The 72,089-nt window shown below is 37.7% G+C and overlaps 3 protein-coding genes and 1 long non-coding RNA gene across 7 annotated transcripts; all 4 read right to left on the reverse strand.

Moving 5' to 3' along the window:
- Window positions 1-2,107: 2,107 nt before the first annotated feature.
- On the reverse strand, window positions 2,108-13,670 carry got1l1 (glutamic-oxaloacetic transaminase 1 like 1). The gene is made up of 8 exons (XM_083554063.1): window positions 13,465-13,670; window positions 10,607-10,788; window positions 8,426-8,549; window positions 7,116-7,333; window positions 6,409-6,559; window positions 4,442-4,607; window positions 3,458-3,600; window positions 2,108-2,378 (listed from the first exon to the last, which is right to left on the reverse strand). The coding sequence occupies exons 1-8, from the start codon at window positions 13,583-13,585 to the stop codon at window positions 2,239-2,241; spliced, it is 1,245 nt and encodes a 414-aa protein (XP_083410189.1). The 5' UTR covers window positions 13,586-13,670; the 3' UTR covers window positions 2,108-2,238.
- Window positions 13,671-13,839: 169 nt separating this feature from the next.
- On the reverse strand, window positions 13,840-16,834 carry npm2a (nucleophosmin/nucleoplasmin, 2a). 2 transcript variants are annotated; one of them, XM_083554078.1, is made up of 6 exons: window positions 16,778-16,834; window positions 16,279-16,404; window positions 16,108-16,190; window positions 14,603-14,713; window positions 14,423-14,516; window positions 13,840-14,348 (listed from the first exon to the last, which is right to left on the reverse strand). In XM_083554078.1, the coding sequence occupies exons 2-6, from the start codon at window positions 16,376-16,378 to the stop codon at window positions 14,293-14,295; spliced, it is 444 nt and encodes a 147-aa protein (XP_083410204.1). In that variant the 5' UTR covers window positions 16,379-16,404; window positions 16,778-16,834; the 3' UTR covers window positions 13,840-14,292. The 2 variants fall into 2 exon arrangements, with proteins under 2 accessions (XP_083410204.1, XP_083410205.1); XM_083554079.1 differs by lacking the exon at window positions 16,778-16,834 and adding an exon at window positions 16,487-16,641.
- Window positions 16,835-25,076: 8,242 nt separating this feature from the next.
- Window positions 25,077-49,161, reverse strand: adrb3a (adrenoceptor beta 3a). Of its 3 annotated transcripts, XM_083554041.1 has the most exons (4): window positions 47,128-49,054; window positions 26,359-26,417; window positions 26,187-26,243; window positions 25,077-26,016 (listed from the first exon to the last, which is right to left on the reverse strand). In XM_083554041.1, the coding sequence occupies exons 1-3, from the start codon at window positions 48,396-48,398 to the stop codon at window positions 26,233-26,235; spliced, it is 1,341 nt and encodes a 446-aa protein (XP_083410167.1). In that variant the 5' UTR covers window positions 48,399-49,054; the 3' UTR covers window positions 25,077-26,016; window positions 26,187-26,232. The 3 variants fall into 3 exon arrangements, with proteins under 3 accessions (XP_083410167.1, XP_083410166.1, XP_083410168.1); XM_083554040.1 differs by lacking the exon at window positions 26,187-26,243; XM_083554042.1 differs by lacking the exons at window positions 26,187-26,243; window positions 26,359-26,417 and having other exon boundaries at window positions 47,128-49,161.
- Window positions 37,017-40,908, reverse strand: LOC310733125. Its single transcript, XR_014535628.1, has 2 exons — window positions 37,636-40,908; window positions 37,017-37,594 (listed from the first exon to the last, which is right to left on the reverse strand). It is a non-coding gene; the product is annotated as an uncharacterized lncRNA (long non-coding RNA).
- Window positions 49,162-72,089: the final 22,928 nt, after the last annotated feature.

Consider the following 72,089-nt stretch of genomic DNA (forward strand, 5'->3'; position numbering starts at 1 on the left):
TCTAATCATGATTTATAATTTTTGTTTTCGCTTTAAAAGTTTACGATCGCCATTCGGGCACACAAACCTTTCGTGGGGGTGGGGCTTTGCAATGATTAGTTCTCATCAGCTAGTGGGATTTGAATCTACAGCTCCCAGAAATAAAGATTTCAGCGAATTCTGAATATGGTTCTCTGCAGAGTTGCGATTGTATTTTTATTTATTTGTTTGTTTTCATTGGATATCACTAGCGTATTTCTGCACTCTAGTTACTCTGTTAGTTTGCGGTTAATATTTTAGGTTTGGGCAGCACCAGTTTTTAGGCACAGGCAAACTTGGTGGTCATCTAGGGCACGACCATTTGGGAGGGTGCTGCAATATTGCCTTCACTCGCCCATTTACATTATTTACCCGTTTTTCTGCTGAACTTAAATGTACAATATTCTGTATATTTTCATACTTGAATTAAGGCAATTTTGCAATGAATATTAAATGTTTTCTACCCTTCTTATGGAAGGTTGCAAAATGATTTGTATGCTGTGGGGGCGGAGCCATTGAGGGGCTTGAAACGGCCCTGGGTTTGGGTAGTTTCATACGGCGGATTATATAATGAATAAACCGCTAAATAGACAGTAGAGAATGGTTAGGTAGTGATGCACATCATGAAGTAATATTAAGTGGGCCATTATTTACAAACTAACATCAATTAATAAAAGAGAGGACGTCGTTTCGACTGCAAAGTACAAACATAAAAATATACAGAATGCTGCCCAGAATGCGCTGAAGCACTATTAAGATTTCTGACTGACCTAACAACAGTACCTGACTGAGCACAAATCTGTACACACTCTAAAATCTGGAGGAACATCTTCAAAGAAGAGTGGAGGTTATTAGAACAGCAAATGGAAACTAAATGTGGAATTGGATGTTCAAAAAGCACATACTGTATCCAATCTAATGGTCAGGTGTTCACAAACTTTTGTCGATATAGTGTATCTAAATCATACTAGCCAATAAAATGGAAACGTTAGCTTTTTCTGTGTATATTTTTTTGTTTGCTTCTCAATTACATTCACTGTAACTAACACTTCTGCCAGAAATGTGATTCTGTGTTACCAAAAAAAAAAAAAAAAGATTTCTAATTTCGGATACTATGAAGCTGTTTAAGGAGATGTTTAATATTTATTTATTGAAGGCGTCACCAGTACTTTATAACCGTCAATAGGTTTTCCACCATGGTTTTCCACGATTTTTTTAGGATATTGCATTTTCTGGCATTCTCTGTAACTTAATTGTTGTCTATTTGGCTTCAACATAGAGGAAAAAAAAGAAATCGATAAGTAACTTGGGATTAACATGTTTTATAGACATAAATGTTTTATTTTCACATCTACACGGAGCTCTATAACAGGATTACCGTAATTTCCAGACTATAAAGCGCACACATAAATAAGACGCACCTGTCTATAAGCCACAGGTGTCTACACTGAAACTAATGAACTTTACACAGGCTTTAACGAAAGACAGTGTCTGTACCATGGTGTAACGAGTTAAATATGTTGTGGCTCCTTTAAGAACAGAGCGGCATTTTGGAAATAGCCTGCCGGCGCATTTTTCCGGTATGTCTGCATGTGTGCAAGACCGAGGAATATGTCCTTATTATTTTCTGATGCTCATTTTTAAGTTTCTTTGACTAACCCGTAACGCTGTTGCCAAGAAAAATTAAAAAGCACGAGTTTTGGAAACCTGTCTGTGCTTATATGATTTCTGTTGCAACTGCTTCACCCAGACTCAACGCGTTACAACGACTTGTATCTAAACAGTAGCCGACCAAGTAAGTCATTGTTCACTGTCTTCCTTCTTCCTTTTACAACTATTTCTCTCGGGAGTTTTTCTTTTGGCATCGCCGTGCGTTTAAAAAAAAATTTTTTCTCCCAATGCCGTGCAGCTCAGAACACAGGTGAGGTGCGTTTTTTCGTTTCCGTTCGGAAATTTCATTGGTCTAATGTTATGCCGCTCAGTTTTCTGGCTTAAAGTTTGTGAAAACGGAAAAAACACAAAAAAATTCATAAATTAGCCTCTTTGTTGATTAGGCCGTGGGGTTCAAAACGTGGGAAAAAGTAGTGGCTTATAGTCCGAAAAATATGGTATGTTTAATGCACAGCCTGGGGCCTGACATGACTACATAAATAAATAGCACAGAAGCACAACATTCATTTCAGACATATCCGTTTATGCTGTGATGATTTCAACCAAAGGTCAGAGTTGAGTGGTTAAAGTTAGATGAAGCGATTCTGTCACGTAGTCGAGGTTAGCGCTGGTGATAGCACTCACGTTGAAGCAGCCACCCCGGAGCAGGTACACATGCCTCTGCTTCAGCAGAAATTCCACCTGCTGATCTAATGGACAAAAACGAATGAAACGCGATAAAAAAAAAAAAAACATTTTTATATTTGCTACTGGATGAATCACTGATGTAAAATCTTGTTTGGAGATCTATTTTACAATTTTTTACACCATGGGCGATACATACACATCACATCAGTGTAGATAGAGAGAGAGAGAGAGAGAGAGAGAGAGAGAGAGAGAGAGAGAGAGAGCGTGCAAATAAATTCATCTAAATCGTTTTCCTTCCCACATCACACTTTGCTGCTAATGTCAGATAGACCACTTATAATCGAGTTGATTCTTGGATTTGGGTTCATGCTAGTTTATTAGTGGAAGATCGAGACAGAGATTGCTGGTGAAGCGTTTAAAATCTTTAAACAGCCGATTTTGCACGTGCTCGGCATCTCATTAGATGGCAAACGTTTTTTAAAGGACAATCTGAAAAGAGCACAGACTTCATAAGTCCCCTGTTACATTTTCAAAGCTGTCGGTGAGTGTGTGACTAGTGCCAAATTACCATAAATTAATCATGCGAAGATGCAGAGAGTATAGGGAATAGTAACTGTAAGAAAACAGGCCTCTTAGACTTTCAGAAGTTTGTCTAAATGCCACGAATAAGTCACAATTTCTAGTTAGACACGTGACTTTATTGTTATGCCTGTCAGGGATCAATGGGACTTTTTTTTGCTGTAATTACAAACTGTAGCTGAGTCAGAACTTATTCAGAATTTATCAGAACCATAAGGAAGTACCATAATAAGGGAAAAAGGAAAAGATTGCTGTTTTCGGCTACAGGTTCTCTATCAAACTTTATCTAAAAGGAGACATTTAAGGCAGGTTCGGGACAACTTAGAAACAACTAGAAGCACCTTTTAGAGGAGTCTGTGTACTTGGCAAAACAGTTTGTATCAAAGCGTAAATAACTGCCTTTGTGTGCACAGAACGCGCTGTTTGATGACTGCGAACTTCCCTTTAGGCAAAAAAAGTCGATCCCTGGCTTGGTCTCCGCCGAATGAATCTGGGAAAGCACTCACACAGCTGTTATAAGCGGTTGAGTTTACTCAATTGATTTGTTAACACAGACACTCACCGGAGAGTCCGATACAACAGTAGAGTCCTCCCGACTTAATCAACTGCTCCCATGAACCCGGGCTTCCTAACAGCCGAAGCTTCTCTCTGAGGCGCTCCTTCATCAGCCTGCATCTCTCCACTGTACCTTTTAGCCCTTCCAGCCTGATGGAAAATTTATTGCAGTCACTTAATAATGTATACAGCATTTCCGACGGAGGACTGATAAGGGCTGTATTCAGAGTGGCACTTATTGGGCATATTCAAAGTGTGAAGTTGGCGATATTACGTTTTCGGTATTCAGATCCAGCTGCTGAAATTCAGATTTTAAAACTCACCTGAGTGTAGTTCAAGCCTTTGAGGTTGCTCAGAAGCACCTGAGACTTCTTTTTTTTAATTAACGCTTGATTTTAATCCAAAACATCCAATTTCTTGGATTTTCTATGTACAATTTTACTAATTCATTGTGCCATATCTAATATAAAAGAAGTATTTAATATTAGATTGCCATTGATACTGCTCCATGTTTTATTATCTACCAATACATCTTACAATATATCTTCAGAACCAATAACTGAATGAGACATCCGTTTTGAGCTCCGCCCACACTATAGGATCTTACAATTATTTTTACAACTGAGCAGAGGAGGTTAAACACCTTGCTTAAGGTCCAGCAGTGGCAGCGTGTTGGTGTTAGGATTCAAACTCATGCACTTCTAATCAGAAGATCGATCTCTAATCCACATATATGTGTCTACTTATAAATTATGTAAACGACAAGAGTAATGTGAATCGTGAATTGTGTTCCTTCCTGTATATATTTCCAACTACAATACAGAACTTTGTTCCACTGTTCTTTAAGGAATTTTTATTCTTTTGCTTTTTGTATTTATTTTTCTCCTTTGGGTCTTATTCACAAGGCAAGGCCTCATTTTTTCCAAGCGGTAATCAGAAATGATTCACTCTCGTTTAAAAAAAAAGAATAAAAAGGTTTGAAGAGGCTTACCATTCCACCATATGCGCAGGATTGCTGAGCACTGTTGTCACCACTCTGGCACCTTCCACTGGGGGGCGGGACCACAGCGTATGGACGATCTTCTCCGCTTGGGATTGGACAGTCACCAGCGCAGCGTTTTCCTTCACAACACACAGGAGGTGAGCCACTCTCTCTCCTGAGGATGTGAAATTGGATACGATATTAGACAAGTGAAGAATGAATGAATGCTTTTTACACTGAACAATATATATATCTTTTTTTAAGCGCAAGCTCGCCATGTGTAGTTACTCCACATCTGGCTGCCTGGGATGAGTAAATAACACTTACTCAATCCACATATGTTCACCAAATGTAATGTGTTTAGTAAAGTAAAATGTATAAAAGCCATTCACTGAATTGATTCAACAGTACAGTGGAACTTCGGTTTGCAAATGTAATTCGTTCCAGATAAGTATACTCTGACAAAATCATACGTATAACGTATATATTATCCCATAAGAAATAATGGAAATTCGGATAATGCGTTCCAGGACCCGGAAAATATTTATATAAAATTTAAAATACATTACAGTAATACAGTATAATACATTTATAAGTGATATTTGTTGTATTACTGTATATTGTAACAATAGTAATTTTAAATGAAAAGAAAAACTGCTTAGAGGAGAGTCAGTGATGGTGTGAGGAAGACAAGGAGGAGTGAAGGATAAGGGGAACCTCTGGGAAGAAGGGAATCGTGGTGGAAAGGCTTTCGCTTGAATCTCATTTCTTTTTAACTTTTACTAAAAACAGATCTAATGAAACTTCTTGGCTGTTGTCGCTGAGTTGGGAATGTTGGGGATGTGCGTATAACAAGGCTTTGTACATATAATAAGACAAAATTTCATTGATATTTTTGTCCGTATAACAAAACACCAGACCGTTCGAACACGAGGTTCCACTGTAACTTGACATTAAGTTATAAAATGAAGCCAAACAATAGATTTACATGGAGTTCTCTTTAACTTTAAACCATTTCCTGCAGCTGAGGATGGTTCCACATGAACAGCCCAAAGAGACATGAGATTACTGTGGACGGTTAAACTCAGGAACCATGAAGATGGATTTGGACTGTATTAATATAAGCAGATTGCTATAATGGCTTGGGGCTGTTTTGCATTTAAGTGTCCATCACTGAACAACACATGAATCTAAAATGAATGGACATTCGGTGTCACTTGATTACGGGTTCCCTTTTGAGTCTGGTTCCTCTCAAGATTTCGTCTTATATAGACTTATATAATTTCGGAGAGAGTTTTTTCTTACCACACACTCATTAGGGACAAACTTATAGAGAATAAATTGTGACGCTATCATGTATAGTCTCAATCTATTGCATATTTTAAAGCTGCTTTTGGAATAATGTCCATCGATAAAGACGGTTTACAAACTGAAATAAAATTATCTAGTGTGACCCTCTGTTAAATAATCGTTTTATTTTTATTAGCTAATTCTATTTCTATTTTAAATATCATTCCGATTTTTATATGGCAACCAAATTCTTTTGTATTTCATTTCTATTTTGTAGTGCATGCATTCATTCATTTTCTCCCGCTTATCCGTAATTCGGGTCGCGGGGGCAGCAGTCTAAGCAGGCCCCCGCCTTCGACTGCTGCCCAATCCTCACAGCACCGTCCCTTAAGGTCCCTCCTGCAGGTGGTGAGCCCACGTGTATTATATCGTACACCCCTCATGATTCATTTGTTCTATTTGTATTGCTCAACTTTTTCATTTTAACATTTAATTTATATTCTATTTTATAGCACAAAGTATTTGGAAAAACAATGTAACTGCATAGCATACTGTAAATGCTTGTGTTCTTATGTAAATTTGAATTTCAGAAGGTGGACTGAGCCCTACTACTCTTTAATAATCTAAATATTTAATAATATCTATATTACAAAGGTGTGCTGCTCTATTACACTGTTTGCTCTTACCATACAGGCTGAAGTTGTGTGAGAACGACTGAGCACACAGCACTTCCATCCCCAAAGATACACAATATCTCAACCCCCAGGAGTCCTGATCAACATCCCTACTGCACAAACCCTGAGCTGGAAGCAAGAAAAAGGGCAGAAGCCGACGTTTCTGAAAGAAGAAAAGAGAAGAAAAGAAAAGCGAGAGGTATTGAATAGAGATGTACCTGATACAACCTGATACACAACATTCATGAAACGACCATCACACACCAAAGAATAGTTAGCAGCATCTGTGCATTCACATTCTCATTCCTTGTGACTTCCCTACTTATAAAAATCCGTTGTAACAGCTCATATTTTTCAATGTTGATGCTGAATTAAAAAATGTAGGGCTTATAATTTGTATCATAATTTTATATAGGTTATATATACATTATGTTTTATTATTGTGCTCATTTTTAATTATTTGTGTTATGTATTGTTTTCCTTTACTGCCTAATTTTTTAATAATATTAATATCCAGTGCCTATAATTAATCATTTATATTTATTATATCTATGTCTGGTATCATGTAATAAAAGTATACACTTGAAAGACAGTATTAATGTTTCCTAAACCCAGAATAAAACATATACAAATTTCAATATATTTCATTATACTATTAATTTAAATTACATTCACAGGATTTTTTTTTTTTGCCTCACAGAAACACTTCAACACCATACCACCATGACTTCAGCCACACTTTTCCATTCATCCTGGGAGAGATCAGCTCCTGTAGGACTGTGTCCCGAGGTGTACAGAACCACCACACTTTCTTCCGGGGCTGTCTCCAGGTCCTCTATTATTTCCTCCATGTGCACTTTGCAACTCCCGGGGTTCCAGTAGCGGTAGCGTTTCACCACAGCGAAACACGCTGCTTCAAAGATACCAGCTAATAACTCTGGGAAACAACCACAATCACACCAGTATGAGAGATTTCTTTCCAATAGAACTTTTTTTTTAATCATGTTTTGGACAGCCTATTTATTATAAGTGTTAAATTGTATAGGGTTTCTAGTGGGTGCATCTCAATCAGCTCTTTACAAGTATATGGTGTACACATTGGGGCACTGATGACTCAGTTGTACTACAGATGACTTTATACTCAAATTGTATATTGTATAACGTTACTACTGGCATTCATTTATATATATATATATATATATATATATATATATATATATATATATATATATATATATATATATATATATATATATATATATATATATATATATATATATATATATATAATAAATATATATATATTTATTTATTTTTAACAGCATGCGGCATGAACCATTAATTTCCGCACCAGCAATTGTAAAAGCCCAAATATATGCAAAATACAAAAGAAAATATCCTATAAATTTGTTACTGTAGCTTAATCACATACATTGTTACTATAAGCAGGATTATAGGCTCAATACTGGATTTTTTTTTTCAAACCATTAGCCATTTAATAGTCATCAGACTCATGCAGAACATCAAATCAAATTAAGAAAGAATTTGCTATTCATGTGAGAGCGGCACCAATGATAACTAACAACTTACATTACATTTACATAAGGCTTCCGAAAAAAAAAAGTTATTTCCAATTCGCATTGATGTTCCATGACCTTTGCGGTGCATTGTGGGATTCCTTTAGGAAGCAAATGTTCCAGAATTTCGCAATTGAGACTGAGAGACAATGTCCAATTTCCTGACTACTGAACTAGAAATCTGACTGAAACACACTTTAGGCACGTTTTGTGGCTATTAAACAAGTCAATAGCTTCTAGGTTTCGAGTTTTCTGCATGCATACTTATGAAGCTGTAGGACAGTATAAAGAGCTAAAGCTAACCATATAATACAATACCAAAAGATGTTTTTCATTTTTTTTTCTTAGTCTTTAACAATGCAGCATGATCATAATGTGATACATTTCTAAGTTGATGACCACTGGTGCTTTTAGACTTAAGTGCTGAGCTTCAACAGTAGAGTTCTACACACCATCACACGGTGAAGACAGGAGAATATGGCCATCCCAAGAAGAGTTGGTGCAGTAGCAGCCCTTCAGTAACTCCGCCCCCAGACGCACTGCTCCAGAGCTGCCCACCGCCTGTACACCGAAAACCTGCAGAGAGTAAAGCGATATTAAAGAGCCAGCCTCATGTTCTGTACTGTACATACTTTATTAGTCATTCAATTATCTTCTGCTGCAAAGTCAGAATTGCTGCTGATTTCTTTTTTTTTTTACTGAGAGACAATTCTGTTTTTTTTTTTGTTTTTTTTTATGCGTTTTCCTTACGTCACAAATGCAAGCAGAAGAAGCAATGCAATTCCATGTGTGTCTCACATCTCTTGTTTTTCATCCAGTACAATTACAGCACTTTCCTATCAGGAATCCATATGTAATGGCTTGCTTTAAAAAGCAAGAAATGAAAATTGATCAGCTTTTGGTACCTTTTTTTTTATTATCGTTATTATTAGTTTGAGTGTAATGTGTGTCATCTCATAGCCTTAAGCACTCAAATATCATCAACGTAGAATGAGTGTGTGTATGTTTTTTGTTTTTTTTCGGCTTCTACTGGAGCACTCTGTGATTATCAGAAGTAGGTTGCTGAGCTACAACAAGAAGGGAAAAAAACAACAGTGCTGTGATTGACCGCTTCACAAGCGTACACAAGAACTCGAAACTGCGTTCTAAAGCGCATCCCTGTTTAGGACAGGAGAAAGCAGAGTCTTATTTAAAGTAACTGGCACTCAAAAAATAGACATGTTTATGGAATGCCTCCGGTTCAGAATTCAGAGGTGATGCTTTATCCGGTGACACAACTGATATGGAGGAGTCTCTCATATTTAGATGCATGCATTCCTTTCAATTTGTTTTACTGCAGGGTTTGATTTTTGCTCGATTTTAATTGTATTTGAATGAGATCCAAAAGAAGAAAAAAAAAGAGAGAAAAATCTGTCATTGACTTGCAACAGTAAATGACTAGTTTCAATAATAGAGGGTTGCAGCTGAAGGCTGCTTAGATAACCCTTGTTGATTGGCAGGGACGAAGAAAAAGAAAATACCCAACACTGCTGGTGAAATTATTGAATTGAATAGTTTTGTAGTCTTTATTTACAACCTTGTAAACTTTGTATGGCTTTCCAATTATAGGGCTAAATTTAAAGTCACATCAAGGTTCTCATAGTGGGAAAAAAACATCCACGTCATGGATTTTTTTCATGGGAAAAAAAAAACAATTTTTGCATACGTCTGGCAATTCAATTCACTGTGAAAAACAAGGGTGGCGTAAGATTACATATTTGCAAAAAACACCATGCGTTTGGTTTTTAGAGATCAATCCAACATCGAGTCAAAGGCTGCTTTAATCGTCTCTCTCGTCCAAACAAACTGCAGTATGTAGATGTTTACGCCAATGGTGTTATCAGTGTATTCAGCTGGTCAAGTCGTCGGCGATGAATAAAACACCAATGGGTTTAACAAGCAATTCAAACAAACCGAGGCGTATCTCATACGGGCAGAGTGAAGCTTTAGGATGTCAGTCTGATGCTGCTGTCTCATAAAAAACTTTCTTTCGGCTTCTCCCGTTAGGGGTCGCCACAGCGGATCCTCCGCACGTTTGATTTGGCACATGTTTTTACGCTGGATGCCCTTCCTAACGCAACTCTCCCCAATTTATCCGGGCTTGGGACCGGCACTGAGAGTGGCTGGGGATGGTTCCCTGACCGGGGATCGAACCCGGGTCGCAGCGGTGAGAGCGCTGCATCTTAACCACTAGACCACCAGGGGGATGCTGCTGTCTCATACAGTGTAAAAAAAAAAAATATATTATTTGCATTATGTGACATGCTGATTATTTAGAGGCATTAATGTCTAGTTCTGGCACTGAAATCCAATCTCAGAGTGTGACCACTTCTTAATCAAAAGTAGAAAGATGTACTGTATTACCTCCAAAAGCCAGAACATGCCAATTAATGACAAGTAATTTTCTTTAATCAGTGGTTTAATCATGTTTGTTGGAGGATCTTAATCATTGAATCTAATATGGAGAACTTATCGCACAATCTGTTGCAATTAAACAGCCAAGGTTTAATTGGCGTTGTCTACAGTGTGATAATCTTAAAATAACACCAGAAGCCCAATTGTGTGTGCAATACAAAAAGAAATGGAAACATCACCCTATTCTCCAGAATGGCACGACTGTCCGGGCCTAATGCCAGCTGTGACGCCCTGATGCTGAATTCTGACATGCCAAGTGGAGGTAGGTACTCAGGAAGTAGAGTGGGGTCAGCAGCAATTTGTTGTTTAATCTTCTGGATGAGAGGAATCACTATGGGCTGGCCATCCTCACCTACATATTCTAAACAGGAAGAAGTGCACAGAGGTTGGTTAGTAATTAAGCTACAGTGTTGTTCGAGTGCATTTGTGGTGCTCATGGACAGATTAAAAGCCCGAAGCATTTCAAGAGGTCCGAGGTCTATCGACACCAGGTACACTGTAAATGCATCCCCATGACAACCGATTCAGGCTCAGACCTTTTTCACTGAGCCACATTTAATGGCAAATTAGACAGAGTCCATTAAAGGAACATATATCAAACCAATTAGAAAGACAGAAAAAAACCCCAGGTTTGTTCCTCTTTTTTATTGTAACGTAGGATGGCATTGTCTGAGAGCCTCAAGCCAGGAAAGAACCAAACATTTAATACAATACAATCAAGTTACAAGATGCATGATGATCTTCGAATGCATTTATATCCAGATTTTGATGCTAATTAAACCTTAATTAAGATGGGCAAAAAGATCAGGTACAGTGTCACAAAAGTGAGTACACCCCTCACATTTCAGCAACCATTTAGTAAATCTTCCCAAGGGACAATACTATAATGTGGAGCTTGTATAGCAGTACTCAACATACAGCCATTAAATAGCTGGCAACACAAGTGAGTACAACCTAAGGTGATAACAGCTGTACATCGTTTGACTATGCGAAGTCACATGTCCTCTTCATCATGTTCATGGTTTTTGACAGGACCATACAAATTTGTGCATCTTGTATTAGAGCAAGTAAAATTTGGTGCTTTGAGTAAAATTCTCTTATACTGACCACTGGATGTTCAACATGGTGCCTCATAGGAATGACTCTCTGAGGATTTGTAAGAAGATCTGTAACACCCTGAAACTGAGTTACAGTACAGTGGCCAGGGGCATACAGAGGTTTTCCAAGACAGGTTCCACTCGGAACAGACCTCACAAGGGTCCATCAAAGAAGTCGAGTCCTTGTGCTGCGCGTCAGGTGCAGAAGCTGCTTTTAAAAAACAGACGCACGAGTGCTGCAGCATTGCTTTAGAGGTTGCAGAAGTGGAAGGTCTGCTTGTCAGTGTTTAGACCAGTTTCTATGGTCATCATCCCAGAAGGAAGCCTTTTCTAAAGCTGGCTCTCAAGAAGCAGCAGCTCTGTGATGTCATTATGGAGGAGTGGAAGAGGATCCCAGCAACAATCTGTGCAGCTCTGTTGAATTCTATACCCAGGAGGATTGAGGCAGTGCCAGATAACAATAACGCTCACTAGGGGTGTAACGGTTCACAGAATTCACAGTTCGGTACGTACAGCGGTTTTTAAGTCGAGGTTCGGTTTAATTTCGGTATGGTTAGAGGGAAGAAATGCAAAAAAAATTAAATTACTTTTTTTTTTATTGACGCAGTTTAATATTAACATTTGTGATTAAGATTTGGACAGCTTACATTTTAAAAACAATTTTCAATTTAAAAAATAAAATGGAATAAGTCAAATTAATGCAATGCACATTTTTTATTATATTTATTAAATTAAGTAGTCAATGAAATTGGCATGAATTAAATTGATTAAATTAAATAAAAGGAAAACTTTAATAAAAGTGTTTACATATGCTATACCCCATTTGGGTAAAACAGGAGTATGTAAGTGTGCGACCTTTTGCTGGAAGTTATTTACACAATAATGGTTGAATGTTGAGTTTTTTTTAGAGGACTGTAAAACTACACTGCCATCCAAGCTGCACATTGACTACTCTGGAATATATCCAGTTTCCATTTCTATAGAATTGTCCCTTGCGATCATATAAAATGGTTGCTGAAATGTGTACTCACTTTTGTGAGATGCTGTATATCTCAGATGCATAACATCAGATACTGATGTTAATTAAATTCAAATTTAAATTCCTGAAATAATCCAGGTACATCTCAGGAGCATTTACACCACAGAATCTGATGTAGATTAAATCTGGATTAAGATGGCTGAAATAATACAGATACATCTCGCGTGCCTTTACACAATGAATTTAGATGCGAATTAAATCCTGATTAAAATGCATGAAATATTCCAGGTCCAATTCCGGTGCATTTACACTACTTATTTATGATGTATTTTAAGTATTTTTTTAATGGATGAATTAATCCAGGTACATCACAGGAGCATTCACACCATGGATTCTGATGTGAATTATACCTGAATTAAAAGACATTAAATAATCTAGGTACATCTATTATGTCAATAAAATCTGTATCAAGAAATAATACGGGTCCAATTTGGGTGCATTTACACTATGGACTTTTGATGTAAATCAGGCAAATCTCAGGAACATTAACACCACAGTTTCTAATGTGAATTAAATTCGATTTAAGCTGCATGAGATAATCCAAGTCCAACTCGCGTGCATTTACACCTGGATTTTTTAATGCGAATTCAATCCGATTTATTATGCATGACATGATCCAGGTACTGTGCATCTCAGATACATTTACTATACACCCGGCATTTGATGCGAATTAAATCCGAATTAAGATGCATGAAATTATCCAGGTTTATGTCGTCAATAAAGCAAATAACATTTTGGGTGAATAAACAGGCAAATGTATGACGTAAATACAATCTGAATAAAGATGCATAAAGTTTTTGAATGTTTATTTCATTGCTTTATTTTTTTTAAGATGTGAAACAGGTCCTGGGGTAACTGATGCGACGCGCGCGACATGATCTCCCACAGTCGCGTGACTCACCTCTGCGCGCGAGACACACCTTGTCAGGATGCGAGTCGCGTTGGAAATCTTCCAGAAGTTTCTCCTGGGCGATGCGCGCAGTCACAGGGGAGCCCCGGAACACTGACAGCGAGGAAGCCATTGCTGGATTTACACCCTATTTTTAAAAAAAGTGTTTACAGGTGTTTTGTTGAGGTTCTCGCGAGATTCAAGGTGAACCAACGTGGTCTTTGTGTGTTGTCGTTTGTTGTTATGGTACCTAAATCACGTGATCTGCGTCTAAGTTGTGCACTACGACATTCATGGCAATGTTTTGCCATAGTAAGGCAGGGTTTCATGCGATTTGGGACACAGCCCCAAATAGTAAAGTATTCAGGCCTTAACAAAAACCTTAAATAAAATAAAGCCCTTCTCAATGTTTTATTTCACCCCCAAGCAAAAATCAGTGATCATCAGGGGGGAAAAAAAAAAACCATAATTGCACATATTATTTCCCCCCGGAAAACCCACCACACTCATCATGTTCACAATACAAATCATTATTCTATTCACATATTCAGATTCATGGTTGGATTGAATCCAGCAATCATCTTTGCTCGTCCTGCATTTGTGCCACGTTGGTTAATTTCAGCAATCACTTGACCGTGGGTTCATCATCTGTATCTAATTATTACTAAAAGAAAAAGGCAGACAAACAGCAGCACATCCATACTGCGTAATTACACTCCAAACCTTTGGATTTGTTTCCCCTTTGCCTTTCTGATCCATAAACATTCTATGCATTCATTAAACCGACATGTCAAAATCTGATCCGATTCCTCCAAACAATGGGTTCCATTTGTGAAACAGTCAACCAACAAGCGCTCCTTCCTCTTCATCCTCCTCAGTGTTTTCAGTAGGATTGACTAAAAAGACAGAAATGGAAGTTTATTATTGTTAAAGGATCCCATGCACAAAGTTATGCGCACCCCATGCTCACGTGTAATATGCTGTGCAGAGATGAAGACCGGCCCTTTGCCCGAACACAAGCTGAAGGTAACCGGTGGCATGAGCTCCAAGGCAGGAAAGCTGACCTGAAACGGGAGATCAAGTGCAGGATCAAGCGCATGCTGCTTAAACGCGTCGTCCTAGATACGAGTTTAGATTGCGGTCGACTCACTGTGGGCATGCAGTGACGCAGGGTGGCAATAGGGACAGGCTTGGACTCGCCGACTCCGTCAGATACTGCGACCACATGCATCTCGTCACTTGCCTGAGCACTGAGGCATATCTGAGGAAAAACGCAATTGAGTTCGAAGCACTTGATCTTGAACTGGTTTTCTTGCTTCAAACTAATCTTCCACTTGAACTCAAGGCACTAGGTGGAAAAAAAAGAAATGACAAAGTACTCGTTTCTTTTCATGAGTGCATTGAAGCCGAGACAGCACGTTCACCCTGAATAAAAGAAAAGTGATTATTTTCTCTGCATTATAATGTTAAAGTACCTGTGATAAGTTCTGGGGAAAAAAATAAACTGTTGAAAAACAATGGTTTTACAAGCCACCTTTAATTGATGGGAAAATAAAGAAAAGGTCTGTCATTTGCATTTCTATAGATGTTTGTTATTCAGAGCACAGCTGCTCGCACCATTGCACCGTTATTTTCTAAAAAAAAAAAAAGCAAATTGATTTACCATATGGACAAATGACTGCTTGGGTTTTAGGTTTCTTTAGCTCCTAGTTTTATAATTATTAAGACTGTAGGAAGAACATTACTCATAATTTTATACTCCAGTGCTCATGTTAGTTCTCACTCTCCAGTGTTCTGTATTGTTGAAAGATTTATGATCAAGCTCTTGATGTCACCCAACATCAAGGAGGATGAGGATGAGGATGAGGTTCCCCTTTTGAGTCTGGTTCCTCTCAAGGTTTCTTCCTCATAACATCTAAGGGAGTTTTTCCTTGTCACAGTCGCCATGGCTGCTCATCATGAATAAATGCACACCATTCACCTTAACTGTTGATTTCTGTAAAGCCGCTTTGAGACAATGTCTGTGAAAAGCGCTATAGAAATAAACTTGACTTTAGACGGTTGGGATTTCACCATACGGCCAAACCTGGTGCAATTGGATTTTGAGAATCCACATTTAAGGGGTTTGATAACATTAAAAAACTGGGCTAGATGCATTGAACCCTATGTACTTTTTTTTTTGCACAAAATTGCAGTTTGGGGCCAAAAGTGATGCTAAGTGCAGCATGCTCTGTTTCATATCATGTTTTCAAGCCAAGATGTCATCAAGGTTGAGTTGCTGCTGTGTTCTGGGAGCCAGATTTGGATGAGTTCATTGCCATTGTTCCATGGATATATGCGGGCCAAAAGAAAGTGGTACGGGTGGGCTGGCACCAGGCCATCTCACATTTGCTATTGGCATGACTAATAATAGTATGTGAAAGGATTTTTTTTTATTGTGGAGAAGATAAGAATGAGGATTGGTGGATTTTTTTTTAATGCCGTATTGATCGAGGCCAAATGTGGCCACTTATCTGCTGTTAAACTCTCAAAGATATTCCAAATGAATGCTTTAGGGGAGAAAATCCTAGCTATCGGAGAGACAAACTGGAGACTTCAATCTATAGTAATCCAGGCCAAACGATCCATCGTTCAAGAACCGAGAAGCGATCTTACTGTTTTGATGAAGAACTGGTTCTCCAAAAGATCGTCTTCTGCCTTGAAAACGACCTTCGTTTGGCTGGAACTGAGCTCACATCCTGGATAAAAAAGCAAACGTATGAATGAGGAGTGAACATACAGCTGGCAGGACTTATTTAGACCAAAAAAAAGAGAATAAATCCCTACCCCAGTGCACACAAACTTTATCAGAAATGGACGATGAGCTGGTTAAGTCTGAGAGGTTGACTGAAGTAATGGAAACGTCTTCAACAATGCCGGTGGTCATTTCATTGAAATTACAGGCCTCAATAGCTACAGAACCAAAATGAAGATGAGGATGAGGGCATGTGTGTGCATTATTTGTAGTTGAAGGATCTAAATGTTTGTTGCTTGCCTTTTAAGCCACATAGAAGCTCAAACAAGCCAATTCTTTCAAATTAAATAAATAAGATTTAAAATCAAAAGGTGGCAAAGTCAAAAAATATGAATATTACAATTATGCCAAGTGTCAAATGATTTTAACTACAAACTAAATTCCAATTATTTAAAGTGTAGAATTGTTTTCAGTAAAATTTAGTTGGAAGCAAGTAGACTAATATTATTGTGTTTATAACTTCTTTTTTTTTTTTTTTTTTTTTTAGCACTTGTTTGCTTTTCTTTTTAGATTTCTGACATTTTAACTTACTGAAAGAAGAGAAGAAATCAGACTCGAGGACGCGAGGGATTAATGAAGCTCAGGTGATTCCCCCCCCTTTTTTTTTTGTTTTCTTCTCTTCTCTTTTCTTTTCTTTTCTTTTTTTTTTTCTTTTCTTTCCAGAAACCTAAAATGGCCGCTAGAGGGCGGTACAATACTTTTGAACAAGATGGACTCCGTGTTACTTTGACAGAGAACAAGTAATCAAGGACGAAAGAAGAAACATAAGCAACCTTAAGTATAAAAGGGAAAAGATGTCCCTGTGAGGGAATCTAATAAAGTGTCAAAGGCAGTAATAAACAAATAAACACACAAACCAAAACCATTTTAAAAGCTAAAAATAACAACACGCATGCAAGTATTCTTAAAAATAAGTAAAAAATGTCTGAGGATTGTGTTTTTGAGCAGAGAATAAATATGACTATCCATGTCTTATCTAATGTCAAGAGGCGATTACAGACAATCACATGGGTTTAGCTTGATAAATTGCTTTCAAACCCGAATTAAGATAAACGGTTTTCTTCTCAAAGAAGACTTATTATCCAATCTATCTCTTCTTCCCATGATCTTGAGGAAATTCATCATAGTGTTTTATTATAAAGTTCCTGCTGATTTGAAGCTTGTTCCAAATCATTTCTTCAGGGTGATTGTGTTCAGGTTATAGGGTTGTGTGAATGTTGTGAGATGTGAATTAAAATGGGCTATGCGAGCAGGTTTTAAATATGAGATGCTACGCAATAAAGCAAAAAAAAAGAGGTGGTTGTGATAGTGGGTCAAGGCGGCAAAAAAAACAACACAAATTGGTTTTGTGGGTCGATAGATTACATTAAAAAAATAACAATTTGCACACATTCACATTTAGGGGCACAGTTTTTGGAAATTGGGACGAAACCTGGAGAGTGCAGAAGAAAAACGTGTATAAATGTCCAAAATATAACACAGACAGTAACCTGAACTCAGGATCCTGGGTCTACGAGGCTTGTTGTTATGAAGGACACTTTGCCTATGATTAAAATGCCATTTACCTCGACTTAACACACAATGACACAGAAATAATCCAAACACTGAGAAAGAAGGCTTTAGTTTAAGTTGTGGTTTGTTTAAAATACAGACGTTTTATTTAAAATTCCTGCACATGCTACATTTTACATACAGTAAAAGTAAAAGTAAAAGTAAAGTTCTTCTACTGTCTAGACACATAACTACCCGGAGGTTACAGTGCAGTGATCCACCACCATGCTGATAAATATCAGCCTTTTATTAATATTAATTATGCGGGTCTTTGATAAACGTTGCCTTAAGGCCACATACAGATGGTTCCACTTAAACAGATCCAAACCACATTAACATTGCAGCATCTTTAAGTTGATATCAGATAAACCATAGAGAAAAACAGGGGTGATTCTAGACAGAAGGAAATCTCCAACATTTGCTCTGGGAGTTCTTTGAACAAAGAAAGCTATTTACTACGAGGGCCGTATCCTTATTTGTAAATCTTAATGAATTTTGACATGCTCACTTCAGATCCCGCATCTTAATTGTGAAAAGATGTTTTCGTTCTCATTGTTGCTCAACAAAACCTTTTATTCTCTCAGAAGACTTATTCTGGGTGCGTTTCGCTCCCTGAGCTGTAATTGCTGTAATCCCATCTGCCAGTAAAAACATTAAATAGTCTGTTGGGATTTTCCTCACGTCAATTCGCCCTCTTTATTTAGTAATGTTTGACTTTACTAATATTATAAAAATGCCGTAACTGGTTTTCAAACGAAATCTGATCACGATTCTTGGATTCGGTCGGTGAACACGTGATGTGTGCGCTAACAGGGACGCTTTTGAAAATGTTTTCATAAGAAAAGGTTGAATCAAAGATTGTCATGCTACCTGACCGAATAAGTTTAACACGACTGAGCAGACGGCCAGATGTACAGCATTGAAGAGAAAGTGCTTCATTATGCATGTAGGAATGCGAGAGTTTTATCTTGCGTGAGGTTCTGTTCGCTTGTAAAAGTAGAACAAAAACAGCACTGATACTGCAGCTAGAGACAAATTGTTGTGCTTCTGTTATTGGATGTGTTGGAACTATGATCAGGGGTCATCATGGGATGATGAACATCAGCACTTTCGATTATGTGCCATCTTTCCCCATCTCCTGTTATACCCAGCTCAGGTGCATCCTATTTCCACTGACCATCCTTGAGATGTTTCAACAACTTGACTAGAGTCCACCTGTGGTAAATTCAGTAGATTGGATATGATTTGGAAAGGCACACACCTCTGTATTTGAGGTCCTAAAGTTAACAGTGTGTCAGAGCACAAAACCAAGCCATGAAGTCAAAGGAATTGCCTGTAGACATTCGAGACACAATTGTATGGAGGCACAGATCTGGGGAAGGGTACAGAAACATCTCTGCAGCATTGAAGGTCGCAATGAACACAGTAAGAAATTTTGAACCACCAGGACTCTTCCTAGAGCAGAGCTACCCAGCCAAACTGAGAGATCGAGGGAGAAGGGCCTTAATCCAGAGAAAAAGAACAACCATTTCTGCAGCACTCCACAATTCAGGCCTGTATGGTAGAGTGGCTATATGCAAGCCACTCCTCAGGAAAAGGCACATGACAGCCTGTCTGGAGTTTGTTAAAAGGCACTTGAAGGGCTCTCAGACCATGAGAAACAAAGATTGACCTCTTTGGCCTGAATGCCAAGCATCATGTCTGAAGGAAACCAGGTACCACTCATCACCTGGCCAATACCATCCCTACAATCAAGCATGTTGGTGGCAGCATCATTTTCAGTAGCAAGAACTGGGGGACTAGTTAGGATTAAGAGAAAGATGAATGCAGCAATGCATAGACGCATCCTTGATGAAAACCTGCTCCAGCGCGCTCTAGACATAGACTGGGGCAACAGTTCATCTTCCAACAGGACAACAACTTTAAACACACAGCCAAGATAACAAATGAGCGGCCCAGCCAGAGCCCGGACTTGAAGCCGATCGAACATCTCTATATAGATCTGAAAATGGCTGTGCACCGACGCTCCCCATCCAACCCGTTCGAGCTCGAGAGGTTCTGCAAAGAAGAATGGGAGAAACTGGCTGAAAAATACTGTAGTTGTGCCAAGCTTGTAGCATCAAACTCACAAAGACTTAAGGCTGTAATTGGTGCCTCGGAAACAAAAAGTTGCTTCAACGAGGTTGAGCAAAGGCTGTGAATACTTGTGTACATGTAAAAAATTTTTTTAGCTTTTAATTTTTTATAAATTTGCAAAGATTTCAAACAAACTTCTTTCACGTTGTCATTATGGGTTATTGTTTCATTTGATTCATGTCTCTGTTTAAATCACTCCATTTTGTCTCCAAAATCGCAATTCTAGTAATAGTTCATTGCATTTAAACCATTACTACAGTTCATTACATGCTGCCAGTCAGTCTGCACGTTGCCATGACCACACACAACCATCCATCTGCACTGCTTCTTCAAGAACTATTTTCATTGCCTGAGGAAAAATAAAACATAATACATGCCCGAAATGTCAGTTAGTCAAAAACTGTTGTATAAACACAATCATGCTGTCGTACTGAATATCATCAACTCTGAGATTACCTGCAGCTTAAATACAGCACTCTCTGCTTGTGTAATGTTATTTAAATAAATATCCAACAGAATATTGCAGTTTTATTTTTTGCATAACCTCTTACGACTTGTTATTTGTAACTGAAGTGCTTATTTACATTAATGAACATGAGTTATATTGTTTGGTTCAGAATGAGGTTTTTTTTTTTTTTTTTTTTTTAATGGTGAGTTTGTTGTAAAAATAACATATTTTGGGTGAATGTTGTGTTCTTTAATAAAAAATAAGCTATGCTGTTTTGGCAGTCTTCTAGCATTACGTCAGTGGACTTGTTAAAAAGGTGTGAAATGGCTTTAGTTCTTCTCAAAGCAACCAGCTGTCTTGGGTGATACACACAAGTTTCCATTCGCCCAGTGTTCCTGGTTCCCGACTGAAGCAGATAATGAAGATAAATGAACAAATTAATGAGTAAACTGTCAAACTCGTGCATTGGTGCTGCAGTTATCTCCTTTTGGTCCTCGTTGGTGTGAAACTGAAACGTTCTTTTTTTTTTTTCACATGATTGGAATCAGGTGTTGGGGTCTTGTAGGAAAAAGGAAAAAACAGTCCTAAATAATGAAGAGGCCTTGAGGTAAACAGGGGCCTGGAAAAGGGATCTAAAAGATGGAGATTGTTGGAGCAGGTCATGATTGAGGGCCTTTCTCAGGGAAGTCTGGATTTCAAGCCTCGCTGCTGGTGTTCGAGCTGAGGAATCACAAGAATGTGCTGAGAATAGTGAATTGAGAAGTGCGGGAATAAAACATAATTGATCCACAGCAGAGATTGTTGACTTTTCGGATGATCTTGAATGTCCCAGAGTGCACCTGGGGAAGACTACTGTATGCTTTTGCAGCATGACTATATATATTGCTTATTTATGAATTTAGCAGTGACAGTTGGACTGGATTTTCTTTTTTTTCGTCATTTTTTAAAAAATGTTTTCTTAAAATTCTTGATGTTTTTTTGGAGGTCTTCAAAAACTTTAAATGTGACGAAATATTTTTATTTATTTATTTATTTTTTATTTTTTTTATAAATGTTCTCAAGTGTGTTCCCAGTTGCATAAGGAAAACATTTTCTAATTACAAGCAGACGAGCACATTTTCCTCGTACTTTCTTTACCAGTTTATTTTGCATGTTGCCCAAGAAATATCAACTAATTGTATGTTTGTAGGTGAGCGCAACATTTTATAAAAATTATTTTATTAGCATAGGCATACCAGCAAATGATCATCAGGAATTTCCATTTGATGTGGAATACTTCTAATATTTCAAAAGTAAAATGTGTTTTACAGGAAAAAAAGCAACCTGAAATTTACCAAAAAAAAAAAAAAAAAAGTTAAATGTATTTCCAGTGGGGTATAAAAGGCAAAATGCCTGTTCTCTCCATAGATTTGATTAATTTTGTAAGTTATTTAAATGAAATACGCACATAGTTTGTTGTAAAGGACACTTAGCCCTTTCATAAGGCTTTTACTGTTACTTTACATACACATTTGTGAGTGTGATATCAGTGGGAAGCATGTCACCCCCAATCATAAAATCACCCTTGTAAATTCCAGTAGGTGGCCCTACTGCACGACCTTTAACCCCCGACTGCTCGGCTTTACGGTTTGATTGTAACGCTGCCTCAACTTAAAAGTCACTTTTGCTAAAAAGCAGATGCGAAGAGGCATAAAATTGAGCCCAATACAGATTTTTAACCTCCAGGCAGCCTCTGGTAGACAGGCGACATTAGAGGTGGCATTCTTAAACAAGTCCACCCGCCTGCTGCTTTGGACACTCGTTCTATCTAACCAGCACTTTTTTTTTTTATCTTTACTCTTAAAAGGAATTCCAGTTCCATCTTTAGTGAGTTCTAAGAAGGTGCACATGCACACGACTCACGCTATCCTTCTGTTATCTCGCACGTCTGCTTATCTCCACTTCAACACCCTGTCGAGCACTGAAGTTTACTTCAACGACAAAAAAAACACAGCATTCACATTGGTGTGTGGCAGAATTCTGTTGTAAAAGTTTCTGAACTTTTTTTTGTGTGCCTTCTATGTTTTTTTAAGTATAACCACAACATTTAATGATTTCCTTAGCTTTTATTCTGAGAAGTACCTTCCTTCCAATTCTTTCAAATGCAAATCCACAGGTCGTTTTCCAACCAGGTTGCCAGATGGATATTATAATTGTTTTTTTTAACGTTGGATGAACTGCATTGCAAATAGTCACTTTGCGAATGGAAAAACTCCGCCTGAATCCTCTTATGTCCAGGAAGAACAGTCTTCCATTTGCTTCTAATTTGATGATATCAGGTAAAACGGACAGTGTTTTTCGAGACACTGCACCCACCGATGTACTTTTTCCGTTTCGAGCGTATATTTTCTTTGGAGATTCTGCGTGTGTGCTTTTGTTCACTGTGCTACTCAGTGCTCAAGTGTAACACAGTGTGCTCCTCCAGGAAACCTGTCCTTCTCATAGCCCCTCTGCATTGATTCTTTTTGAAATGTCAGATGTTCCAGGCTTTACCTGGCTGACGAGAGATGAAGTTGAGCCAGATGCACATTTAGAGATGAAACAGAGGCACCTATATTTGCAAAGGTTTATCTGCCTCAACCTGAACTTAACAAGATTTCTGTAGAGAGCAGAGTTTTGGATGTGGTCTTTGCATGTACAAAGCCTGCTGGCCCGCCCTCGATGCCAAAGCTTTTGTAACTTTGCATAAGAGTTGGCTTCAAATCTTGTTACAAAACCACTGTTTTTTTAGATCTGCTTTTCCCCTGTAGGTCGGGGAGGAAAACCAGGCAGAACATGCCGTGTCCTCTGCAGCATTTTCGGCTAACCCGTTCCATCTGTGTGTTTTTCAGGGTACGCCTGGTCCTCTAGCCCTGGCAGTGCCATGGCCGGTGTGTGCTAAGGTCTGTAGTGAAGCAGTACACAACCATGCAGCGTTTTTGACACAGTGCAGTAAAACCAGATATAATCACAAGCATTCGCTTTGCTTTTGCTCATTTAAACACGACTTTCTCTGCATGTCAGATTCATAAAGAGATTCGTTTGAAGTGCAAACACACAATTTATTTATTAGTAAATAAACAGATTTCTGTGTAAGTTAGCAGAAAATGTCATGTTAATAGGTAGTGTACATATACTAACTACACTCGTTTTTTTTCCTTTCAATTGTTCCTTCCTTTCTTTTCCTAATTTCTTTCCATTCTCTATTTTATTTCCTTACTTCCATATTTTTCTTTTTTTCATTTTCTTTAATTTTTTTTTTTATTTCCTTATATTCCTTGATTTTATTTTATTGCTTTCTTTTCCTTCCTTCCTTCCATCCTTCCGTCCTCCCTTCCTTCCTTCCTTCCTTCCTTCCTTCCTTCCTTCCTTCCTTCCTTCCTTCCTTCCTTCCTTTAATTTGATTTCTTTCTTTATTTCCTTTCTTCCATTTTGTTGACTCTCTTTTCCCCATTATCTCTCTTCCATTGCTTAATTGCTCCTTTCTGTCCTCCTTCTTTCATTTCCTTTCATCCTACTCTTTTTTTCCTTCCTTCCTTCCTTCCCTTCACTTCCTTTTACCTCTTCTTTCCCCCCTTCCTTCCCCCATTTTATCAAATTCTTCCTTTATCTTTTTTTTTTTAATCTTTCCTTCAACTCCCTTCATACCCTTTTCACTTACAGTGAATACAGCGAAATATGGAATCTGACTCCAGTGGTTTTTTTTTAACTGGTTCATTTATTTATTTATTTATTTTTCATTTTTTTTATAGGGCTGCATAATTAATCATACAATTACAATGAATGCTGTATGTTGTGTGTATATATAGTGGTACACTTACAATGAAAATAAGGCATTTTTTGGTTGCAAAGCTGCGCTGCTGATCCAAACAATGTGTTAAATTTCAACCACAGTAACAAACCAATAAAGATCACAATGACAACCATGAAATAATAAAATTCTCTCTTTTTATATCTCTTTGTAATTATTTTCTTTAATAATTGTGCAGCCCTATATATATATATATATATATATATATATATATATATATATATATATATATATATATATATATATATATATATATATATATATATATATATATATATATAAATTAATTTATAATTTTCTTCTTTTACATCCTGTTATTTATTTGCTCCAGAAATGTTACAAGAAAATCACATTAAACAAGGAATTCTGTACACAGCTCAAAAAGCAGTATGGGGAGTCTACCGATTGATTCCTCTGACCAAAAAAAACAAAAAACAAAAAGTGTATCAGAGGGCACAACAAATATCCTGAGATTGATGCAATTACAATTATTATTCATTTTCAGTTAAATAAAAATTCTTAACCTGACCTTGAAACTGTGTGATCGGTTCTTTCTAAGTTTTATTTATTTATTTAAATACAGCTTTATTTATTCATGTATATATTTATTTTTATTTATGTATACATTCTATGTAGGGAGGTTTTGTTAGTATCAAAAGTGATTTAAACAAAAGTATAATACAGGTGACATGCACAATATACATATATATATATATATATATATATATATATATATATATATATATATATATATATTGTGCGCATGCCTCGGCGAATCAAACGGCTGATGCGTATCATCTTTTGTCTGAATGAATAAAAAAATGTAGCAGCTAAAGTTAAATAAGAGGAGCAACAAGATAAGGAAATTCTTTTTTTTTTTTTTTTTTTTTTTTTTTTTTTTTTTAAGTGAGTCAAATGGTTTGAGCTTTTTTGTGCACATGATGTTTGCAACTTAAAAAAAAGTCTTTAAAACTGATCTGAAGAAAAAAAGAAAATTAGCTACCATATGCTATGAGCTCTACATGTCAGCTGTACGCCATGGATACCTGTATCGTTTCAGATAAACTCTTTGCACATTCACAGGTAATGTTGGGGAGTGAAAATAAATAGGGAAATAATTTAACATGTAAGTACAAAAAAGTTTTTACCACTAGATTTCTCTGTATTCTTTAAACGACAGACTACATCCGTTTGTGCTTCCGGAAAAAAATAAACTAAAAAAAAGTCGGTTGTAGGTGTTTGTGCGCCAGAAGTGTTTCTATTTTTTTTTCTTTTTTTTTTTTTCTTCCAAGTCCTCGCTTGTGAACGATTGAAACTTGCTGGGACACAGATAGAAAATCAACAACGTTTGGATCGCTTCGAGATAACTACACATCCCCTGGATCCAAACTTGGCTTCCATGTTGTCCATCACACTGACCCAACTCTTAACTGGTTTAATCCAGTTATTTTCCCTAAAGGCCAGGAGTAATAGCAGCCTGGACATGCTCTCTCTCTATCTTTCTCTCTCTCTGACCGTCCATCCGCTCTTGTGCGCGAGGCGTCTCTGTGCGTGCCACCGTCCGTTCAGCCGTTCCCATTTGGCTTTATCTTGTTTGTGTGTTTCATCATAGTCATTTGGTGAGGTTGCCTTTGGGGCTCTGTGCAGTCCGTGCTCTGCCGGGCCAGAAAGTTTATCCCATCTCAGCTGAAATTAGTCGTCTCTGTCTGCATTTCTTTCATTCTTGTTCTTCCGTTCTCTTGTTCTCTCGCTTCACCGTTCAGCCAAGCCGTGGATTCTCATTCTCCCAGCCCCTGTAAGGTGGAACTGGAAAAGAGAAATAGACAGATTTCTGTTAGAAGCGTTGCCAGACACTCCTACAATTCATCCATATTTGATTAACTTTAATATATACTTTGGTCCTGGAAAGTGTTCTTGTTTTTGTGAAGCATTTTTTTTTTTTTTGAAGAAATCACGAAAATGAATGGACAACTCACGAGCGGCACGCAACTCCACAGAAAACCATCTGCAACTCCTTTATTTCTAATGTGGGCCTAAATTAAGACGGAGGAGCTATTCATCTACCGTTTAACTGATGACCTTTAAGTATGCACAGTATGTGCTATGAAGTACAATCTCAAGAACATATAAGGTGAGATTTTTATATACCATAGAGCGGTCTTCTTGGGTTCTGATGGTCTGGTGCGGATTCTAATCCCCTCTTGTTTCTATAAGAACAGATAATTCACTATCAAACTTTGGTAAATGCAAGAATCAGCAACTAATAATAATCTGTTTTAAATTGTATAAACATGACAATTACATCATAATCAGTACATTTTCTGATAAAGGAAAGTCTTAAAATAGAGGGCATTTAGAATTTTTTACATTTTTTCAGCAACAAAAGAGCCCGCTTTATAAATGCAACTTATTTTTCAGTGTACCATTGAAGATTAAAAACTGTGAACTTTTTGATGAACAAACAAAAAAAAAACATTACATCTGCAGCATTTAGCAGGTGCCCTCATCCAGACAGACTTACACATTTAATTTATCCAAATGAGCAGCTGTAGGCTAAGGGCCTTGCTCAAGGGCCCAGCAGTGGCAGCGTGATGGTGCTGTGATATGAACTGATGACCTGCTGATCAGAAAACCAGCATCTTATACACTGAACTACTACTTCTTGTCCTCGCCATGTTCGTATTTAGTATTTTTTTTACACCCATTTTTCTTAAATGACCACTAGTCTCGCGCTCCAGTTTCCTCCAGAAACATGATCAAATGTGTGTAATTACTGTCCATGAAAGTTTTCAGAACACTCTGTAGGTACAGTTTGATCATTATTGATGTAACAACATATGCATGTGTTCTATCACAGAGGTAAATATTTGCCTTTAAGGATTCAATAACTGACTCAGATATTTGTAATGTTGCAATACTGTTATAAAGGGGTTAGTTTTTTATAGTCTGCATAACTCACTTTATTCCCCAATAGATATGACCTTACAATGTTGTATTGCCAGAGGTTGGTTTGTTCTCTCTCTCTCTCTCTCTCTCTCTCTCTCTCTCTCTCTCTCTCTCTCTCTCTCTCTCTCTCTCAAAATATCTCAAATCTGTGGTCTCATTGCTTAAACATCCATATATTTTAAAGCCAGTTTTTTCATCTGCTTGGCTGGCTTGTTGAACTTGGCAACGTGGAATGATTTGGAAATGGCCGAAAATGCAGAGAAGTGCACCACATGACCATGGCTTTAGTGTTAAAGCCTAAAGTCTAAAGCTCCTGCTTATTGTTCAAACACTTACTTACATGTATTCCTTTAAATCTTAGCCGATGTAGGTTAAGAATGAATCCCCTCATGCTCTTGCCCGAGCCTTTGCCATAAAACATTTAGTCTAAAATCTGACTTAAAAAAAAAACTCTGCAGCACGGCCTCGGGAGAACATCAATTCCCTTCGTTTTCATTTCTTTCTTTTTTTCGCTTAACATATGCCGTCGCTCATCTTCTACTTCTTCGAGCCGTTCCCTTCCTCCAGCTCTGATCTCATCACCACTCCCTTCATCACTGCGAATGCCACAGATTCCGATCCTATCGCAGCTACTGTACTGTACATGTCTCCACAGGAACAGATAAACAATACCCAATGTTTATGTCCTATCAGAAGGAAAAGAGTGGGGGGGAAACAAACAAAGAAATGTTTCAAGAGGGTCATGCCCTTTAGTTCAGTCCTCGCAGGCAAAGGAGCGTGGCTCTGATCGTGAGTGATGCCATTTTAAAGCCTTGTTTTTGCACCTGGTAGGCGAGAAAGCAGAGAACGTTTGACTGACGGCGACACCACAGCGGTTTCGATTCTGCACACTTGTTTGAAGCCCTGAAGGAGTGTTTAAACAAGAATCTTAAGTTCCTCTTAAGTGCCTGGCTAAACTCTGCATTGTCGAATATAAATAAATAAATCAAAATTACATTTAAGTAACATTAAGTAATTATAATATACATTTATAAATGATCATGAGGAGGGGCTATTTAGAGTCTATTTTCAGAAGCTCACTTAGTTGTATTGAGGCTCTTGAAAATGATAGGTAAGATGTTGGAATTGAAAGTCATGAGTTCAGACCTAAGCACCACCAGTGCTGGGCCCTTGAGCAACCAGGTCTTAACCCTCACCTGCTCAGTTGTGTAAATGTGATCATTTCACATAAATGTAAATGCTCATGCAACATCACCAATGCTGTTTCACTGTGTGGTTGCACCTGACAGAAATTAAAAGTAAGTGAAATGACCATGACTTTTTACAACCCTGGTGAGCAGAAAAACATCTAGACATGCTAAAACTTTAACGGCGTATGGTCTACAACAACAAAACATGAGTCTGAGGTATATGTCCTAAGATTTTTCTTCGTGAAATCTTGATGGGATCATAAGTAGCATGCAAATCATTGCCTAGACCTTGGTGAAGCTACAGTATACAGGACTTTAGATGTTCACTTTATCCACATCATGCTAGTCCTCACTCCTGACTACTGTGGTCATTTCTCACCCCAAATAATCAGATTACCCTGTGTTAAGAGTCTGAGTTTTAAAATACAGCCCAATGAATCATTTTGAATAATTGTTCTTAGTGCAAGTAAACGATTTGATGCTGTTCCACGGTCCACTTGCTGTATTTGGTAAAAAAGCGCCAGTGAGGTGTCAGACCCAGACGTCTGCTGATTTCGATGATTGATGGTCTGAAAATATTCGAATCAAGCCTTTCTTTGCTGCTGTGCCCATAATGGCCACCTGGCTCGTGTCTAATGTTTCTTCATATTACCATTCTGCTAACTCATACGTTTCCTTGTATTTTTCCCACTTTCGCAGTTTTTTTGTTCTTTCCTCACAAGACTATTCTTTGAAAGGCCAGAAATGGATGCTTGATGAACTCAATGACCCTGTTACTGTATGTGGAAATGATGTAAAGGATTTATTACCCAAGATGTAAAAAAATATATATGCTGTGGATGTGTGACAGCTGATATGTTTAATAGTTTAAACCATTCATCATTCATCCATCTTCACGGACCACTTTGCTTTATCTCTGTCTGGGTCTTGAGGTGTTTCCTCAAGCACTCAAGAGTTTAGAAGCAGCAACAGGAAATGCAATCATTCATTAATTTTTCACATTTAAGTACTTTATCCTGGTCAGCGTCTTGAAGAGACAACCCGGGGTCAACAGGAGCAGCTTCACCAGCAGTAACATGACTAAAGAATTAAAGAAACCATGCACCAGGGTGTAATGAAATTTATTGTGTGCCAAGAAACATCCCAAGCACTCCATATTCTAAACATATGCTCAGTTTTTATATACCTACGCTCACAAGACACTTGGATTGATTACGATTAAATCCCGTAGCTTCATAATATAACCATGAGAAAAGGAGAAAAATAATCATTCCCCATAGCCAAGCCTCCTACTGGAGATGGAAACCACAGAGCTTAGAGGAAACCCACACAGACATAGGAAGACCACACAAAACTCCACACAGTAGAAACCTGAACTCAGTATCAAAGCAGAAGCCCTGGACATGTGAGGTGGCAACAGTACCCATGGTGCACCACATTGTCATCATATATACCATGGCAAGAAAATAATCGAAAAAAAGTAAACAGTTAAACCATTAACATTATGCATTTATCGGTGTGTATAATGACTCAGTGTATGTTTATGCATTTAGTTTTTAAATATATGCAAGAAGAATTGAAGCTCGACCATTTTCAGCACACTGATTTAAAATAAAAGGCCAAATCTGACACTACAACAAAATATAAAAAATCAAATGCATTGTGATCAGAAGGCCAGTTAGGTGATGAGTTATGGGCAGAAAAAAAAGCAATGCACGTGAATGAAAACCAATAACTTAAAAATTAATTATGAATTCAATAAAATGAAATCATTGTTGCATAACATAACGCATATTTAAAAAAGAAGAAGAAGAAGAAAAATCTCCATGATACAGTTCCCAGCTCCTCCAGGTCACGTGTAACGTGTATTATATAACAGCGAATTAAACAGGATAAAAAAAAAGAAATGAACTGAGAGTTTTTACAGTGTACATTTCCAGTAGTGTTGTGTAACTGTAACCGTATTTACTTCCAGCATAATCAGTAATCAGTATTGCATTCATGTGTGTTTACTTGGCTGGTTTTATGTTCCCTGCACATGAAGATTCAAACGAGCAAGTGCAGATGTTTAACCTCTAGTTTAATCTCAGGATCTTTGATCTTGCTGAGTGACTTGCATTTGAGAGCGTCGAGAGAAAGAAGTGTAGAAACTCGTTTTTAATGGTTCGCCTTTCGTTCTTTGCTCACAGTTCATTACAAAAGCAACAGCAGAAAAACAACAAGCAAAACCACAGCAAATGATTTTTCCTATAGCTCAGACTTCTCTCTTATGCTTTTTTCATTTTTTTATTAAGATTTCATTTTTATGAACTGGCTTTATGAAAAACAATCTCATTTCACTGACTATTAAAGGCTTCACGTCGAGCAAGACGTTCACATCATTTCTATTTACTCACATGGCAGACACTTTATTTAAACCTGCTCGTCACATGTGTCGGGGCTATAACCAAATACGCATCTGATTCTGAGCACTCTGAGGTCTTAGATGCGTTTGAACCAGATTTTGTACGAATGTTAATCTGACAAATCTTGAAAGACCTTCAAATACTTTATAACATCATGAATTCGGTCTGTGAGGGTTGAAGTTGGCTATCTCGAAGGAATTTCCAACGCTTTGGAAATTCTGGATTTCCATCCTTTTGCATAAAACTGTTTGAAAGGAGAGAAAGCGTACACGAGGAACAAGTGTTAGGAGGTGATTTGAATAGTTGGAGGCGAGAGAGGAAACAGATTTCGGCCTGGTTGAATCTTTAGGGCTGCATCCCTTCATTCCAACAAGAAAGAAAGAGAGAGAGATCTATCTATCTATCTATCTATCTATCTATCTATCTATCTATCTATCTATCTATCTATCTGTCTGTCTGTCTGTCTGTCTGTCTGTCTGTCTGTCTGTCTGTCTGTCTGTCTATCTATCTATCTATCTATCTATCTATCTATCTATCTATCTATTCATCCATCCATCCATCCATCCATCTACTGCACCCCACACCGACATGTAGACAAGCATTGCTCCGAACAACCTTCTTCTGCATTCATCAACAATCTTAAGCATAATAATAAAATATAAAAAATATAATCAAGGCCCCAACATGCAACAGTATTTCTTTCTTTTAATTGTGTATTTTTATTACTTGTACATAAAGGTAGCTAACACTATACAAATTGTTTCTTTTTTTTTTTTTACTGTCTACGAAACGTGATGAGAAAAACTCAACCCTCACACCACAAGCCAATACTTCATTTGCGCTTCTCACCATATGTCACGCAACCTTTTGCCTTTTGCCTCAGTCAACAGCACACACCCTTACTGTTTGCCTTATGGCCTTATGTATGTTAACTTCACCATGGCATTGGGTGACTGCATCCATGAGTCTCAATGGACCTGCTGTTTTTACAGTCACACGACTCGATTAACATCCCAAATATTTTACTATGTGATTATTCAAAGTTGTTTTTTCTGCATGGCTGTATTCATTCATTTCAAATGCTTTATAGTGTCATTGATCAGAAATGCTATGAAATGGATCCAAACATGTTTGATTACGTGATTTAATCTCTGATCATTTAAGATTTATTTTTGTGAATAATCCCAGGTGTGGCAACCCTATCTGATTAAATAATCCTACATGTTTTACTATGTGATTTAATCCTAAATGTATTACTATGTGATTTAATCTCCAATGTTTTGCTATATGAATAATTAAAAATTATATTGTTTTACTATTTGATTTATTCCTAAATGTTTTTTTTCCTCACTAGTATGCTACTGTATGTGAATAATTCCAAATGTTTTACTATGTGATTGAATAATCCCAAATGTATAACCATGTGATTTAATCCTAAATGGTTTATTATATGAATAATCCCAAATGTTACTTAATGAGAATGATCAATCCCTACATATCTTTGCCAGGAAATGAACTAATCCTGAACAGATTCAAGTGAATCACAAGTGATTTAATATATGATTAATCCCAGATGTTTCAATGGTATAAGTGACAATAGAATGGACCAGCTGTTTTTACAACCAAATTGTAACACAGGCCAAAAGTCTCCAAAAAAACTCCACCATGACTGCGCAGTAACAGAGGAAATATTCCTTTGAGGTCACTTCCGAATTCCGAGTTTCCGTATTGGTTTCGCTGTGTGAAATTTCCGTGTTTGAGTTTGCCATCATATATATTTCCAGTACAATACTTGTCACATACTGCAGCTTAAGAGGGAAATGAGGTTGTCAAAGTTGTTGGTGTGTTGATGTGGGCCAACAATGGACACGGATGATTTATGTTACGCTAAATAGGCTCTGCATGTACACACTGTTGGGCCTGCCATTTTCCCGTACAGAGTTATTTACACAGCAGTGATGGAAGTATGAATATAACCGGAATGTAACTAAAATGAAAAAAACTAAATATACAGATTTATATTTGTTACACTGAAAAGATTTTTTGTTCTCATGAGAAAATTGCCCACACATTGAAATGAAATCTGATGCATGATGCCATGCTTTACCCTGAGCACAAAAAGTGAAGAGGGCATGCAATGGGATACAGATGAAACTGGGAATTGCATAACATGCTATTCTGTTTCCTATTATAATCCAAATAGTCATGAGAAAAAAATGTCCGACACCTAGAGCTGCAGTGTTTATAGTCTTTGGAGTAGGGGCTAAGTAAGAGGGCGCAACAATATTTCTGCTGTTCCGCTATTTTTGAGGATCGTGGGCGGACCACAGGGAGCGGTGGAGAACAGCAGCACGAAGGTTCGGTGGGACTTTCCGAATTTGAACAGATAGAAAAAGCATTGGACAAGAGAAAGATAAACAGTGAGATTTAACCTGTGAGACACATTTATAGTATATTAATATGTCCTTAATTGGAAAAGAGAGTTTGTTATTGCCCATCAGAGGCTGAGCTCCACTGAGCACAGAAACTGTTTTCACTGTAAGATGTATAAAGGTTGTTGAAAGTTGAACCCGACATCAGAGGTTTTCGCTTTCAGAAAGTTACAAACCAATGAATGCTTCGAAAACATTTGTTCCAGCATGACAAGAACCCTGTGCGCAAAGTCAGATCCTTGAAGATATGGTTTACGTGGGTTGGAGTGGAAGATCTTGAGTGGCCTTCTTTAGACCTCTGACCTTAACCTTATTGAACACCTTTGGGATGAACTGGAACATTGACTACACCCTGGGCCTCCTCACTTCACCTACATAAGTACCTGACTTGACTAAAGCCCTTATGTATGAATGAGCACAAAACTCTAAAAGCACACGCCATATTTAGTGCAACAGGCTAATATGTGCTAATAGCAGTGGAGGCTAATAACAGCAAATGGTGGTTTAAATAGAACACACAAATCTTATGCTCTATATCTTGTCTATATAGTTTTTCTCATAAAAAAAGGTTGTCTTCAACCTAAGCAAGAATTCCCAAGCCCTCAAAATGCTGGCTCTTGTAGTATTTAATGAATCCCTAATGTTTTACCTTGTGATTATTTCCAAATGATTTAAATGTGATCAAACCCAAATCGTTTGCTATTTGCTTAATCTCTATTTGTTTTGTTTTTTACTTCACAACTGATTAATCCAAGTGGTCACATGTTTTATAAAGTAATTAATCCCACATCTTTTGCTATATGCTTAATCTCTCTTTTTTCTTTTACCTTCAATATGTAATCTTAAGTTTGTGTACTATGTGGTCAATTCATCCTAAATGATTCATAGGTTTTGAGATTAACCCCTCATATGATTTAATCTAAAATTTTTATTATAATGCAATTCCACTCAAATATTTCACTCCCAAATGTTTTACCGTCTGATTGAATAATCCTGACCGGTTTGCCAGGAAATGACTTAGTCCCAAATGATTAAACATGTGATTAATCCCAGATGCGTCAGTTTGGTAAATATAAAAACATCATGAGTTCTGTGAATCCTTGGCCTACATTGTTATAAATATATATTTTTTCCCTTGTACCAGGACTGTGCACAACAATAAAAAAAATGGCTGAATCTTTAAACATCATTTTTCTCTCAAGAACCACTTTTGCACCGTCGTTCCTGTTAATAAGTTCAATTGCACTTAGCCTTGAGTATTTTACCCAGTCTGCACAATATTTCCCTTCAAAGACAGTTCTCTCGCTAGCCACTGTTACGGCTCCCCAACCAGAAGCCAAGACATTTAATGCAGTGTTCTTTAGGTCAAATTTCAGCAAAAACACATCTGTAGATTTCTTCGCTGTCACTATTTTGCACAGACCCCATTCTCGAAATAGCCGCTACAAATTTCCTTTGGAATCCAAACCAGTGAGATCAGTTGCTCCGCCCAGTCCAACCACAATATTGGCATGTTTGAACGAGCTTTGTCAGCAACTTAGGTGACATGTTACATATGCCATTACTCGAAATTCATGAAAAGGACTGAATAAGGTCGGTTTTAGCTTCAGCAAACGTCAAAGTAAAGCAGGCTCTGTGTGATTTATAAATGAAATCATCCGTTTGGGGAAGAATGCAGCTAATATATATGATTTTTGGTGCCAAAACCAGATCTTTTCTGAAGAAGCTTTTTGTACTGGTTGTCTGAGACATAAGGCAGATGCCATAGCGGTAAGTGGCAGCTGTCAACAAAATGGCAGCAGAATTTGGGAGAATATTTCCACTGGTCTGTTCATAGCAGTACAAACCCCAAGGGTACAGATTGCTTCTTTTATGAAAATCAAACCACACAGCTGACTTCAGAGGCCTGCTGCATCGAGCATTGTTTCGCACAGTACATTAACCAGATACACTTTTTCCTCTCATGTCCATCACAGGAGTATGTCATTACGGATGCAGGAACCACGAAAATCTGAAAATATGGATTATGCGCTTCCTAAGACTTATTATTTTCCCTATTGGGTTCTCTGATGAGATCTTCACATTGTTGTGGTCGAATGTTACAAGTGCTACACAGACTAAATTGGATTTTCACAGTTTGAGGATTCATGGCATACCCGTGCACTGATGCATGTTTTGTAGGCGGAGCATCAGCAGTGCCGAATTACTTCCATTCGCGAACTGTCTGGCCCAAGAAATTATTTTGTAACTCTTTCCAGTCCTTTCAGTCCTTTTTTTTCCTTTTCTGCTCCTCTGAAATCTATTTGGATCAGGCTCAACGGAATTCTTGAACAGAATTACGAACCCAAATTCTGTTTTTATAAACGGCAAATCCGTTTCGACCCCCAGATCAGATCGATCTGATTTTAAAACACATGAGTCCAGTTTTCTTTCAAATTTGTTTCTTTTCTTTCCTTTTTTTCAACCATCCACTACTTCAAGCCACTGCTTCAATATGGCACTTTTTTTTTAAATAAAAGTCAAATCCTATTTTTCTTTCAAGGGATTCGGGCAGAAATACTGAAAATCTCAAACAGCTGAACTTAATTGCAGCGAGCAGTAGAATTAGAAAAGATGTAAACAGCCTGCTTTTGCTATCATTCGTGTTTGGAGAAATGTTTTGCAGCAAAGTGGAGAGGGCTTGTGCTGATCGTACGCAGACCGGGGAGATTATGACAAAGGCATTTACTGATCGAGTTATGTGATGTGGTGCAAAATGACTTCAGTGGATTTGTAAAAACAAAAAAAAAAAAAGGTGTACAGCTAAACTGTTTAGGCAGAAAAAAGAACCATGTCGTAGAATAACAAAAATGAGAACAAAACTGTTATCTGCAACATACTGTAGCACAGTGTTGGATGGAGAACCTGTTACGAAAGCACAAGTGTAACCCCATGGTTCCTTGTTGGTGTGGAATGCAACCATAGAAAGCTCTCTCCTTATAAAGGTACCTAATGGTATTACAAAAGTATTGGGACATCTTACTTTTCCAGCCTAATGTTGGTTCTCTTCTCAAACTGTTACCACAAAGTTTCATGTGCACAATTGTATAGACTTTGGATACAGTTGCATTATATTTTCCCTTCATCTGAACTAGGAGACCCAAACCTGTTCCAGGAGTTCCTCTGTGCACAATGTGAGCACCATGAAGATATCTGATATAGGCTGCAGTGAAAGATCTTGGGTGGCCTGCTATAGATCTTTGACCTGAACACTACTGAACATTAGGATGATTGGAATGCTGACTGCAGTCCAGGCCTCCTTGCCTCACCTATATCAGTACAAATCTCCACAAGCACACTCCCAAATCTTCTCGGAAGTATGGTTATTATGAAAGCAAATAGGAAAGTAAATATGGAATGGGATGTTCAGAAAGCACTTATCTTTTGGTCAGGTATCCATATATTTTCTGATGCACAGGAGAATGAACTTCTGAATCACATCAAAATTTTAAACATAGTTCTCATAGATCAGAATTTTGACTTTTAAATGCTTAAGTTAACTTTTTCTTTTTACCGAAGTAGAATAAAAGTACTTGAAATGTTTTTATGAAGTCATATGTAAGCAGGAGATTTGTGCTTTTGCTTGAGTACAGAAACAGTGTACTTGGTTCAACACTGCTGACGCGAATGTGGTTAGAGTGAGAACGTCCCGTGCTGCTGGTCCTGCTGTGTCATAACAGTTGTGGCATGTAGGAAATTGTTTCACTGCATGATGACTTTGAGATCAGTCGTATCTCCTTTGGATTTAAAAACATCTTATGTAGGATTGGCCGGGCGCTTCTTTCTAAAAAATATTTTCATCACCTAAAATGTATTTCTGCATTTCTTTTTTTTATCCCATTTTTATCTCCCTATCTGCACTTCAGGATCTTTAACAGAAAATGTTGAACTCACTAAAACTGTTAATGCAGAAAAGGGAGTATGAGTATATGAATTTTTCAATGTTTTGTGGAAGACAGGCAAGAGTTTTGGAAGGTTTTTTGCTGGCAGTCAAAACCTGATTTGAATCATAAGAATGCAAACCAAGTGTTATTATTTCATTGGTTGTCTCTTAGTGACCACGATCAGATTGTTGCTTCATGTCCTGGTCCAAAGCGAGACACATTTTTTTTCCCACTCGTAGCTTCAGTGCGACTTTGGCCTTGTGCTCGTCGGTTGACGTCAGGATCTCAGCTGAATCAGCTGCCCATAGAAGTGTGTGGTTTGTGTGTGGTGGTTGCGGTGGTGTGTCTAATTGTCTAATCGTGCCTTTGGGTGAATGTCTGCGTAATGTATTATGTCCTTAACGCAGTAAAGGCCAGCAGGTGGATGTACTCCATGAACCTTAAAGAAAGGATTTATGGTTGGATTTCGGCTGAATGCTCTGTGCCAACTATCGCCTGTGCAAAACCTTTTTCTCTTCGGTTTTTAGACTCTGTTGTCTTTCTTATGCTTTTTTTTTTTTTTATTAGGAATGAGGACACACCTTTAAGGAGTGACAGTAGCTCACATATTACTGTAACACCAGATATAATTCTTTCTTTCTTTCTTTCTTTCTTTCTTTCTTTCTTTCTTTCTTTCTTTCTTTCTTTCTTTCTCTGTCTGTCTGTCTGTCTGTCTGTCTGTCTGTCTGTCTGTCTGTCTTCTTTCTTTCATTTCTTTCTTTCTTTCTTTCTTTCTTTCTTTCTTTCTTTCTTTCTTTCTTTCTTTCTTTCTCTGTCTGTCTGTCTGTCTGTCTGTCTGTCTGTCTGTCTGTCTGTCTGTTCTTTTTTTCTTTCTCTATCTATCTATCTATCTATCTATCTATCTATCTATCTATCTATCTATCTATCTATCTGTCTGTCTGTCTGTCTGTCTGTCTGTCTGTCTGTCTGTCTGTCTGTCTGTCTGTCTGTCTGTCTTCTTGCTCTCTTTCTTTCTTTCTTTCTTTCTTTCTTTCTTTCTTTCTTTCTTTCTTTCTTTCTTTCTTTCTTTCTTTCGAAACCTTAACATTTCCTTTAAAAATTAATAAATATATTTATATATTTTTAAATATTAGCTTGTTTTTTTTAATTGCTTTTTATTATTTCACCACACAAACGTATTAAATTTAAATATTCTTGAATCCAAATATGAAAATGTAAGCATTAACAGTTTTAGCTACTTGTTTTGTTGTCTAGATTATATCTGCTCCATTTATGATAAAAATTGGATCCAAACAGTTTTGGGTGATGAAAATAATCTCTAACTGCAGTGACTGGAAAATCCTGCATAATTGTTTCCTCGCTGCCATGACATCATCCCTTACACTCACCTCTTGTTTTTTTTTTGTTTTTTTTTTAAAAGCACACTCGCTCAAAGATTAAAGCCCCAAATGCTAAATATAAAGCTAAGTATTAAATGAATAATATAGACCTCCCTCTGCTCTATCAAACCAGGAATCATTATTTACAGCATCGATGGGAGGTAAGCATGTTTTTCTTGTTTAGTTTGTTGCATGTAAATTTTTTTTTTATAAATGTTGCTTCATTTGTTTATCATTATAATGATCTTTACCTGTGTGCATGAAGTTACATGCAGTATATGGACAAAAGTTTGTGGACACCTGACCATGAGATTGGTATGTGCTTTGTAAACATCCATTTCCACACTTCGTTGTGTAACTGTAAACTTCTTCGCTGTGAACAAAGATTTTCCACCAAAAGAGTTTAAAAGTCTGTAGACTGTAGTGATGTAGGTCAGAGGTTAAAACTGAAAAATTGGACAAAAAAAACTTGATTAGAATGCCCCTATTTGCTAAAATCTCTATTGTGGTAAAAAACCTGCCAATTCTCCACTCACATTCATGTGTACGTGACCGAAGCGGCAAGCTGCAGTGTGTGTTGATGTGGGTACTGAACGCATACCTAGATCAATGTCTAAGCAAATAAACCAGTGGTTTAAAAAAAAAAAAAGAACAAATACAGACTCTGTGCTTTTCCTCTGAGGTGCAGACCTGTATTAAGAAAAAAGCACCTGTTCAGTCAGGCAGGGCGTAAAGCATGTTCACCCTCACCACCACCCGGAGTTCTGTAAGCCTTTTCCTTCAGCGTGTTGCCAAACATTCTGCAGTGCAGGATTAAAAAGCAGTGACCTGTTTGCAAAACAGTCTGAGATTAGACCGAGAATTACTTTCCTGCCTCTTCAACACTCCGTCGTTCGCTAGGCACGGGTGAGCCAGCCACAACTGGCCAATTGAGCACTTACGAGTGGCGCACAGAGTCGCTTTCAAAGCCACGCAAATCTCCATCTATCCACACGCCAAGGCACACCTCGATCTTTACCTCAGCCTCGAACACCTCCCCTGCCTCCTCTTATTACACCGACTAACTGCTCTTCCAGACGCCTTCGCCGTTTCCAAAAAGACGTCCTTCTGTGTTTTTGTTTTTAATGGATCCTAATGCTTTTATAATGTGTCCTCTCCCTCTTCCAATCCGACAACTCAGATGAGAGTCCAACCCTGAAGTCAGTGCGTGTGTTTATCGTCCAAACCTAAAATCTCTCTGGAGTTTCTTCCACACACACAGCAGCATGCTGTTGATTGGATCAATCATTCCTTCTTTTTTCCCCCTTTTAAAAAACTCATAAGCACTCTCGCAGGTTAAAACCAGACTGCCGAGTTTGTTTTTCGAATGCAAATGAGCACTCGGGTAATGGCTAAAGAGGCCCTTTGTCCAAATAAACAAGTCTTAAAATATTTATTTAATGCCGTGTCAGATCGGTTTGCCAGAGCATATGGAAAGTTACAAAATGTTACAATTAGGGCAAGGAAACTTCGCTTAGGATGTAAAAAGCCATTTTTTTTTTTATTTATAAAAAGAAGCAAATGAGAGGAATGTTAAGGTCACTGGATGCTTGAAGCTGATTGGACATAAATTCAAATTTCATGTCTAATATCTAAAGATAAATTCTAATGAATGATTTTAATGACATGAAATGGAATATGAATGGGATACGAATGAAGATATTTTAAAGAATTTAAAGAATGAAAATGGAATAAAATAAAATTTTATATAATAGAATTAAAATAATATAAAATTTGAAGAGTTTTCACACAAAGCAGTATTAATATTCCCAGAAGGCAGAAACAGGGGGACGTATCTCAAGTACAAAGGTAGCTTTGCGATTCTATGGTAAGATCTTGCAAAGGGACATTATTCAAAGGTGGTCAACGTAATACATCAATTAAAATGTAGGTTTTCTTTAGGGAGCTGTATTTATTTTGAATTTTTTGGAAGAAGCCTTTAGTGTTAGAGATTTAGTGTCTGTCATGGCTCAATAAGAATGTCAGAGGTTCCAAGCATCACCATGTTGCCATTGAAAGAGCTCTTCAGCAAGGAACATTAACCTTGACTGCTTCAGGGGTGCTGTATTGTGCATGACCCTGTGCTCTGACCTCAACTTCCTAACAAGCTGGGACATATGGAAAAAAGTATTTCACTGTGCTATAAAATATATGTGTGACAAATAAAGGCTTCCTCTTATAAAAGTCAGAAGGGAAGCTGTAAGCTCTAAGTATATATATAAACCTTACAGCTTCCCTTCTGACTTTTATATACCTATTTTTATAGCTTTGTAAAGTTTTCAAATACTGAAAAAAAAGTTTTTCAGGAACAAATTGCAAATTGAGTTTTGTTTTAATGAGAAGCTGATGAGGGAGAGGCTGTTAATGTCGAAATATAACCTAACTACAAACTTCTATTTCAGTAAAATTACTGAAATAGAAAAGGTCTAAAAGCCTTTATGATGTGCAAAAAAATATTCACTGCAGAGCAGTAAAGTTAACTGTACTGTATTTATGGCTGCATCACACTCCCTATACATTTATCATTTTCCTATACCAGCAAATTGTTTTATGCCATATGTTTACAATAGATTGGGTAGAAGGAGTCCAAACCATTGAATGCCAAGGAATTTTCCGATCGCTTTTTATCATGGATGTATCCAATGATCAAACTTTAAGGAAAAAAATTGGTAATTTAAAATTTGATGGCTGCAACAGGTTTCTAAAAAGTTTGGACAGGGCCATGTTTACCACTGTGTAGCATCACATCTTCTGTCCATATACATCTGGGAACTGAAAAGACAATTTTTGAGAGAGGAACGTTGTCCCACATGTGTCTGATAGAATTCCAGCTGCTCAACAGTTCTGGGTGTCCTTTGTTGTGTTTTTCATTTCATGATGCACCAACCTTTTTGGATTTGGGGTTGTAAATGAATGTACTGCCTCATAAACAGCTATAACCATGGCAACCTACAGTTACAGCTGCATACAGTGTGATAGTTGATGCAGCACAGCCATTATTAGAGGTAATTCACACACACACACACACACACACACACACACACACACACACACACACACACACACACACACACACACACACAAAGAAAATAATTATGATAATTTCTTGAAAATTAATCTAATCTTTTCAGACTGCGTTATCTGTGGGTATAACTCAAAACTTCTTGCTCTAACCATCTCTATATCAAATGAATAACGATATATAACCATCATTTCTTCGTAGTATAAACTGGATAATCCACGACTAGGTGTGCATTACATAATTTTGATGTGAAGCATCAAAATTATGTAATGCACACCTACTCGTGGATTACATAATTTGATACGTTTGTTCTTCGCCTCCAAGTCCTGTATTAAAATGATGTAACCCACACCTAGCCATAGATCATTCCTTACTTATATAATATATAACACAAGATAAGATAAACCCTGGCTGTAAAAACCAAAACAGGTCACGTGAGAAATTTGTTTGAGACACACATACACACACACACACACACACACACACACACGCACACACACACCTGCTAGATGTGTTTCCTTCTGCATCGTTTGATTTGTATGATAAACTAATTGGACCATGTGCTAGATGAAGTAATGTGTTAGTATGTTTGGAAGCACGGCAGGTTGAAGCAAACACTTTTAATGTGCAACACATGGGCCACACGCACTGACCAATACACCTCTTCTAATTGTAACATCTGTACCATTTCTGAAGTAAATCTCGTCTTTTAATGTTTAATGTCACCCTTATATACTGGACATATACTAAAAAAAAAAATCTGTGTTCATCCCAGACATCTGAATCAAAAATTCTCCATACTGTGTTAATATCCTGAAATAAAGCATGACCTCACTACTTATTCAGTCTCCCTCTGTCCTTCGTTTTCTCTTTTTACTGGCCAGTGTAGTAATCAGTGGAGGGCATGTGTTTGTTAATGCACAGCATATGCTTTAGCGCACACGGTACAGATAGTGTTACAGGACACGACTGATTGTTTCCTCCTTTGAGGTTTTCATTCGCTTTCGACTCGAAATATGGTAGGGAATGGCTGGAGTAATTAGACGGAACGTGTGTTGGGCTTACACCTCGCCCTGTCATCGTGAAATATGAGCGAGCGCAGTAAACAAAGAGCATGTGAAACAAAAAAGTTCTGCTTTGCTTCTTGACCATCAGCTATTAGCGTCAGTGACTTTAAAAGTGTTTGCTGTTGTTCATATCAGAAAGGAATCTAACTTCTGTGTCCAGCATGTTGAGTGTAGACAGATCGACACCAGTAGCTTAATTCTCTGATCTGTTTGGAAACCGCCCTGGCACCAAAGCGGCAAATCAAAACAAACAGGAGACGATAAAGAGATAACGATTTATTTATTTGGATGTAAATGTGTTCAGAAACAGCTAATGGCCAGAAAGAGTCGAACAGTTTATTTGGATAAAGCCACGTATCTATATATATATATATATTTAAACGCCGTGCACTTTTCTGTTTGCTTGATTTCACAGAACACTTCATAAAAGAATCCACTTTGGAATCGTTAAGTCTCTGAGTACGATTGAAAGTGAATGCGATCCTGACCGAGTCTGGCTAATGTGTGATTTTGATAGCTAGGTCAAGTTTGTTGCCAGTTGTTAGCTACAAGAATGTGTCAGAAAGCTAATGCTAGCAAAAGTATACCTAAATAAACAAATGAATAAATAAATAAATCTGGCCAGTAATGCTGAAGCATCTGTTTGTAATTAAATATGTTGAAGTGCAACCAAAATGCCCTTGAACTAAATATAAAGTTATAATAAAAATATAATTCAGTATTCTATAAAATAGACCATGTTATTTCTAAAGAAAAAAGAAAAAAGAAAAAAAAAATGCTCCATAATATATTAGCATAATGAATAAGAATTAATTAAATGATTTATTAATAATAATAATGATAATAATAATTATCATTATTATAATAATTATAATAATACTTATGATTATTATTATAATTATAGGTATTAAATAGCTTTATTAACCCAGGGTCTTTCATGTTTGTATTCATGGAATCAGTTTCATTCTTTGTCCCACTGTGTGTGTGAATGTTTGTGTGTTTGTGTGTTATTTCTTTCACCGCTTCACCAATGAGTGAAGAGCCGTTAACATTTTGTTTGCCGAGCCTTGGTTCTCTTTAGGTGGTGAACAGCCTCTCCAGAGAAGCGGAAGTGTTGCTGTTGAGTGATAAAGTTTATCAGTTTTTGGGAGGTCTTCCAAACTCACGCCACTAAGCACACTCGAACGCTATCTCTCTGTACTGTGTACTAGTGCGGCACACTAAGCAGTGAGTAAGAAGCCCTGGCCAGATACAGACTCGCTCTCCGTTCCATTCAAACACAGTCATTTCACGACTGACCAGTTTTTGTTGTTTAGGCCATGTTCAAATAATCGCTCTTCCATCTGGGAGTGTGCAAACGGCCTCTCAAAAAGTGCCCTTCCATTTATTGTTAATCAACGCGCTGCCGGAGCAATTACCAGTGACGCACACAGAGGTCTCGACAAACACAATTGCTATTCCTTTTTTTTTTTTTTTTTTTCAGTTTTGCATTTGTGTGTGTGTGTGTGTGTGTGTGTGTGTGTGTGTGTGTTTTCATCTTTCAGCACTACCAAAATGATAAATGAAAATTAACCCATCTTGAACTGACTGAACCTAAACTCTCAGCTAAAATGCTTTACGCAGTATTTCAGACAAACGCATCGAACGTGCTCTGGCGTCGATTGATTAAGAACAGAATCCACAAGGCTCCAAGGTGTTAATACAACATGTGGCGGGTCAGCGTTCAGAAAACCGTCTTTTAACACGCTTGATACGAAGGGCCTCTCGCAGTTCACAGCACTGATTCGATTTCACTTAGCACACGAAACACCTGTTGCGTCCAGGAACTATCCAGTAATGTGACTTTTGCCCTTTTTATTTCGCCAGAAAAAAAAAAAAAACAAACAGAAAAAAACCCTGCCTGCATCAACCAAAAAAACAGGCAGGATTAAATCTCTGCATTTCAAATGTTCAAATTGGAACACAATCAAAGCCTAATCGACTCCAAGTTTATCCTTTATAAAACTCAAGCAAGCATCTGCTCTTTTTATTTAAATATATACATATATATAAAACCAGCTGTTACGCTTGACACAAATTACAGGTAACATAATATCTGGAGCACGGTGATTAGATGATCAGTAAAATTTGGGACAAATTATTCTGTCATTTGTGCATATGGGGAAAGGATCGGTCGATTAACCTGCATTGGTGAGCGACGTCATCATCCAAGGTCATATACCTTAGCTTTTATAGTTGAAGTCATACTAATCTTAAAATGATAAAGCACCATTTAGGGATCTCCTGTGTTTCGTAAGGAATACAAAAAAACTGTTTGCTGTGTAAAAATGGAAAATGATCAGCAGTAGAATGGAGTGGTGGACTTACTGTTACATAACTGAAGAATATTTTCCTGTACACAATAATAAAAGAAAAAACTTTCTCATTTTGTAGCTAGTGAACGATGAACACATTATTTATCTATTAATAGTTACATTTCAATTTGATGAACCTCCACAAAGCCAGAAAGTTGTAAACACTCAGTCTCTCCAAAAAAAAAAAAAAAAAAGCCACTCTAATTGTATATTTTTGTCTCTTTACGTTACCAAGAAACTGGAACTGAGAAGCACAATCTCGTCTGTCCTGAGATCGCTGACAATGAAGAGTCCTTTCCTAAATCTTTAGTAAGAATCTCATTTCAGCTACGAAGAGGTGATACATTATTCAAATGTTTCCTAAATAACCACATTCAACTCCAGATTATGTGCACGATTTAAATCACTGCAATAAATAAATGAACAGACAAACTAATAAAAACAAATTTCACAAGCAAAGCGGATTGAATAAATAAAACAGTGCTGGAGTATATGTACTGCATATTAAACAGCTCTTTGTTTATTCCTTATCACTTTTTTGAAAACAATAATTGAATATATTGGATCCTTCAAACTGCATGAAAGAACCTAAAAGTAGATTTGTTATAGATTCAGCTGATGATTTAGCAACCAAAAGAAATAAAAATGCTGTTTATTTTTTTACTTTCTGTTGATAAAATCAAACGCCCTCCCTGCAGTCTTTGTGTTTGTGTGTGTGTGTGTGTGTGTGTGTGTGTGTGTGTGTGTGTGTGTGTGTGTGTGTGTGTGCGTGTGCGTGTGCGTGTGCGTGTGTGTGTGTGGACATTTTTTCCGCTTCATTTCAGCTAGGCAGTGGTCTCTAGGGTTTGCCCGCCTACCCCTCTTTAACATCTAAGTTAAAGCCTCTTCTCTGCCGCTTCCAGGAACAGCCTTTACTGTTAACTCTACATTTTCACTTCACATGTCCATTTGTTCAAACTGGCACGTTTCAAGTATTTAAGTTTGACGTTTTATATATATATATAGCAGAAAACTATTGTGATGTCTAAACAACAGCACACACACCATAAACATCAAAACAATCTGAGAAATTATATATATATATATATATATATATATATATATATATATATATATATATATATATATATATATAAAATTAGAAGCTACATAAATGTATGAATGACAAATATATCTGTGAGCACAACTAAAGTTTTCAATCTGTTCATTTTGCCCCAAGGGAATAAAATTTTTTGCTTTTAGTCAAGCAAAGGTTATTGTTCAGATGTTCCTTCATTCTCGGACAACTCGTATTCTGGTCTTTATAACTGTCTTAAGCGTCATGGTTGTCGTTTAATCATTTATTTATTTTTCTCATCACGGAATAATGTTCAGGTCTAACGGTCAGTATGGACAAGGGAGTAAAATTTCAGATTATTTTTTATTCTTTATTCTGTTTTTTTCTCCCTATGTTTTATGGTTAAGTTTGCATTTTTTCATTGTTTCACAGCTGAAGGAAACTTGCACTTGTATTAACAAACAAACATTTAACAAACATTTCTCCAAATTAAATATCTCTTTTAAATTATAGATTTTTGTTGCCCTGATCAGAGAATCAGTTGTTTTATCGGTTGGATGCCTGCTGAAAGATTGGAATTATATTAACATAATATTTATTAAATCAGACGAGTGTTTTTATAATAAATATTTCAATGAAACACATATTGTCAGGTGGTCATATTGACACTGAGCCAAGTGTTCCTCTTTGCTTGAGTAATATTCCTCAGTAATTGGCTGTTAAACTGTGAGTCATGAGAACTGTGAGCACTGGTGGCTTAACTGTATAGTGGCTTTTTAAAAAAAGGAGAAAAAAAAATGCAGAGGGAAGCAAGTGGCTTCTTAAAAACCAACGTCTGTCCAACAACACAACCACTTATATGACCGCAAATATAGGGCTTTTATGAGTGTTTTTATACTGTAAACTTTCTCAAGCCTTTTCGGATCCGACCATGATATGCTACGTAAAAAAAATCATACACTTGGCAGTCTGGAACTACTTTCATATGTGACTTAAGCTTTAGAGTATTTATGTCAAAAGGTCCACAGTTTTATATTGTTGACCAATAAATCTATGCATGCGATGATTTCAAACAAATAAACAAACAAGGAATTTTCACTTACACTTCAGTCTCGGTTTCGGAGATTTCACTGAAATGCGTGCTGCCGTTGGAGTGCACAGGACCTGGCGATGGCTTTTCACTAGTGTAGCTGCTCTGACTGCTTCCCAGGCTTTCGTCCCCATCCTCCTGCGGCACAGGATCTCGCCTTGTCAATCGTGAGCTGACAGGCTTCTGGAATTCTCTATTCATGCCTGCTTCAGCTAAGCCAAGAAAACATGGACATCGAGTCCTTAGCTCCTTATAAAGGTAGTTCATGCTTGGCATTTGGAGCCAGGGACATCCTAGAAGGCTCTTGAAAGCCATGCGAAATTCTTTGCTTCTACAGTAGATTATGGGGTTGAGACCTGAATTTACATAGCCGAGCCAGTTTAACAATCGGAAAACGTTCGGCGGTATCAGGTTGTGGAAATAGGTGCTAATGATGTTGGCTACAAAGAAGGGCAGCCAGCAGAGAGTAAAGCATCCCATAATGATCCCCAGCGTCTTCAAGGCCTTGTGCTCTTTCACAACACTTAATTTGGATGGCCTTCGTCGTGAGGATTTTCGTTTACATGATGAAATGCTCGTGCTGCTTGCCGTCAATGGCAGGTTGTTGTTGCCGTTACTGGCTGCGACTTCGTTTCGGAAACGCTGCCGGCTCCTCCCGATCAGTTGCACCTGCCTCGTTGCAATGACAAACACCTTGGTGTAGACAAAGATCATGATGACCAGAGGGATGTAGAACGAAATGCCAGAGGATGCAATGGCAAAACCTTCATTGGTGATAAAATCACAGCATTTGGGATCATTGTTGCAGGTACTGTTACTGGCCTGCCAAATGTTGGTCATGATGGGGGGGAACGATGTGAGAGCAGACACAACCCAGACAAGGCAGACAATCAGTCGAACCCGCCATTTGCTAAGGAGCACTTTGTGGCGTAGCGGTCTCGTGATCGCAATGTATCGATCCACTGCGATGGCACAAAGTGTCTCAATGCTGGCAGTCACGCACATGACATCCACGGATGTCCACAAATTGCACCATGTTTTACTGAGTTGCCAGTCGCCGGTTAGAACAATGGTGGCACCAAGTGGCACTACCATAACCCCCATGATGAGATCTGCGCATGCCAACGACATAATGAAGATGTTGGTGACGGTCTGAAGCATGGCTGTCCGTGCTATTGCAATGATCACCAGCAGGTTGCCCAGGATGATTATAATGACGATGATCACCACGGGAATCAGGAGCATGTAATCGCTGTTACCATGGGAAAAATCGGTGCTGTTCATCTTTGTAATTTGAAGTGTCGTCCAAACTGCGAGCTAACTCTTGGATTTGAAGTTTTGAAAGTGAACAAGCCACAGTGATGAGTGAAATGGCATTCCTGATATGCTTTACGGTCCCAAAATGTGTACCGTACGTTAGAGCACAGACGGTTTCTTTGGAAATCCTTCAAGCTGAGTCTTGATTTGACACAGGCATACTCGAGCAATCGTACGACTTTAAGGTACCGTGGTGTCTCCAAAAACACAACCTATGATTCCTTTTTACTTCACCATCATTCATCCTGAAGAGTACATCTGCCCCTGTGGAGGTGAAGAGGTGAAGTTCAAGGCAGTTTTAAATGTTCTGCAGATCTTCAATATGTCACGAAGATAAGAACAGAGTTTTTTGAAGATTGCATTGGTCGAAATTAGTCCTTTTTGTGAGACAGTCATGAAAATATTTCTTCACTTTTATAACACAAAACAATCTTCATTAATCCAGAGGAAAGGCAGATAAGCACTCATCCTGTAGGTGTAGTCCATTCAGTTGGGATATCTTTTTTAATTTGTTGTTGCTACCTTGAGTGCAATAAAGTGAAAGGTGCTTCGACTGCCAAAGCTCAAAGAGCACTGACACTCCTGCTCCGAATGTACGAGTGAACTGTTGCACTGCGCCCTCTCTTACTCGCTCTCTTATTCCCTCCCACTCATCGTTTCCCCCACCTCTCTCTCTCTCTCTCTCTCTCTCTCTCTCTCTCTCTCTTTCTCTCTCTCTCTCTTTCTCTCTCAGTGGATGTCATATTCAGCGTGCAGTATTTCGCTTGGGGAGGGGTATGTTAGGGGTGGTGAACACAGCTGTTAACTGTGTGTGTGTGTGTGTGTGTGTGTGTGTGTGTGTGTGTGTGTGTGTGTGTGTGTGTGTGTGTTTGTTTCTTCCACAGGCTAATGCATACATGACCAGTTAAACAAGACCGGTGTGTAACAGATTATTTATTTTACTTTTGTTGATGTACTGACCTCACTTACCCCAATTTTCTGAAAAACTTTGCACAAAGCACCTTTCCTGAAGCAAAAAAATAAATAAAAAAAAATCTATCACTTTTCTGTTCATTCCAGTTCCTTGATTCATTCCGAGTTATCTGCAGACTTGGCGGATTAAAAGTTCATCCCCAGACAGCAGCCACAACTGTGCGGGCTTGTATACCTGCTGTCTGGCATGACTGTAACAGCTTGTCAATCAATCCACATACACGCGCCTGTGAAATTTGCAGACGTTGTACAAGTAAAAGCTGTACAAGTAAAAAGACCTGTTGTACAAGTAAAAGCTGCTTTTGCTTTCTTTTACACCGTCCTATTTTTGCTTTTAATGTCTAGCATAGTTTAATTTCTAAGAATTCACGTTATATAAGAAACAGACGTTTGTATTTCAACAGGATGCTGTCGAATATTGGATTCTGAGCCATCACTGAGTGTTGATTTGGTTCTTATAATGGCATGTATATTCTAATGTATAGAATCTCGTGCTCGCTATAATGCATTGGTGTTTTTACAGCAACAGCTGATTCACAATTATTTGTACTTTGGGGACAGTCGACATAAAAGTGGAGATATTTATCAGTTTTAAAATGAGTCTCCCTATCAGCACTTTGTAATAATCAGATATAAAGCTGTTATTTTACACCATGTTTTGCAAGTTCAGCGCAACATGACAAGCTGTCGTTTTCTTTTTTATAAAAAAAAGTGTGAGGTTAATAATTGAACTGTTTATAACCTACAGGCTGTTAATAAATCAATTTATCAGGCTTACATCCCACAACATGAAATGTAACTATACAGGGGGTAAAAAAGTACAACATAAATCAATAGCATATGCTTAGTACAAGAGGAATAAAACACTCATGACAGGCTGTACCCATTCAATGATTTTCTTTTTAGAATCAGAATCTAAAAGAGCTCTATTGCCAAGTATGTTTGCACTTACAAGAAATTTGTTTTGGTGACAGAAGCTTCTAGTACAAAGTGACAACGACACAGATAATAACAAAGACAAGAAAAAAGAATGGTATTGCAAATATGAAATAAAAACTAACTAAATAAGTGGTATTGCACAAAATAAACAAAATGGCATTGCCTATATTTTCCCTAAAACTGCTCATCCTGTCAACATTCTGCAATAATACAATAAAAAGAAATAGTCCAGACATACATAGGAATGTAATGGCTGTTTATTCAGTTGCCTAATGAATGTCTGTATCGGTTCTGAATGTGGTGTCCAGAATTCCCCTGTTCTTTTTTTTCTTGTGTCTTTGTTTTTCATGTTGGATCTCATTAGTCACTCCACTGTACACTGCCATTTTTGATGTCACCCCTGATACCAGATTATGATGGCAGCCCTGATGTCTTCAGAGTGACATTCCTGTCTCAATAGTGTTGCAATACAATGGCAGCCACACCCCGCCCCTCCACACCTCACCCTCTACCCCTCGCTCCCAGCACTAAAAATAATTGATGCTTATCAGATCTGCCACTCACGCCAACTCTGGGCTACAACCAGGAAGACCAATCAAGGCAGATGGTTGGCATAAAACTGGGCTCAGTGAGTAGTTTCGAAAAGACAGCCTCGTGTAGTTCCTTCCTCTTTAACTTGCACACATGTGAACACTGTTGCTTTTATTTACTACCAAAAGCACATTCCAAAGCGATTGGCCATTATTGAACTTTTTTTTACAGGTTTCATGTCAGCAGTGAACAACAATTTTTTGTCCTGATGTTTATTATTGTTTTTCTGAATGAGCATTGTTAAATGGAGGTGGGCAAACAAGTGAGTAGTGTGTGTGTGTGTGTGTGTGTGTGTGTGTGTGTGTGTGTGTGTGTGTGTGTGTGTGTGTGTGTGTGTGTGTGTGTTTGTTTTCACATGTGAACCTTCAGGGCAGGATTTCCTATGCATCAGTTAGTAATTCTGAACTCTGATCTAATCTGGCTGGCACTGATGAATGCTAGATTTCAGCAGAACACCCTGTGCAATACCATGCTGTGAATCATGGCCTACATTTCATCACTTAATGCTACTCAGAAATCCAGCCAGAACTTTCTGCATATCAGTGCCACACCAGCACCAAATCAGGGAACATTCTGGCAAAGAAATTTGGCCTTCAGTAGTAAGCGAGACGTCTGCTAGCCAAATTATGCTAAGGAACACATGAGTAAACACTAGACTGATTTTTTAACACCTCCAGCATCTGGATCAGGAGCTCAGGTTACTCTTCGCCAGGAATGTCTAGCAAGTTGGATAACAGAAGCTACCCCGACAGGATTTCTTGCGGGATTTTTACATCATACTTTTTTCTTACTGCTAACTCTGTTATTTGACTGGGGTTTTATAAACTAACAGGTTTTTTAAATCATAGTTACAAATATTCCCATGTTAAGCACATTTTGGAAAGGTCTTTTGTTTCCTTTACTTTTTAGGCTAAATCATATTTACAAATGTTCACCATTTCCTATCGCTAATTTTAGCTTATATCTAAAATACACTATCCTGACAGGATTTCGGACACAATTTGTTCTTGATAGTATTTCTATTTTACATATTTGGCTAAGAGAGGATATATGTAATGGAACACATGAGTAAAGACTAGACAGATTTCTGTACACCTCCAATGTCTAGATCAGGAGCTCAGGTTACTCTCTGTGAGGAATGTCTAGCTAGACAGCTAACAGAAGCTAACCCGAAAGGATTTTATACAGGATTTTCAAGTCAGATTTTAAAAAGTTTCTCTCATCTGACAGGATTCCTGTGTCTTAATTTTATCCAAAAGTTAAAATAGGTGAATCAGACAGGATTTCTTTCAGGATTTAAGGTCACCTTTAATATAATGTGTTACATTTTTATTTTATTTTTTTGGCAAAGGAACGATCATTTTATAGGATTTCTAAATATTCAAATGGTCACTATTTCCACCAAACTTTAATTAATTAAAAAAAAGTTAATAATGACTAGATAATGACTGTATTTCTGAGAGAATATGAAGTCATATTTACAAATATTCATCTTTTCTTACTCTTAACTCTTAACTTTTTGGACAAAACAAGCTAACTGACAGGATTTTAGTGCGGGTGTTTTTTTATCCTGCTTTCAAAGTTTTTATATTTTCTTACTGCTAATTGTATATATTTGGCTAAAAAGTTCATCTGACATTCTATCTACGTCATTTCTTTCTTTCTGCTTATTTAATTCTTATTGGTTATTTTATATTTCTTACTATTTATTATATTTATGCTATGATACACTAACCTGACAGGATTTCTGACAGGATTTGAGGTCATCTTTAATTTAATAGCTAATTTTAATCCTTACTTGACAAGATTTTTAAGCTATAGTTAAAAAGTTCACTTTTTCCTAATGCTTATTCTAGCTAATAGCCAAAATACCCTTATCTGACAGTATTTCTAACAGGATTTGAAGACATTTTTACATATTGCCTCATGCCGTACTGCTAACTGTAGATATTTGAATGACAGAAGCTGATAAATGAATCATATTATTACATAATTTTTTTATGCGTTCTAAAGCTATTTAGCTTACATAAAAATGTATACTAACTGCAAGCAATATTTACAAAATGTTTACTATTTCAAATAGCTAATTTTTATATTTGTAAATGAACGGTTAATATATATAATAATAAAATATTTTTAAGCTATATTTAATAATTAATGCTGTTTTTAAATGCTAATTCTAGCTTATTGTTAAAGTTATATTTAAAAATATTTATCAACTGACAGGATTCCAACCTCGTATTTACAAATTACTTAACAATATTTTAGTAAATATTTAATTTTGTGAGGTCATTTATCAAAATGCTCATCCATCCTTCCAATAAATTCTAGTTATTTGGACAACCGAAGCTAACCTGATAGAATTTTTGAAAGGATTTTTAGGGTTCATCCTGCTTCCTTTACCTATTTGGCTAAGATAAGATAAACTGACATGATTTCTAAGGTCATATTTACAAATGTGAACTGTTTCCTACTACTAACGTGTACTAATATCTAAAATACACTAACCTGACAGGTTTTCTGTAGGGATTTTGAACAGGATTTTACTATTTGGCTAAAACAAGATAACTGGACCGCATTTTAGAGTCAGGTTTATAAATGTTTCAGCTAATCTGGCAGAATTTATAAATTATATTTTATAATCGTTTCTCACTTTAATTCTCACTTATTTGAACAACAAATGCTAATCAGACAGCATTTCTAACAACGTTACAGAGAGGATTTGAATGTCAGTTTGACTGTCAACTTTGCAACGTTTTTTTTCCCTTACTTCTAATTCTAGCTATATGGCGAAAAGATTCCTATTTACAATTGTTATTTATTGCTATTACTAGTTAGAAAAAAGCTTTAAAAAGATTTGTAGTCACATTTACAGACTATTGCTTTATGCTATCATTTGGCTAATAAAAAACTTATAGTCTTCAGTGCTAGCATTTCCGTGAGAAGTCAAACAAGTTTTTTAAGTCATATTTCTGATGTTTACAACTAACGCTAGATAGCATTATCAAATATTTTTGCTAACCCTAGATAAGCTTAACTAAACTTATTTGAATTTTTATATAATCTGCCTTTTTAAATATCTAATACCTTCACTGATATCTTGTGCTAAGTAGCACTACTAGATGATGAACATGAGGCAATGCTGCAGGATTTCTTTTCTTTTCTTTTTTTTTTATTAATATGTTAATGTTTGAATGTTGTAATCATCACTGCTAATATCAACAGCAGGCAAACATTAGCTAAGTTGACAGGATTTATTAAAGTCATGTTTTTATCTTTTGTTTTTTTAAATGCTAGCTATTTGGCCAAATAGGTTAATTTGAAAGGAATTCTGATGATTTATAAATGTTTATGTCCTTGACTAATGCTAGATAGCCAATATATGCAAATCTGACAAGTTATCTGAGAAAACATTGCCATTTTAGGTGCAATCATAAATTGCTTTGAGGATCCAAAGAACTTTTGAGTCAAGTGAATAAGTAAAAATAAAAAAAAACACTACAGATACAGTGCGCCGGTATTGTTGCACTTGTGGTATGTTCCTCTTGGCAGGTTTGCAAGGAGAAACTGCTTCTTGTGAAAAAACGATTAGAGTTGTGGCATGTAATCTATTTACAAGTAGCCAGTGACATTAATTGGATTACGTGCACTCCGTTTTCTGCACCGGGGTCATGTATCCACTGTTCCAGGGATTATTTTGCAATACTGTCTACATTACATCATCTCTCGCTTATGTGCTTGGTTTGGCCATTCTGTGCAGAAAAGCTGCACGTGCAACGAACACCACAAACATTAGTCTTGTTCTTTCATTATCTTCTGGTTTTGGAAATGCAATTATGCAAAACAATAGACTATAAAAATCCGATGTAATTGAATTTAACCCACATGCCATGATGTAGGCTAAATCATCAATTCAGCATGCAACCTAATATGCTTTTCTATAATGGTTGTTAAATGAAATGAAAAGTTTGGATTGGATTTTTTTTTACCCACAAATTATCAGCCTCATGATTGCAAAGTCATAAAATTTCATTCTCATGACTCAACTTGCATGTAATGTGAAACTAGGGTATGGGAACCAGTCTGAAGCAGCCAGATCAATGCAAATGCTACATTTCCTTTTCTTTTTTTTTTTTTTTTGCTCTATCAAGCTTCCAGCAACGTTGTTTAGAAGTATGCAGCAATGGCGGCCTTATAGTATTTCATGCGTCATTGATGACAGATGTATACACAGTAGGGCCAATCCTCTGTTTGTGATTTGTCATCATTCACATAATTGTTGAGAAGGAGAGCAATTACATTTTCACATCTGCCAACTTCATGTTCCACTAGATTTTGAAGTGTGTTCGTTGAGGTTTTTGTCATTTTGCCATTGAGGTGTTAATAAAGTCAGATACAGATGAAAGGTGATGAAACCTGTGGTGCAGTCAGCATTCCAATTTATCCAAGAGGTGTTCAATAGGGTTGAGGTCAGTGCAATATAGCAGAAGATCTTTCACTCTAACCCATTTAAACCATATCTTAATGGAGTAAACTTGTGTGAACAGCGGCAATGCTAAAACAGGTTTAGGTTTTTTGGTGAATGGAAGATTTTATGCTAATCCAAAGACGTCCTATACAATCGTGTGCCTCCAACTTTGTGGTAACATTTTGGGGAAGAACCACATATGGCTGGTGTACCAATTCTTTTTTTCAACATAGGATATAAGAATGCTTTGCAAGTTTTTGGTGGATCTTTCCTTAAATAAGTGAAACATGAAACTGTCATTAATGAAACACTGGTATGAATTAAGCAGAACTTGAATTGGACTGTAAAAGCAAGACATCCTGGTCTATAGGCCTTGTATTATAAATTATTACTGTGATTTCTGTCATCACAGCAATCTATTACGCAATGCATCTGTCACAGTCAAAGTGAAGTATGGATCACTTCACACTGTGGAGTATGTGAGTGTGGAAAAACAGATTATTTTTCTGTCATAGTGCCAGTGTTTATGTCCAGTTTCAGCTACTCTGTAATAGTGTTCATGGACATACTGCCTATATATCCTGTGGGTTTGAAAACTTGTTTGTGTGTTCACCCTTCATGTCGCTGATAACAGCGTGAGTCGGTCCAGCAGCCATTAGAAGCAGAGCTGACAGGCTCGGCAGGTGGCTATTAGCCAGTGCGTGAGAAGATGGCATAGCTTTCGTGCTAGTCAAGAGGCCAGGCAGAAGACTGGCACAGCTGGACCTGTTGATAGACAGTTTTCTGAGGGAGGTAGAATGGCAAGCTCTGTTTTCACGCTCAAGTGAGGCTCTGGTTCCCACAGCAAGTACATGGGAAGTACAGCCAGGCGAATGGCGGTGATAAGCAGCAAAGAAAGAGAATGGGTCCGGCATTGAATTAAGTTTAAATCTCACGCTCAAGGTGAGCAGCAGTGTGGAACTTTCTTAACCTTTTAAAGCTCCAATTGCGACCCGCTCTGACTGAAAGCTGGGAAAACAGAACATCACTCACAACATAAACATGCCTAAGCAATTGGAGGGGAGTGGTGGCTCCAACGGTTAAGGCGCTGGGTTACCGATCGGAAGGTCGGGGGTTCAAGCCACGGTATCGCCAAGCTGCCACTCTTGGGCCCTTGAGCAAGGCCCTTAACCCTCTATGATCCAGGGGACCCTTACGAATAAAAAAAAAAAACCAAGGGCCGTGACGTCGGAGCGACGTGGGGCCGCCTTCCCGTGGGCTCACCACCTGCAGGAGGGACCGTAAGGGACCGGTGCTGAGAGGATTGGGCAGCAGTCGAAGGCGGGGGCCTTGACAGCCCGATCCCTGGACACGGAGAAGTGTCTGGGGAGTCTGCTTAGACTGCTGCCCCCGCGACCCGAATTACGGATAAGCGGGAGAAGATGAAATGAAAAAAGCAATTGGAGGATAAAAAGAATCGTGGCTCAAAAAACCTTAAGAACAGATATCGTTGTCAGATTGAAAGAAATTCTGTGAAGCAACGATGCTTTGAGAAGCCAATCAGAACTTTTACCATATTTATTATGATCAAGCACAATGCGAGCAGGAAATAAAAAAAATTGAAAGGGAAAAACATCCCACTGCAACCTGCAAACTTGTTTGTTATTAAAATATGCTATCACACTGCCTGACCTGTACAGCCCACATGTAAAACCCCAAGCTGTTCTCAACATGTTGTGTTTAGCACTTTTTGTTTTTTTAAAAGGTACATTTAACCACTTTAGGTCATGTATATGTACAAGTTTCCGATCTAAAGATAGCTTCGCTGTCTAATTGGTGTCACTGCGGCAATTGCGCTGTTGTAATCAGCTTGCTTTTGTTTTTTATCTGATTGTGGCTTTACTCTTTCAGCTTTTGTCACCTTTTCAACTCTTGTTTGTGTTCTCACACAAATCAAAATAAATGTATGTTAAAAAAAACCACACACACACACACACACACACACACACACACACACACACACACACACATGTCTGCAACATACTGCGATAAACAGTACTTTTTTTTCCTTCAGACTGTGAAACAGAGCCTACTCTACTATTTTACTGCTTTTCAGACTCTTCAGCATGTGTATTTGCTGTGACAGCTGAGCAGAAACAAGGAAACGAAGATAATCGAAGCCATGGAGTCAGACGAAATGAACCACATAACATAGAGTTATATAAATATATAAAACAACCTGTAACCCGAGATGCAGATGTGGGCCTCAGGTGATATTTTTAACCAATATTATTAACAGTTCATCACTCTATGTATAGCAACTTGATTTATGGTATGCTATGTTTAAATTTTTTTCAAGTAATTGGGAGCTCCTCTGATGCCTGTTATACAGCAAGCTGCAGCTTTTCCATGTCCATTGTGTTGTCCAAATGGCCTGTAAAATGCAAAGAATAATACATGACAGTACAAAAAATCTCTGTATATATACATATATTTTTCAGGGATCTTATGGCTGTTAGGAATATAGACAGCAGCTACATTTTCCATTAACCGCCAAACCTCACTGAACCATATCACATGTTCATTTGCACACATGGTTCACATTCATGGCTTCAGTAGCACTTTATTAGTGCTCCCCTTGCACCACATTTTTTGTTTAATTGTGCTCATTCTTGGTTGTCATTTTGCTTGTTTATGTTTCATGAAGTTTTTTTTTAATTCGTATTTACATTTATTATCCAAAGGCATCACTCAAGGGCCAATGCTAGGCGGTGCCGGGATTTGAACTCATGACCATACGAATGGTCCAGCATGGTGTGTTTTGTTTTATTTTATCACTGATTTGTAATATAAACATATAAGCACTCGCATCTTGCATAACATGGCTGAAGGTGAGGTCAAGCACGTTGTGCAAATGTGATGTAAATCACGTGACATGTTTCAATGAGGTGCAGTGGATGATGGGAAAACTAGATCCTGTTTATAATCCTGACACCGGCTTTAATAAGATGCAATGCACAAACCCCGTCCTGTCATTTCCAGTTTTCCAGATTTCCAGTCCTGGGCTCTGAGACACTATAATAGCAGCATGAAATGTCTAGATTTAAAGACTATGTGTGCGACTTAATCTATTTGATGTATTTGTGATATAGTTTGTGAATTTTAAATAGAATTTTTTTTTATTTCCATTCATTCGCACACTAGAAAGTTTTATAACTAATAATTAATAGTAATAAATGTTTGTGGTAAATAATTTTATCACTCTTATAAAAAAAAATTTAGGAAAATAAAGGATTAAATACAATTCAGAATTACCCACATAAACAAACCAAACTGGGTTTATTTGTTTGAGGGCTTTTACAAAACAGGCATAAAACTCAAAACGTTTTTCATGGAAAAGCTAAAAGGCTAAAAAAAGGACATTATTGTTGTTGAACAGTATCGTTCATCTTGAATTACTTCATTGAAAGTTCTCTTCACCTGAGCTTCATATGAAAGCCTGGAATAGCTCCCGAATATTTTCCGGCCTGTGTATAGCTAAACGGATAAAAATGCTTGTAGACAAGAATGACAGAGGGAGGATGGATTACTGACAGTCCCCTCAGAAGAGTGTTATTCTTGGCTAGGCGAGGATTATCTCGATGATACCGAATTAGCTCAGCCCCGTGAGGTTTCATTAGAGAGTTTGCGTGCACCTTGTCCCACAAAACAGAGATGTGATACGCCGAAATCTTCCTAGAGATCTGTTTCATCTCAGCCACCGAGCTCATCATTGTGATACCTGTCCTTCTGTGAGATGATTATAAGGAACATGGAGCGATATAAAGTATGAAGATTACAAAGTATATTTGGATGGTGAGAGATATAAAGTTATACATGTTTACTGTATTTAACTTTTGTATCCAGGTAGAGGCTAGTAGATGGTTTGGCTATAGGCATGAGATAATACACTAAAACTACGATACAAGACCTGAGATAAAAGCATCACAAGATGATATTGATGACATGAGCAAATGAAACCCACGAAAGTAGAACAGAATTTATTTTGTCATTTCTCCTTATTATTAATAGGTTATTAAAATCATTTTCAAAAATTTATTTCATGGTAACATTAGTAATATGGCAAGATTGACTGGTGCTAGATCACTTTTGATAGTAGATCACACTTATAGTACCAAATCAATTATTTCTTATTGGTAAGAAAAACAGTTCGGATTTTGTTTAAATATATTAATTATTCTATATAATTCTATCTAATTCCATTTCCAGTGAGAAACTCACGTGTGAGGAGCACCCGGTGACAGGGTGTATTGTTGTTGTAAAGCATCCAGTTCTTCACAGAAATCATGTACATCAAGCACATGGTTAGAATAGCACCAGTTGCAGCTCCTGATGTACAGAACAATATCTTATGATGGTCGGTGCTCCCTGTGACTGTGCATGTTGTGCTGTCATTTGTTGATCACAAAACTAATCTAGAAACTTTTTTATACAAGTAACTACCAGATGCAATGAACACCTTTGAATGCATACAGATCTGCTGTGATTTCTTGCTTATACAGCTGAGCATTTTGAGGTTGAGGGCCTTGGTCAAGGGCCCAGATGTTACACTGCTGAGCTACCACATTTTCCAAACTTTTTCATTATTATTGTTCCCAAATTCATGTGAGCCAAGTGAAACAAGGCTACAAGCTTTGTGTTTAACGCATGTGTCATAACACTTTTTTTGTGATTAGCTTAACTGTTTGGGCAATTAAGTGAGCACACTTCAAGCCAAGTTAGACTCTTCATCGACAAACTCCGAGAAACTAGTTCTTCTGCTGCTGCTGACTAGTGTGTAAGAAGTAGTAGTACTCATATTCTGAAACAACGATACAGGCAGCAAATCCGTCTCACCTGTAATTTGGTATGGTGTTATTCAATAAACTAAAAATTCTGTCTCATGCCTAACTGGCTGCTTTTAATCACGTCTGTGCCTGGAAGCCCTTTGACAGACCATGGATAAGCTCGGGATCCGGGGAATAAAAATAAATAAAAGAATAAGTGTTTTTGACCTGTACTGGAGCTGCTTCAACACTGTCAAGTCTTTTAGCATTGCCTCTAGAAACAAGATGAAACCCTGAATAGGATAAAACCCAGTGGTTACTAAATATAAATGAATCCATTCATTAATGTTTCACCAGAACATCATTAACATTTACATAATTGAATAACACTGGAGAGCATTTAATGATGAAATCACCAAATTAAACATGATAAGCTCCACTTTTGATTTAAGGAAGCAGATTTTTCTCTTCAATATTAAGCGTGCTAGCAATAAATCATGTGTGAAGGTTGTAAGGTGGTGCAGGAATGAAGTCAGTGGAAACATCTAAATCTTATGCTAGAGTGTACAGTGTAACCTTGGAAGGCTTACAACAGGGTCGGGCTCCAATCCAGCATAGCTGGGTGATTTTCATGCTCAAAGACACTTGATTCATTTGACCAGTTGATGACTAGTTGGTGTATTATACTGAGGATTCCCTAAAATCTGCTAGGGACTTGAGAGTTTTGAGCTTAAAGCTGCAGGATTTACAGTTTTAAAATATTCCTGTGTGCCAGTGCAGTTAGAAAAACATGAATCCATGTATAAAATGCAAAAAAAAAAAAAAGTTCTCTATAAAAAATAGTATAAGAACAGCCAGCATATTTTTAATACTTAGTCTGTTTGTGAATACTGTTTGCTCTGAATAACACAAAGCAGGTTAGACATATGATTCGGGCCATTGCCTTGTTAAATGGTGAAGTCGGTTTAAATTAGCTGTCCAGGAATTGCATAGTTATGAAGTATTGAATGGTAGCCATATTGGTCCAGTATTCACCCGCAATATTGCAATGTGTCCAAAGTTCCCTGCTCCAAAACAACCTTAAACCATTATGCTGTGTTTTTGGCTTTTACTTTTGCATATATGAACCAAAGGAAAATGCATAATCTGGAAAAACAAAAAAACAAACTGTAAATATATGTTCAGTATTTTTATATGATTTATCATTGTTGTTGTTGTTGTTGTTGTTATTATATTGAATAGTATATACTATATATTCTGAATTTCTAGTTTCCTACTAATATGTACTGCCCAGGTTCGATCCCTGGTCAGGAAACTAACCCCAGCCATTAGGGTTGCACAAGCCAGTGCACTCTTAGTGCCGGTCCCAAGCCCGGAAGGGTATCCAGCATAAAACATTGTGCCAAATCAAACATGCGGATCATGAATACGGATGATCCGCTGTGGCGACCCCTAACAGAAGAAGCCAAAAGAAAGTTTATGTAAGCATAAATGATATAAATCCTGTTAACTGCTTTGTACAAAAAAAGGAATATCTTATATATTCTACTGATCAGACAATACATTGGACATGGACATGAATACATGGATTCAAACTAATGTTTTACACACTCTTGTTGAGTCCATGCCAGCTTGAGTGCACACTGTCATTAAAGCAAAAATAAAGTTAAAATTCAAATAAAATTTTTTAAACTTTAAAATTCATGTAAATATTTTAAAGATTTTACTTTTGCACTATTGTAGTTGGGAATAATGGATTCACAATTAGAAGAGTGCAACATTTTCATTTGGAACCTGCTGTTTATCTGTTAAAAAAAAAGGTGAGATTTGGACAGTATGAGCCAACTTTGACAGGGCCCAGGCTGTACATGGATCACTGTATTTACTATTCATTACAATTTTTTGCTTTACAATCATTTATGGAATCTAGGCCATGTCTATTATGTAGATTGACTTGCAGAATTAATGAAAATGTTGAACTACCAGAGTGAGGCGGAAAAAAAAATCTTAGGTCTTAAGTTTGTTGGCTTTGGCGTCAGAGGCAAACAGCTGAGGAGAAAAAAGGGAAAGAAAATAAGAGTACTAGACTACATGAAAAACCTCAGCAGTTCATGTGTTTTACTACAAGATGGGTCCCTAGATAATGTAAAGCAAGTCTTTTTTAATATTTGACATACATACATTGGGTCACCTGGTCATAAGTACGGTATGTTATTTTTGAGCATTACATCCCAAATTTAGTCCCAAATTGCTCAAATAATTCCCTCCACTCTTCTGGGAAGATGTTCCACTAGATTTTGGAGTGTGCTTATAGATATTTCTGTTCATCAGCCACAAGGGTATTACGAAAGGCAGGAAAAAATGTAGGTGAGGAGGCCTGGGGTGCAGCCAGCGTTCCAATTCATCCCAAAGGTGTTCAGTAGGGATGAGATCAGAGCTCTATAGCAGGCCACTCAAGATCTTCCTTTCCAAAGCATGTAAACCAGATCTTCAAGAAGCTCAGGGGGAAATCACAATGCTGGAACAGGTTTGGGTTTCCAAGTTCAAGTAAATGCATCTAAAGACGTCCTGTAGTCACAGTTTAGAACACAACCACATATAGCAGGAAAGGTCAGGTGACCCAATACTTTTGTCAATATAGTGTATTTTGGGCCATATTCAAAAGCAGTAACTATGCAGTCTTATTGAGAGTGAAGTAAATAATAAATCCGTCTTGGATGGATTTAAAAAAAAATTTTTTATAATTGATTATATACACTCACCAGATGCTTCAATAGGAGGACTATAAATCAACTTTTTATACTACATACAATTATTTAATCAGCCAATCATGTGGCAGCAGTGTATTGGATAAAATCATACAGATACAGAAGTCAAGAGCTTCACACTGAACATCAGAAAATGAAACAAATATGATCTCAGTGGCTTTGACCACAGCACAATATGGATGTTATTACCAGATGTAATTTAACAGAACCTGCTGAAACACAAAACAAAAAAACATAAAACATCTAGTGTGAGTCAGTTGTACAGATTATTATCGATGAGAGACCAAAGAGAAAAATGGCCAGACTGGATTGAGCTGAGAAGTCAGCTACAGTACAGTAACTCAAATAATCACAGTTTACAACCATGAGTTGTGAAGCGTGGTGTAACGTACAAGATGAAAGATCACACAATCCAGGATCCACTGCCCTTTGAAGCACAGACTCATAGAAACTGTACAGATATAATATATTCGAGTAGAGAGCAGTGTGATTGGGCAGGGCTACAGGTGTTCCTATTAGAGTAGCGGAGTATGTCAAATAAAAATACGACAAGTTTTCTTAATCAACAGCTTCTTATCAAAGGTACCACATCGAGTATAGAAAATTTACTGATTTTTAGTTATGCAGACAAACTGTCCAGCCTACACTTTATTTCATTTTCTTTAATCCGTTTCTCTCGGTCGATCTTCTTCCTTTTTTTTCTTACAAAATGAACTCGTAAATCTTGCAGCTATATCTCAGCTACTTGGCAGAAATAAAATTGGAAATTCAGCTCCTCTCTCTCTCTCTCTCTCTCTCTCTCTCTCTCTCTCTCTCTCTCTCTCTCTTTCTCTCTTCTTTTTCTCTCTCTCCCCACCCAGTTGGCAGTCATTCCCGGACAAAGCCAGCTGGGTTCTTGCACATTTATTGGTCACTGCCGGACTAAAATGATAACAATCGCGTTTGTGCAATAAGGGTTGACGGCCTACGTGCGTTCTGATCCCCGATGTCGATTACAAGTCGTACCTCTGAGGTTTGTACACATTTATAACATCTCAATGTGCACAACACAATGCAACACACACACACACACACACACACACACACACACACACACACACACACACACACACACACACAAACCCTTGTTTTCTTATTAAAGCTTTAACATCCTTGTTACAGCTTTCAAAACCCACGACAGCTCAGGAAATATATAGTATGTACATTAAGTATTTATTGCAATCACAAATATTTAATATTCATATTTCATTTTGGCAGAAGGGGTTACATTCAAATCAAATGAGTGCATACCTCTACAAATGCTATATATGATCTTTTTCCTGATGCTGTTTCCAGAAAAAAAATAATAAAATGATGTGCTTACATTTATGCTATTTGGCAGAAGCGTTTCTTCAGGCTGACTTACAGACAAAAGTATTGGGACACCTCACTTTCCCAGCCTTATATGGTTCTTCCACAAACTGTTACCACAAACTCACACAACTGTATAGGATGTTGTGCCAGAGGTGCGCATGTTCCGTCCTGCTCCGCCCTCCACTCGTTCACCTCTGGTCTTTATATACAGCAGCATAAAATTTTTCCTTCACTTGAACTATGTAAGCCACACCTGCTTCAATGGACAATGCCCCTGTGCACAAAGCCAGCTCCATGAAAATATGGTTTACAAGAATTGGAGTGAAACATCCTGAGAGCCCCGCTATATCAACCCTATTGAACACATTTGGGATGAATTGGAATGTTGACTGCACCCCAGGCCTCCTCGCCTCACCCACATCACTACCTGACTTTACTAACACCCTTAGGGATGAATGAGCACACATCTCCACAAGCACACTCTAAAATCTAGTGGAGTATCTGTCCAGAAGAGTGGAGGTTATTATAACAGCAAATATGAGAAATGGGGAATAAGATGTTCAAAAAGCATATACAGTTTTTTTGGGCAGGTGTCCACAAACTTTTGTCTATATAGTGTATCTTATTTATACCAATCGTGACCTTCAGAAATCCAACAGCTTAACCACTGAATTACCACTGCCCTTACAATGCTTAACAACGTGCACAACATGACACAAGATCTTTCGAAACTTCCTTTCTGGGTGCACACCTAAACCCCTTCTTTTTATGTTTACTCTTTAACACATCTGTAACAGCTCTCAGAAACTGAGTCAGCCAGGAAGCCATCTTTCACACCATCTCCGAAAACGGAAAAATATGCATCACCGCAAAAGTCAAATTGACATTAACTCTCTGCATTGTTTGGATGCCTCATAAAAACTTCTTTTCCTCCCCGGCTGTAGGCCTGCTTGCATAGGAGATTTTTTTCCCTTTGCTGTCTTCAAAAAAGCATCAGAAGCAAAGAGGTTTACAGACCTGCACTTTTGTCCTTCAGAGGAAGGAAGTGCGCCTTATAAAGAGTACGCATCTTGAAGTTGGCGAGATGCTCCGGGCTCTGGGTCTGCGAGCGAGTTATGCAGGCATTCGCAGCATGAGCTCTGTGTTTACCAAGTGCCTTCCGGAGGTTCCCCGTGGGAATGGTGGGTTAATTAGCGAGGAGAATGTGTTCGGACACTGGGAGTGAATTAGTGGCCGGTTTAGATGGTAAACTGCAAGTCGATCCTGGTTCTCGGGGGGAAGCGTAAAAAACTCAAGATCAAAGATAAGCTGTTTGAGAGAAAGGACCAGAGTGGACCAACAGAGAAATGCTAAACAAATCTGCTACATCCTGATTTAAAAACAAAATCTCATAGAAAGACTTTGCACTCGTTGTTAGTGCATACGGACGATTTACAAAGAGAACATTAGATGCAAAGCAAAATAAATGTAAGATTTTGTATGCATCTGCATTCTCAATATTCAGGGCCAAGTCCAGATGTCAGAGCGATTGACCTAGAATTTGTACAGTATTTTGGTTTCAGCAGTTTCACAGCAGCTCTTGATATTGGAGATTGGACACCTCTTGAAATTGAAAAATGGGGATTAGAAAACAAGCAAGACTAGATGAGAAGCTGTGCGAGACCACAAGCGTAAAACTTGCGGTTCTGGCGAGAGCGTGTGTAGAATGATATTGAAGAGCATCGATAATCGAAATACTTGTCAGACTGTAGATCAAGTGATAAGTCACAATTTGGATGCGGGAGCGCAGTGGTTAAGAAGTTGCTGTTGAGGTCCAATCCACTAAGATGCCACACCTAGGCCCTTGTGCAAGGCTCTTTACCCTGAACTGCTCAGTTCTATGAGATAATAGTGTGACTCTCTGGTTAGGAGTGCCAGAAATGTAAAGTTGTAACAGAGAAGATCAGTAAAAAAAATTCATTTGTCCTACACTGGTATTTTGAGGCCCTTTATGACTTCCTGACAGCTTCACCCATTGAGCAGAGAGAAAAGTGAACATCTGGATCTTGAAAGTCAGTCGGAATACAATTTTTTTCCTCCTTTAACAAAGCAAAATGTGTATTTATTGAGCATGTAAAAAGATACAAATGAGCAGAGAGTCTGCTTTTCTTGAAAATGGTGGAATCTGTTGACCGGGACATGATGTCTGTACTGACAGGAGACTGGGTGGCCTGGAACTTGGCTTGAGAAGGGCTTATTTGTTTTGCATAGTTTTAGATCTTCCCATATCAGGTAGTGAGTCAGTATAAATCCTTGTTAAATATTAACAAAGTGCAGAAACGATTAAAGACAATATTTCCACACGGCTGAAAGGATGCCAGTGTAAACGCTGTGTGAAGTTTTTCCATATTTCCTTCATATTTCTGTCTCTCGCTCATGGCATGAGGGTTGTCGTGACAGGGCTGTTTATGTGTAATTTAGCATTGCCCTGCCTCAGTTTGTTTGCAGGGCTTGTTCTTAACACCGGAAATGCTCCATTAGCATGAGGGGCTAATCAAGAGCGCAAGAGGAAATAGGAAATGTTCAGAGCAAAAACAGTGATCCGCCTCCCAGGCAGCTCGAGCATTAAATTGGCTTGTTTGCTACTCGACAATTAACTATTTGTAGCTTTATAACGTGTAATTGCTTGATGCATAATAGAAAAATAAATGAATGCCATGCTATGGAAACATTTCTGTTCATGACTAAATCACAACATCCGAACTCAAGGAAACACGTGACATCGAGGGAACAATGGTATGAACAAAATCACGGGACAAATAATGTAATAAAAATGGCTAATATAAATTACATATAAAAATAAATGCATCACACGTGAAAAACTATCGCATGAAAAAGGTCACGTAAAAATAAATAAATTGCGTTGGAAATATAACGTGAAAAATAGATGAATCAGGCTGAAATTCACATGACAAAAAAACAGACTGTAACTATAAATAAATCTTGGAATAGTATCAAATAAACATAAATAAATTGTTTGTGCTGGGGGGGGGTGTTTAAAATATCAGCGTATTATAAGGACATTTTTTTTTTATTAATTATGTCTAAAAATATATATTTAATCAAAGAGTCATTTGAAGTCATACGGACAAAAAACATAAAATGAATGTTTGAAGTGATGGGAAATTTACGAGTGAAAGCCACGTAAATAAAAATAATAATAATAATAATAATAATGTTAAAAAAATAATTTAAACTTAATGTTCCTTAATGAGGAAAAACGTCATGAGAAAATACATGAATTAAAATGAATGAATGAAGTGCAGGATCATGAAAAAAACAACGATTAATTAAAATAGAAATTCCATGTGAAGGCAAAAGAAGCATCATGTGATTCTGAAGCAGGTTTGAATCTACTAGATGGCGTGAAAAGAAAATGTAATGCCACAGTCTCCAAAGACATTCTATACAATTGTGTGCCTCCATCTGTGTGGTAACAGTTTGGTGGTGAACCACATTTGTATGGAAATGTTTTATGTCGCAGTATTAGGTGTGTTTATCTCTTCTTGTGCTGATACTAGATTCCTTGTAACCTTGTGAAGGAAAGAAAAACTGACGACTCTGTAGCTTGGCGTTTCACCATGACATATCACACAGCCTCTCCCTGCATTGGGATTTTTTGTAAAGGAATGGCCTGTCTATCTGTGATCACACTCACATCATCACGTCCACTAAAGATTCAGAGACAAACATGAACCCAGTGTCCAGTGAGTCATGAGATCAGTGAATGCATGCTCCCAATTTCATCATTTACAAAAGATCCATTTGCCAAGAGAAAGAAATACCACAGTATTATTTGTTTCCCCTGTTTATCCTGTTTATCTTTAACTGTCAGTGTACATAAGTTTTCTCGCAAGTCTTTAGCTTTGGAACCAAGCCCTAAAAAGCTGCTTTTGTACAGTTTTGTGGGAAATAATTGGAATATAATGAACAATCATTTACTGTTAATATCCTAACACTGATTTTCTTTTCATATTAGCTCATGCTGATTTATGATGTGTGTGCGGTTACACAAAATGAATTCACTCCAGGTGGTATTTAAGCAGCATGCTGGTGAATAAGAGAGCTGTAGAGTGTGGGAAGTTGAGTTTGTGGTGGCCTGGTTTGTTTGGAAAGTGTTAGTGGTTAAGATGTTTTTCAGATTAAAAGGTTGTGACCTCACAAAGGTTGTGGTGCCACTGCTGAGCCTCTGAGCAATGCCCTTAACCCTAAACAGTTTAATTGCAAATAAATGATTGTAAGTGGATATGGGCATCTGCCAAATGAGATATAAGATGGTATCAAAAAGTTTCGAGAGTAGCGTCCACTTCATGTTGAATTTGCGCAATGGTGTCAAAACCTTTTGAGGATCTTTATCTTCGGAAAGAGGGCATTGTTCGCAGGAGCCAAATCTGGAGAGTAGGGTGGGTGCGGAAGTGAGATTGTGTGGATTCTTCCCCTACGATCATCATGCACAAGTTGCCGAATGGTTTCGCCAATTTTAGGGCTTGTGTCCATTGATGGTCTTCCTGATCTCTCGTCGTCTTTCAGGTATGTCATGTTAAACATCTCTGTGGCAGATTTGCCCAGTTTCTCTCAGAATTTCACGTTTGCTCTTTGTTTTATCTTGTAAATGATGAAATCGCAGATGTGGAAACGCAAGTGATCAGAATAGCACCAGTTAGCACCATTAGCCTAGAAACCTTTTGATTCCAACTCATAGATGTGAACAAGGTAGTAGCAAAAAGGTGGTATTTGAAGGCCACAGTGCCTGCTGGCAAATGGAGTTAGAATGTTGTGGCACTGCGAGACACACTCGAGAGAAAGCATCTTGGAGAAAGCATTATCAATGATTAGATTATGTCTATAATGTCTATTATGTTTGATTAAAATAAAAATACAAATTCATGCAAATCAGAGCTGCTTTTCAGAGAAATCAGCATCATATGACCATCCAAAAACTAGAAGTCTTATAAGGCAGATTAGTCCATGGATAAGTAGAAGCCTTTATCACCATGAAGGCAAAGTTGCTCAAATTTCCCAGAGGTTCCATAGGAATGTCTGTGTAATATGCTACAAAAAACAACAACAATCACCATTTCTTTCTATCTTAAGTACAATACACACCAGCCTACTTTCTTCTTTTTCTGCATATTACTATACTGAATTTGTAAACAACATAGGGTCACCTATTACATACTGCTGTTCTACATAATTCCTGCAACGCTCCAGGGATTATGCATGCTCTTGTTGTTCTCCCTGTGAGAGAGAGCAAGCAAAAACAAGCTGGATGTAAAGAAGGGCAGGAAGAGTCTAATCCTGGCACTGTTGCTCCACATCCCTTGAAGTAGGGCATGAGAAGACCGCAAGCCACGGGGAAGACCGCAATCTCCAAGGGATTTTGAAAAAGCCTTTCAGTGTTTTTATTTAAACCCCCCCCCCCCCCCTCTTTTTTGTTTTTTTTACGACCACGCTTTGATGCCACACGACATTCACAACATTCGCATTTTACATGTTAGCACGGTTTGTCATGGGAAGCCCGGGTGCACAAAGTTTCCGTATATGTTTATTCCAGCGTTACAAGTCACCACGGGCTGCTCGTTAGACGCTCATTAGACGCTCTGGAGTTTAAGCAAAGCAAGATGAGCAGATGTCAGTCCTAGACTGGAAAGATGGATGGGGTTCGGAGTGGAAGAAAGCATGAGCGAGAGCATGAGATCACGGCTTTGCAGGCATCCAGGGCAGTTTGGGAGCGCTGTAGTCATCAGGTTGTGAGGAAATCGGACTCATTTCCTAGGGAGTGAAACCACATGGTGTGGTGTGGATAATTTTTTTTTCTCTTTCTTTTAAAGAGTCGATAGAGCTGACGGTGTGGTAGTGAAAAGCCTTTTGGTGCGTCTGTACGATTTAAGCATTAAAAGCTCGTCCCATGAGGAAGAGGGAGCGTGCCAAGTCAGAATGTAACGTTATTAACGAATATTATCAGAATGGCACTGCTAAATGCTTAAACGCTTGCACATGGTTCCTCTGTGAATGCTAAACAGGCGTAGAGTGGCGTTAAGGCCCCACTGCACACCTGAGTCTTATCTGGACAATTAAGGGACTCTTTTTTTCCTAAGTGGAGGATTTAAATGCTGCTATTCACGGTTGCAAATGGGAAAAGAGTGTGTTTATGTGTGTGTGTGTGTGTGTGTGTGTGTGTGTGTGTGTGTGTGTGTGTGTCAAACACATGGTATTTTTTTCTTTTTTTTTGGAACTTGAACATCTGTGCACACCAGGCATCCCCTACTGCATATATTTCTCAGACAGTAGGGTGTCACAGTGTGCATGTGTGTGTGTGTGTGTGTGTGTGTGTGTGTGTGTGTGTGTGTGTGTGTGTGTGTGTGTGTGTGTGTGTGTGTGTGTGTGCAACAAAACGAAAGGACTGAAAGAGAAAAGTATGTGCATCAGGGACACACACAACAACTGTCAACGGTCAAGTATCTCATGTATCGTTAGTAAGAGATAACAAGTTTCCTCCTGGAGCCAAAACCAAAAAGAGAGATGTCTGGAGATACGACCGCCTCACCCGTGTGTGTGTTTGAGTGTGTGAGTGTGTGTGTGTCAGGACACCGGTGTTTCCATGACAAAAAAAAATGGTGCTTACATTCCAGTACTCTTGAAGTGTGATTATAATAGAATGCAAATCAATAACCGCGGAGAACTGATTTGAAACTGTGCTATCAGCTTATGGATCCTAATTACATTTATTGCACTAATTCTGTTTTTTTATTTTTTTATTTGTTGGTTGGTTTTTTCATTCTCGTGCAATGGTACCTTTTATCGTGAGACCTTTTGGTCGGCGCCTGCACTCTTCAAAACGATCGTTTGTCGATATATTTTTCTCCAGAGCGCATCCCTTGGTTCTCAGTAAAAAATTTGTTTGTTGAATCTGGAATGAGGAAAGAAAAAAATCTGTCTGTGGGGAAAAAGTAGGAAATGAAATAAATAATCGAAGCAAGCTGTATTTCCTAAAAGAAAACAATGTTAAAATTTGGGGGTAACGAAGTGATAAATGTGACCTGGTAAGGGTCTAATAAAAAAATAAAAATATAATCAAAAAACAGAGTGTGTACAAGATTATATGTTGAAAAACAAATCAGTTAAGGAATGTATTGCTATTCCAATATTTCTTTTTTTTCTTTCTTTCTTTTTCATCTATAAGATGTCAGAAAATGGTAGCATTTAATATTTCTTTCACTTGAACTCAGAGACCCAAGTCTGTTCCAGCATGACAAGCCCCTGTGCACAAATCCAGCTCTAGGAACATATGCTTTACATGGGTCTTAAGTGGCCTGCTATTGAGATAAATGTAGGTTATTATAAAAGCAAATCGGGACTAAATGTGGAATGTAATGTTCAAAAAGAAGATATGAATCTTATGGTCAGGTATTCCGAAAACTTTTGTCCATATACTGTAAGACAAACTACAACAACGTGATATTTAGCTCAGGTTTAAGTCCAGGATGCCTCTTAAAGAGAGTAGTAAAGAGATCTAAAAGATGGTCAGAGGATCTGAAAGCTATGGTCACAGTTATAAAAGCGCAGGGAATTTCCTCTCAGTGTTACAGGGTGGAAATACTTATAGTTTACTGCCTGTTAATTTCAATGGAATTATATCTGGCTACATTTTTTTCATACTCCTGTCTCATGGATGTTCCACAACATCATACGTAAGAATAAACAGATAAAAAGCGCATTTCAT

Source organism: Silurus aristotelis (genome assembly GCF_946808225.1).
Source record: "Silurus aristotelis genome assembly, chromosome: 11".
NCBI classification, from domain to species: Eukaryota; Metazoa; Chordata; class Actinopteri; order Siluriformes; family Siluridae; genus Silurus; species Silurus aristotelis.

Excerpts from the sequence above, each read along its gene's own strand:
- npm2a (XM_083554078.1), bottom strand. The coding sequence starts at position 16,378 with ATGACCACCGGCATTGTTGAAGACGTTTCCATTACTTCAGTCAACCTC. Across the intron at positions 14,714-16,107 it reads ACCAGTTCTTCATCAAAACA|ATATGCCTCAGTGCTCAGGC; the intron begins GTAAGATCGCTT and ends GTTTTTCCTCAG. Across the intron at positions 14,349-14,422 it reads CTCTGCACAGCATATTACAC|TCAATCCTACTGAAAACACT; the intron begins GTGAGCATGGGG and ends CTGTCTTTTTAG.
- got1l1 (XM_083554063.1), bottom strand. The coding sequence starts at position 13,585 with ATGGCTTCCTCGCTGTCAGTGTTCCGGGGCTCCCCTGTGACTGCGCGC. Across the intron at positions 8,550-10,606 it reads GTGCCATTCTGGAGAATAGG|GTTTTCGGTGTACAGGCGGT; the intron begins GTGATGTTTCCA and ends TACTCTCTGCAG. Across the intron at positions 7,334-8,425 it reads CCTGTCTTCACCGTGTGATG|AGTTATTAGCTGGTATCTTT; the intron begins GTGTGTAGAACT and ends GTTGTTTCCCAG.
- adrb3a (XM_083554040.1), bottom strand. The coding sequence starts at position 48,398 with ATGAACAGCACCGATTTTTCCCATGGTAACAGCGATTACATGCTCCTG. Across the intron at positions 26,418-47,127 it reads TCCGAAACCGAGACTGAAGT|AAACAAGAGGGGATTAGAAT; the intron begins GTAAGTGAAAAT and ends CTGTTCTTATAG. Across the intron at positions 26,017-26,358 it reads CCCAAGAAGACCGCTCTATG|TTCCACCTTACAGGGGCTGG; the intron begins GTATATAAAAAT and ends TCTCTTTTCCAG.